This window comes from Ixodes scapularis, unplaced genomic scaffold (genome assembly GCF_016920785.2).
Source record: "Ixodes scapularis isolate PalLabHiFi unplaced genomic scaffold, ASM1692078v2 PGA_scaffold5__190_contigs__length_132052651, whole genome shotgun sequence".
NCBI classification, from domain to species: Eukaryota; Metazoa; Arthropoda; class Arachnida; order Ixodida; family Ixodidae; genus Ixodes; species Ixodes scapularis.
In genome coordinates, this window is record NW_024609880.1 from 40660866 (window position 1) to 40732954 (window position 72089).

Here is a 72089-nt window from a genome sequence, read left to right on the forward strand (position 1 = left end):
GATCGCGGTCGCTCATTCTAACTATGAGGTTAACAACTCATCAAAAGCAGCTGCAGTGGATGAAATTATTATTTTTCTGTGACTCACTCTTAGGTTGTTAACGATTATGTCGTTAAATGTGGCGTCGCTGATCAAGCTCAGGGATGTGGACTTCTGCCGGATCTCCGCGCTTTTGACAACGAAACTGAGCTTCTTTCCGGGGAAAGCAGTTTTGATATCGATTTCTTTGAAGAGAGGTTCTACGTCGGCGGAGTTTCGAAGATCGGAGGACATCCCCATGTGACCACAGTCTTGGATTGCTGTGAAGGAAAACAAAATAAAGGAGTTACTTTTTTGTATAATAAAAACTACGGGCGCATTTGGTAGAAATTTTGATGTTAATAACTTAAAGATTCTGTTAATTGCACATGTTATTTCAAAATATGACTATTTATTGTCTTGACTGAATAGTTCCGCATGACCCTAATGACGCTACATTCATAGTAAAGTTCCTTTGCCTAACGTTTCGTGAATTTACACAAAAGAGATTAGTCATGGCTATTTGACAATTGTCCGCTGTTTTTTTTTCTACAAATTTACTGAATATAGTTAGTATAGAGTGAGCTAAATATTGTTAACGCAGGACTTTATATTTTTGAGTTTGAATTTGTTCTCTTCTTAATTATTCTTGAAGTTTTGGTGTCCTTGACCGAATGAGAGGTAGTGATTTGTATGCCTGAATTTGCATCAATTGTTTTCTAGACTTTACTTTGTTGTTATGCCATTTTCATTTTACTTTTGTTTTTGATTTGAGCAGATTTTTTTTCTCGGATAGAATAACTTGCATCATCACCGTCTGTTTACAGATGTACCAGTTATAAAATACGCATGTAGGGCGTACTTTTGTTATTATTGGCATATCAAAACAAATATTTTAAAAAAATTACCCAACAATATTCTATTGGGCGATAAACAAACAATGCATTGCCTATTCATAAAACATGCCCCCCCCCTTTATTCATAACCACAAGAAGCATCGAAAATAGAGATATTTTAGAATACAAATTTAGTTATGCCAAACATTCCATTAGAACATAAGTTGGAAAAGAAAATTTTCTTTGTGCGTAAGCAAGAACCTCCCCACTAGAAAAACGGAGTCGGATTGTAGAAAGAACTACGCAGAAATAACGACACTCCTAAATGAAACGCGCCATAAAAAAAAAAACCATAGCTTTTCGGGTACAAAAGAACGCCTTGTCATGGCTTAAACGCGTACTAGCGGTTGACAGTCTAGGAATAAGGTGATTATATTAACAGATAATTATGATCCTTAGAGCATTACACAATGACGGAAAAATGTGTGCTGGTGGACAGTACTTTAGGCCCTTGCAACTTTATTGTATTTAATATTCTTAACGAATAAAGTGTAGTTATAATATTGGCAAAGGTTTGTTACTTGATTTCCAAATTTAAAAGGCACTAAAAATTACCAATTTCCAAATTAGGAAGATTTTAGTGAGGATTCGTCAACTTAGGTATGCAGGGTGTATGATTTTTAACTCGAACAGATTTATTTAAGAAAAGCCGTGAATTATAGAATAATGCGTTTTGTGCCGCTAATTGTTATGTGTATAGAGTCACAGTAAGTCAAATATTTAACTAAACTTTTGAATTAACCTTTTGATTTGCGTTACTAAACAAGCGAGACCAATTATGAACTTGGTGAGTGTCATATAAAACACGAAATCAGTCAATTTTTAATGGATCTGAATAACGTCAAAAGCGCTGAAGCGTGCTAAAGGTTAATCTTGGGCAGCAGGAGCAACGCTGGCTGCCGAAAATGTGCACAAAAAGATTATCATCCGGGTTTACGAACCGCGGGCGTTGCGCCTTTTATACGAGTAGAAACTTTAGTGCACCCCGAAGCTTACAGACGTGGTTCGTGGTTAGTTTGTTTTTAATTGTATGATGACGCTAAGGAAAGACAAACGATTAGAACATTATGTTTATTTTCAATAATTAAGAACTTATTCAAAAAATTTTAGTTAATTGATTCACTTATTGTGAAGTTTAACAATCTATATTATATACCCCGGGCCATATAGCTCGCACATATAGACCACATTAGAGTACCTTTCACGACAATTTTGAGATAAATAAGTTTGAACTAAAATGAAGCGCATTGTGTAAGTGACAGCCGACATGTCATAGAGTTGCTAAAAAAACACTTTTATATTTGGTAACAACAAAAATGCTAATAACACTTCTCGTGCTAACGTTTCGAACCAACCAGCTCAAAGCCTCGAGTAAATGCTACTCCATAAACAACACACGCTGACCAAATCTCCCTCTAAAGAGCGTCTTACGAGCATGAATGCACAAGGGGTGGGCAGTATCGCGATACAAATGTATCGCAATTGTAGCGCAGACACACTTTCGTGTATCTGTACTTCTGTATCGAAATACATTCGATGAATGTATTTGTATCTCAGTAGTGAACTATATTTAAGATGTACTGCGATACGTTTCCAGACTTAGTTATCTCGTTACATTTGTTGTCCTTTCTCAGATAAATTTAAAGGATAAAAAACATCTTTGTTGCAAGATGCTGCATTGTTTATAATATCAACCCCCTATAACATAATTCATTTCAGTCGCCGACATTAAAGAAAATGTGGTTTAATTAATCTTAAGGACAAGAATAACAAAATCAGCTCCTTTCACAAAGCCCTGCACTCTTACCAATTTAGCAGAGATCGCTGTAAAGGAGTTGATTGAAGAAAAATTGCAGCCCTATTTTCCAATCGTCCTACATTACGGGTGACTCAGAAGCTTACAGTACGACATATTAAGATACGCCCTCACGGCGAAACAGGGTTCGTTACAGGCAGACGTCTTTTGTCAAGCATGGTGCGCAGTATGGAACTATGTTCTTCAACGGGGCTGACATCTTTTTTGAGCGGCATTATTGATAAATAAAGAGTTCGAGGCAAGGCAAGCACAAGCATTAATTACCATTCATATTCGCCACGAACCACACCCTCCCCCCCCCCCTCCCCCCAAGCGCTGTTAGAGAACAAATGTACTTCTATAAGTAACTGTATCTGTATTCCCCAATACTACTTCGCCGGTTTTGCAGAAGTATCTCTGGGACATCGCTTTGCAGAAAAGACAAATGTATCTAAGGATTTGTATTCCCGAATACTTTGTGGAGTATATGTACCCAGCCCTGCTATGTACCTACTTGTATGGCAATTTTTCTACTCTACCCGAATGCTGCTGTCAAAAAATGTCCGAGAAAACCAAGAGTTACGCTCATATAAAAAAAGTTATCAAGTACAGTGAGCATGCGTTACAATACCACCGAGAGACACGAGCATTCCGCTTTCATGAATAGAGTTCCATATCCATCACATTTTAGCGTGAATTTCAGTAGGTAATTCAAAATGGCTGACGTGACATGCTACAAAAGTAATGTGGGAGCTTTTCATACGAACGTCTTTTTCGGAGAAACAAGAATGTCACAAAATGCACACCAACATCGTAACATTTTTATGGTTTGTTCCCCATTTGTCACATTTCTATTGGCGATGAAGACGGTAACACCTTCACGAGCCAGCACTTTGGTGACGCTACGGCCAATTTCGCTTGCTCCACCGGTGACAAGTGCTAGCCGACCCCCGAGTTGTGTGAAAGGGGAAGTTTCATTGCGATCAGTGGTATTACTGTCTTTACGTATAGCTTCGGAGGTGGGCAGCTTCCACGAAAGGCTACAGCAACGCACAAAGCAGAAACCTATTCGGAAAATGATAGACATTTTTACGAATTTCTGAGTACTCTATAAAAAAGTAGAATAGACGTGAGAACTGTCTGCTCTGAAGAACGTCGCGAGCAGTCCAGTTTTATATAGTAGCCAAAAGATCGATGAAAAAAATTATCCAATTCCCGAACGCGTTCAGATTGTAGGGCCACAAAAATAAGGAAATTGCTGTTAATGCTACAATATTTTCGGTCTCTACCATCGCTGATATCGGGGACCATTCTTGACTGCACAAAGGTGTGCGCTTTAAAACTTCATACGCATCCCTCTATTAAAACAAGGTCGTACCAGGTTCCTGACATGAATTGAATAGCCCCCCCTCCCCCAGTAGAGAAAAAAATTAAACTCTTGACCTCATTTTTGGTTGAAGTATCATTAGTGCACTTTCTACGGCGGCCGCGTCTTGTTGTTAAAACAAGGCTAAAATCGCCTTACAGGGGTCTTTGTCCAGTCGTGCGACTCGTGCAAGCTACTTTTATCTGGCGGTGCGAGACGTAAGGGGGCATTGGCTCTCGGGTGGAAACGGCGAAAAGCACGAACAGCAAGGTCAACTAGAAAAGATGCCTAGACCGAGTGTTGTCCGTGATTCTCTCTTTTAATGCTATTCCCTCTAGCCAATGAGAACCTTATTCATTCCGCGATCACTGTAATACCGCTAACATTTCTGTAAAAAAGAAAAAAAGAAGAGAAACATAAATTAGTCTTGGAGAATGCTGCTACAAGGGGAAAGCAATGAGCACATGAGAAATGACGATATTGAGTTAAGCTGCATTGGAGCAATTTTGACAAATGTAGTATGGCTCTTAGTCTGCTTTCTATAGCGTGCACCAGTTAGCTGTGACCAGACCACAGCATGCCCGTGCGTCGGTCATTTGAATCTAAGGTAGAGGTTGAATCCAGGATGGGGGGAGTTCCGGTGAGATTCACATAACAGATTTTTGAAGCAGGAAGTGCTTTTTGACAATATCCCCCCCACTTTCCCAAAAAAAAATTGTTCTGTCCGTTTGTCTCTTTCGGTCCGTGCCTTTCCAGCTAAATTTATCGGGAAAATTGATTTCACGTCACCTATAAACGAATTCAATTTCCTCGCTAAATTCGGAGGGCAATCTAAGGTCGCGTGACGTGAAATCGCGAGACCTAATGACCAATTCACTTTCCCTGGTAAAATTAGCTGAAAAATTGTCGTCAAATGAACTATACAACATTTGAGTCTCCTGATAGATTGGCGGGAAAATTGGTGTCTCATAACCTACATATACCAATTAAGTTTCCCCGCTATTTTCGGGGGAAAATGCATGTCATGTAACCTCCACACTAAGTCAGTTTGTCCGCTAAATTGGGTGGAAAAATTGATGCCAAGAGCCCTGTAAACCGATTCTGTTTCTCCGCTAAATTTGGCGGGAAAATTGATATCACGTGACCCTAAACACCAGTTCAGTTTCCCTGCTAGATTTGCTGGAGAAAAGTTATGTCACGTAACCTACACAGCAATTAATCTTCCCCTCTAAATTTGGCAGGAAAATTGATGCCACGTACCCTATGTACCAATCCAGTTTTTTGGGGAAACATTTGTTGGAAAATTGATGTTCCGCGGCAAGAAGTCACAGGACCTATACACCAATTTAGTTTCCGTGCTCAATTTCGCGGAGAGATCGGTGTCGCGTAACCTGAAGTCACGTGAAGTATACATCAAGATAGTTTCTTTACTAAATTTAGCGCTAAAAATTGAAAATGCAAAGCCCTACAATGCATTTCATGCGTTTTAGGATTTTAAAGGTAAAAATCGCTGCTAACTTTTTATTATTATTAATTTTTTTTTTATTTCGAAATCTTGTCGGCCTTTCTTTATAGTCATTCGACGAAATAGTTTCTTTTTATTATTTAATCTCATCGATGAAAGAATTAAACGGTATCCTTAAACAATAAAGTAGAGAAGCTCAGTTTGATGGAAAATATCTTTTTTCCAACAGCACGAACCCCCGCGACATGAAAAATAAGCCAGAAAAGAAGAAATTTCTTGTTAAAAATGTTTTAATATTTTTAACACCGTGTTGCCAAGAACATTCAACAATGAGGCATACAAGCGCTCCAAAATATAACGTCATATCAACAATAAATAAAGGAGTGAATATATAAGTAAACCTCAACTAATTTATATTACTAATTTTGTAATTAGTAATATATATTTTCCAATAAATCTTCCGGTACCATTTTTGCTAAAAAAGCTCAAGATAGACTTCTATAAATTCTAATTACGACACGTTTTAAGTCAAAATCAAGCAAAGCAATAGTTTAGCTTTACGCGGATGCGGATACAAGATCGTATTTTTTCCATGCCAGTGAGCCACATAAAAACACTCATTCTTTAAGAAGAGTATATACCTCATTACCTTGGTGATGGGTAGTGTTTTTAACATTTCGACACTTACTCTCTGCTTTTCTTTTGCGCTTGCCCAAATTAGAGACAAATCAAATTGTCTTCCAGAACATAACTGTACTTGCGAGCACGTATTAGGCTGACGATGCCTTCCGTCAATGGAATTCGTGCCTCGTGGAACGCGAATTACATTGAGTGCTTTCTGCAGAACCACCTCAAGTGACTGCATAACCACCTCAACAGACTCTAGGTGGCTGTCGTCATAAAAATATAAAAAATACACATAACAGCTCTCATCGCATGGGTAGCCGGGAGGGAGGTATGAAGTATCACGCTGAGAAAGTAACTTTGATTGCCGTGATGAGCTACTAGATTAAGCCAATCCGGTGACTTCTGGGAATAGACCCGTTCAAGATTCAGTCTGACGATTTTGATCAATATCATCATCTCTTTTATGACATCTGTGCCAAACTGATGGGTGCTTTCATGATGCTGGTAACGTGAAGAAGTTGAAGATATGATCAAGCGCAGGCTGCCTAATACAAATAGGTTCGAGACGTATGTACAATTCGATGCACGAATTATACACAACGGCAACGTAAGTGTTTATATAGGAGTATTCTCCAATCAATTTCTTAGCGCCAGTTTGGCTCTAACCTCTTTAGATTTAAAGAATATTATCGAGGGGCTTACAAGTCGCTGCTTTAGACTGGCCAGTTTTTACGTTCCCACTGTCAAAAGGAAAACAAATAAAGAATTATATGAGGTGATAGAAGAACAAATTCTCCTTTGCCATTTACGTGTGAAGGTGGCGGTTCTCGATCAAACACAGTTTCATGACCGTCACTAGATTGCCGACAGTGAAACTGCTTTTTGAGCCTCCAGATGGCACAGAACTTTGCAAAGGGTTCATTGACCAGATCTAGATCTCCATATATCGAAGGGCTATTAGTACGAACTATCATATCATCGTTGTTCTTATGTCCCGCGTTCTTCGCCAGTCATTATTTTAATGATTTTTTTATATAAACTGTCTACTTGAACGTGGGATTAGATCGAAGTAGGGCCTGGAGGTTTCAGGTGTACACCCTTACGTGTACCGTCTTCACAACAGATGGCTGTTTTTAGAGCGCACATCTTAAATGCCCGTTTCCGGGTTGAGCGGCGTCGGCGTAACCGCGCTAGATTTAGCGGAAAAAATCACGTCACGTGAACCCGACACCAATTCAATTCCTTGCTATGTGATCTCAACACCAATTCAGTTTCCAGCTAAATTCAGTGGAGAATAGAATTGGTGTTGAGGTCACTTGACGTCAATTTTCCCGCTAAATCTTGCGGAGAAACCAAGTTTGTTCATAGGTGACGTGACACAAAGTCATGTGACGTCATTTTCCCCGCTACATTTAGCGGGGAAACTGAATTGAGGGAGGAGAGAGGAGTGGATGGAGGAAGGGGAGGAGCAGAAGACGAGGAGGGGAGGAGGAGAGGGTACGTAGGAGGAGGAGGGGCATATCCTCCCCTGCATACCCTCCTCTCCTTTTCTTTAAAGCGCTGAGCTCAAATTTGGCATTACAGCGATTTGTAAAAGCCTTTCATTTTATTTTAATTATTATTATGTTCGCTGGAGAACTGAGGATTGAAATGTTCCTGCAAGCTACTGCTGCAATGCTGAGAACAATGAAAGCTGAAAAAAAAATGAAAGCTGCGGCGGTCATTCATTTTATTTCAATTGATTTTATTCACTTCAAGGGCTTCCGAAGGACGCATTACGTCAAGGGAGATTCAAAACAAGTGACATAGGCTAACAAAGAAACAGGGTAGCAAAACACGGAAAACAAGTTCCGGATAGCGGATGCTTTGTGACCTTTATTGTTTTTTTTGTGTGTTTTTTTTTATAGTGTTGCGCAGTTTAGACCATTTCTACGTGGCCGTTGATATCGTTAGAGCCGGAACTGGATAGCGTTCAGTGTAGAAGGGCATGGAACTAAATAACATTCAATAACATAATTCTACCCCGAATGCTTCTACTCTACCCATAGCATGCTTCCACCCTACGTTCAGAGAAGCTAAATATGTTTTTATTCCCACGCATAGAAGCATCACATGCATAGTTTTCGGAGTAGAAGGGAAAGCCACGACAGCCGGGTTTCTTAACAGTGTTAAAGCTAGGGATGACATTGCTCTGATAGATTCCAACTGATATTCGCGCATCACTAATATTTTAACTCGTTCCCCGTTAAAATATGTGTTGTTCTCTCAGACTAGTATTTAGAACATGTAAACTACTTGACTGGGTAATAGTGTAAGAAAATACCTATAAACAGTAATGTTTTGCCTGTCTGTCATTGAAGTGTCGCGTTCCGAATGTATTTTTGTTTTCTCTTGTAATGCTCAAATCTAAAATTATTGACCTAGGGCAATAAATGTTAGACTGGCGGTAGACATTTTCTTATTATTGTGATTAGGAAAACGTCGACGATGTTGCGCTGGCGCACCTTACCATCCGCCAGCTTACCCGGAAAGGTCCGGGGCGATGCGCATGCGGCGGGGCGGCGTTTTCGTTCCGCCGTTATTATAAATACAAAAGAACGACAGCTGAGCAACGAACACTGTATAATAATACATATATTAGCTCGTAATACTTTACAAAGGCAGGGGGCATTGATGTCTTACAACATATTAAATGTCGACGTCCGAGAACTATCCACAATTTTGGCGAAACTGAGCTGGCTTCTGCGCTAGAATCACTGTCGAATAGTGATGTAGGAAGGAAGAGCTAAAGATATATTTGGAGGCAGGCAATCACGTTTCACATTATCGGAACGCATCGAATGGGAACCGTTATTCATTAGTGTGCTTGCCCCTTGATCTTTAGGACCTACGAGGGTCCTAAAGATTATCAGTCAGAAGTTCTATGGCTGACAAAAATACTCAACTGAATTATGTCTACCGAAAGTGTTCACTTATAAACGTAATATCACGTGAATGACAGTCAATGCTCTCAAATTCAAAAATACATGAAAACGTGGGATATCGTTTGAATATCTATGTAAATGTCGTATTTCTCTGAAATACGACATCTAAAGTTATAAAATCAGTTTCAAATCTGGGAGTGAATTGGGCACCAATTCGTAGCGGCAGCAGCTCACGGGCAATAAGTGTAGGGCATCAAAACTGGCATGTTATGGGTGTTGTTACCTCAATTCAAACCGGATCTCAGACTCAAATTTCTATATTTTGCCTAAAACATTATGTTTTGGAGCGTTCTTGAAATGAAAAAGAGCGTAGGGCAAGCCTGAAGGAAATTTTTTTTGTGTTTATGTGTTTTCTCTCGACTATTGACCGAGGAGAAAACTAACGTTTCTTCCCCACAGTCATAGACTGCAGGTTTCAACGCTTGCTGCATTCTCTTCTCTTAAAATGAAGTTTTTTGGTGACACTCTCGAAGAACGTTTATACATTTAAATCATATTTTCAAAAAATGCTGAACTATGTTACTTAACGATTTCTAGCAAAGTCTGGAACATTTTTATGAACGAACTATTTGATATATTTCAATATCCTGGACATCACAATAAATTTTATATTGTCACGGGTAGTGACCAAAAGAAAAATAAATAAACAGAAAGAAATAAACGTTTAATGTGGCGAACTTGTGCCAAAACTAAAAGGGTACAAAGATAATAAAGGAGCGTCGCGGGCGTCGAAGTCGGCGTAGCAGCACAGTCGAACGCTGGGGCGAAAACTGAATCCTGCTTGGCAGGCGGAGCCGCTTTTGTACACGCGTTGGCTTCTGGAGCATTCGATGTAGAAGGTTCGACGCGTAGAACATTCCAACCTCGAATCAGCTAGACGGTTCTCGAATTTACCAGAACATCACATTACAGTGTAAACAGAAATGCGTAGCCGCGGCCAGGAATCGAACCCTGGCCCTTCGCGTGGGAGGTAAGCGCGATAACCCTTAGGCTACGGCCGCGCTGCCTACTTGGCGCGCGGCAATCTCTACCTCTTTTCAATTAATACAAATTCAGTAATATATATATATATATCAGTGTGTCAAACCAAAAAAAATACGGGTTCGGTTACGGTTCAGGTTCAGGTAAATTTATTTTGTTCCGGTTCAGCTCCGGTTCGATTATTTCGATCCACGAACCGGTTCGGAAATTTTGAATGACAAATTGCAACATCAAAATAAATTACAAATAGAACATCTGAAATCAGCACATACGAAACGGGATACATCCTAGTGTAAGGCTCAGGGATTTCTACCAGGAATGGTTTCTTTACGTGCACTCAAAGGTTACCTCACCGACGTTTACGCATTCGGACTTCATCTAATTGGGTCCGAGGCAGTAGCTGTAAAATCCGCGACCTCCTTACAAACCCACTTACAAGTAGAACTCGCTAACTATCCCGCCACCTCAGCGTGTAAGCAATTGAAGGAACAGTGGGGAGAAAATACAACTTTCCTTATTTGAACTAGCCTTCGGTAACTCGAATTAGACCCTTAAAGATGTTTTCATTAAGCAAGATACGGAATATGAAAAACACTTCACCGAACGCAATGCCAGAAGGACGTAATAGGATAAATATTAAAATAGAAGAGTTTGCTGTCTCACAAATATGTTAGCTTCTAAGTGCCTGTACGAAACCAGATGCATTATTATCAAACTCCACAGCCTTTTCTTTTCTCATTCCGATGGAAGCAAGCTTCAAGAACTCGCGCGTTCTAGAAACGTGTAATGAAATGAGCACACAGCAGCATTCAGGATCTACGAGATTGTAGGAAAATAAAATCCCGTGACGCGATTTTTTTTTTTTTTGCACAGCTTTTTAATTCTCTTTCTTCCGTGCAAGCCGCGACCAGCGCAATACTGGTTCCTATGTCAAGATTCATGGATGCAGCGTTTATATTCCTAAGACTGAGTGGAGAAGAAAAATATGTAAGCGAGGTGTGTGTCAGCTGACGGCACTTAAAAACAAATGGCATTGATAGCACATTCATTGTCAACAGCGCGTGGCCGAACCGTTTTGACATGAGCCGGTAACCGTTATTTTTTTTCCGGTTCAGTTTCGGTTCGGGTTCATCGCGATAACAATATAACGGTTCGGGTTCGGGTTCAGTTCCGGAAAAAATACCGGTTCGGTTCCGGTTTTCGGTTCGGTTCAGTTCCGGTTTGACACCCTGATATATATATATATATATATATCAGGGGTCTCAAACACGCGGCCCGCGGGCCGCATGTGGCCCGCGACTCGCTTGGACGTGGCCCGCCGGCCCAACCTGCTCCGAGTCCCGGTTTCCATGCCTCGAGCACCAGAATTGGCATTCGCCATAGTAATCTCATCTTGTCGATTAATTTTCGATCGAAAAGCGTAGCTCTGCTCTTTTAATGTATTGTAATAGTTTAGACTTATCTGTGTTCATGTGACTTTTGTTTCGCTCCTAGGCTGCAAGCGCAAGCTATTCGTTGAAGGATAAATCTCGGCTGCGCAAACTTTCGATCAGCAGGAGCAACTGCCATAGATAAAGTTGCGAGCTTAAAACTCTTGTCTAAAAAAAAGAAACGACATTATTAAAAGACAGTGTGTGCTCAGAATGTTGTAATAAAATCTCCAGGGAAGCAATACCTACCAAAATTTCTTTTTAGAGTAATGTCGAGCTTGATTAAATCCTGAGTGAATTGAACAACGGGAACGACGGTGTTCACCCGCCGGAAAAATGAAGGTGAACACCATACCTGGTTTCTTGCCTGTTTTACGGCTCCCTAAAGCTATATTAACTCTCAACGTCTCAAATGGTACGTGGCTTGGGGGTCTAAACTTCGCATTCTAGCCCTCTTTTGGAACAGAGCTTGTTCCAAAACTTGCGGGAAGGAGAGAACTGTTTACCTTCATATCGCTCACGTGTGTACTTGCTCTCTTGTTCCATTAAGAATGGCAGAACGTTGGCAAGGTGGTGTCATTTTAATATCTTTATCACATCAGGTCACTTTCGAAAGTAGTCGTATAAACAAATCAAATCTAAAGATGTGACCGGCAAAACTGTGAGTTTACAAGAAGCATAGAGCACGAGGTCTATTCTCTTTCAAATCTTTTGAACCCCCCCCCCCCCCCTGTCTTATGTCGGCCCTCGACCTTCCCGGTGTGGGTTATCTGGCCCCCACACCCAAACGAGTTTAAGACTACTGATATATACAAATCAAACTTGTTGGACACATTTGAATAAACGAACATTTAAAAGATCTGCAAAATTCAAAATCGACTTTTTCAAAAGTATCTTTTTATTGCTTCATTTCTTATTTGCAGCAGTATAAGATAGTCGTTTATTACAAAACATGAATCGATATAAATTATATCATTTTGTTTTTATGACCGCAATTGAAGCTTGAACCTTGTCGGACGTGTGTTGTAGAACAGCAAGCTTAGTTACTCCGCGTTACACATAATTTTACTAATTATTAAGTTTACTCTCTAATTAGGGTAATAATATTAGATAATTAAATATACCACGCGAAAATTTTGGTCAGATTCACTTTGGGGTATGCTGGTCTCAAAATAAAACCACCAATAATACGTGCCCTAAAAGTGCAGCTGACATTCATATCAATCTTAAAAATCTTAACTTTCCCGATTGATATCGTCCTCTTTCGGTAGAAAATAAAAATATTCCAGTTTTCTTTTTCCTAAAGATGTACACGAGTTCGCTGCAAGTATGTTGTAGATCATGCGCTTTCAACACGTTATGATCATCAATTCGCAATTAAAAAGCATGTTAAAAGAAAAAAATATATGAAGACGTCTGTGCACATTTGCTGAACAGCTGCCAAAAGACATGAAGCAGTTTTGTTCAAATCGATCCCAATTCATAAACTATCAATCGGCAAAAAATAGTGGCGGTTCATTATAAAGACCACTGTACCGCGCCTGTAAATTTCACAATCCGAAATAAATAAAAGAGTGCTTACAAACATCTGAAATCGGATGACTCACCTGTATTTCTTTCACATAACATAAACCAACATTTTGTACCAAATTAAGTTATGGCTGTCACAGCTTTGATAACTGTGTGTAGAGCATAAAACTGGAGTCAAAAGTCATTTATTGCCACAGAATACCTCTGATATCGCAATTAAACGTATACATATAATTGCGATACGCAGACGAGGGTTCTTGGAAATAAAGGAGTGATAACAAAAATATACAAAGCAGGTGTTGTGTAACTTTCTCAAGATCAGAGAGCACAGAAAACTCCAAAACAAATGTAGCTGCGCATTATCGACAACAGTGACACCTGTTTCGAATATCTGAATAAAAGTTTGCCCTCAGGTAACGTTATTATATGCAATTTCTAAGTTATTTCACAACAAAAAGTAAATATATACATATATATATGACTTTGCGTTTGCACCTTCCGCAACAAGCTTTCATCCGGTGCAGTACGTGGTTTCGCAATTGTAGCACCCTCTTTAAATATAAATAATTCCACCACTTGACTGGAAAATGTTTAACGCTCATTTAGGATGTCTTACCGCAATGCACAAGGTTTGAAGTTAAAATGTTATAAAATGAACCTGCATTTCAAAAGGTCAACAAACAACTTTTCAAGTTGAAAGCTTTAATTGCTACCATAGACAGAAATACTATATTCTCTCTACATATTTCCTGATAAACGGCAATAATCTCTTCCTAATATTAAAATACGAACTAATCAACCAGGTTGGGTTTTCAAAATACCGGTTCTGATTTGCAGAATTTTTGGAAACATTCGTCCATACAAATGTATGCAACATATATAATTTTAGCTTTTAAGCATCTCATGTTGAACATGTTTTAACCAAATGAAATGTTTGGGCATTATGGTGAAGTCAAAGTCATTAACATGTCTTAATTAGGGAAGGCTTAAAATTTTAGAAACTTCCAAAAATCATCAGTTCGACATTTATTAAAATACTTTAAAAATATTTTTTAAAATATAAGAAAAGATGTTGTCCCTATGGTGATTTTGAGAAAGTTTGGCAATTCTTTTAAGTGGGACCTATTTAAGATATATTATTGACCTTTAGATCACCGAAAAGCCCAATCATCTCCTTTATATGAATATAAATTCAATATTATATTCTTAAAATGAAATATATTGCATAGGTTTTAATACACGAATGTTTTCAAAACCCAGCAAATATTTCAAGGGCAAGTTTCTTAAAAACCTTATTTTTATTTGCTTCGTGTGTTATTAGCGTCAAGATATGAATGTTGTTTAACAGGAACCGTTTTCCGCGTCCCTCATTTGTTGTCGTGGTATGAACAGAAAATATAATATTTTATCTGTATGATCGCAATTAAAGTGGGAATATTGCCAGTCCTTCGTTGCGACTGCACCCTCGCATAGATGCTATTCTGGCAAACATTGTGTCGTTCGATGTCAAACATTTAATCCCCGACCGGTAAGAGAGGAATAAGTTATGGAATATGCGACTTCAGTTGTGAATAAAATGGAAACAAAAAAATTGCCAAGATTGCCGTTTGCGCTTTTTTTTTTTTTTTGATAAAAGAATGCTCCGAAAACATTTTTCTCAAAATCAAAAATTTGTAAAATTTGGATCTGAAGTGAGATGAAAACAACCATATCCTAAACAACGTAGTAACTTATTTGGTTCCCTGTTTGTCGGACGCCGTGTATAATATTCCTCTTTCGTGTGGGCGATGCCATGTGCGACAAACTGGACGTTGTTAAATGACCGGCTACGAGATTATAATCTCTCTTTAGCGTCAACTGTAAAAGGTCACCTTTCTGTACATTGTACAACGAGCAACATAATGTTTGCTGCGTTTGTTTGACTAGCCTTCACTGCAAGTGCGTGAATATCGTCAATGATAACTACAACATACTCATCGAAGATGGGGTGAGCCAGTACAAGTGTGCGAAATGCGTCAAGCGAAAAAGCAACAACGACGACGAAGTTCCCACGCCTAAACTTTTAAACATGGAATCTACGGTGGACGCGACAGCGGACACCGATGACATTCCGTGTGCTACAGGTTCATCGACATCAAAGAAAGCCATTCAAACGGTACTGGCATATCTCGTCGACAAATTCGCACAACTAGAAGCGGACAACGTCTCGCTACGTCAAGAATTTCGTCGTCTCAACGACACCGTTTCTTTGCTCATGAGTCACCGCTCCACGAATATTTCAAACAGAAGTGACGGTTCTCATTAGCTGTCCTACGCCTATGCCACTGCATAGTTTCCCGCCTTGAATTGCCGAGAGCAGAGCCTACCGAGACCTCGAAAAGCGCCGTCAGTTGACACTTCGACGAATACCATCGGACCAACTTGGCTCCTTCCACCTGCAGGGTCTACAGCCCAACGAAACTCGGTTCCGCGAAGCGCCATGGATGGCGACGGCTTCACCCCTGTCACCCGCCGTAAGCCCGTAAAGCCCACTGTCGGAACTTCGAAACCATCAAAGATAGCCGTGATTCAACGTGCTCCAGAAAAAGTGCCCTCTAGGTTGTTTGTGTCAAGACTGTTCCCGGAAACAAGTACGAAAGACGTTGAGGATTTGGTCGCTGGTGTTTTGCAAGATAAAACTTTTCTATGCACAAAATTGAAAGCCAAACTTTATTACTATGAGTTTTTTCACATTCTCGGTGACAAAGAAGTATTTGAAAGTTTAAACAGCGTGTCTGTCTGGCCAGATAGGCAGCATCTTCAGGCAATATACAGCACCACTTCCTGCGTCGCACAACTTCGGTAGTGCAGGAAGCAACGTTAAGGCTGGTGCTACTGAAACGTAATGGATGTTTTTTCTTTGGATTTTTAATCTTTAGCCTCAATGCATAACACCATGAGCTTCGATTGCCTGTTAAACCGAAGTGATATGATGGAATCAAAGACTCGACCATGATCTTACATTTAAAGGAATTCCCCGGTCGAAACCGGGAGTACTTAAGTTCTTGCGCTGGTTACGTCGAGGGAGCCTTCATGTAGTCAAACGTCATCTTTATTTTCATATATGATCTCCGGTTAATAATTAAACCTTTCATGAGCCTATGTACGAAACTGCACCCCATATTTCGCCAGTGTCGATGGCCGACATCCGTAGGTGCTGCGTGACGTCACAAAACGCAAAGGTTTGTCGGATGATAGGTAAACAAGCGATGGTCGATGGATGTCTTGTATTTTGTTTCGAATTATATAGTCTCCTGGGCTATACCCTACTTAAATGCGGTTCTTTTAATGCAGTTCCCAAGCATGTGCAAAAAAAGTCACGGCTTTTAGCAAGAAATTACTTGCAGACAGCCATAAGCTTCGTGCAAACGTATGCCGTTTCGAACAAACACAACTGCGACGGCCACCGATCGAACTAGGGGCGCTTGCAAAGCAAAGGATGCAGCTTTCGCCTCTAAAGCGGCAACTCAGTACACGAAGCGGCATCTGGGTACACATATCAGCCGATCCACTGGATCGGTGATGAGGCCTGCGGGTCGTTCCCTCAGAGGCGATGTCCGCGGGTCGAGGACAAACGGCGAATCGTTAAAATGATGTTGCCTCTTGACTTGGACGAGCTTGGTGAATCGTAGTCACGCTCCATTCGGGTTGCGCGCGTGCTAAATACAACTTGTAGTATCGTTTCCAGATGGCCTACCTCTTGGTTTCGGTTTCGCTGCATTATCAAATTGATTGATCTCATTTGGGCGACGAGTGGATGGACGCAGTATAATATCGTTGGCACAGAATCACACCTCAGCTTACAAACCTTCTGTTCAAGTAGAACTCAGCTCGTAGCTCTCTTCTGTGAGATGATTGCTGCATAAGCGGGATCTCGATCTTGACGGGAACCCAGTCCCTACGCACGGCAACGATCCACTTCGCTTGGCACTGCACGCTCCGCGGAAAAGTGTGGAACGTCATGTCTTGGCTCGCACGTACAGCCCGGTGGTTGGGGCACCCAGCCGCGCAACAAATATCTCAGCCAACTAAGAAGCAAGTCGAGCCCGACAACAGAAACGAAGCACGCTGAGGCAGACAAAAATGCTCGCTTTGTGTTTTGTGATGTCAGAGCTTCAATGTTGCCGACGAAGGCAGCGTTTACGCTAGAATGCGATTGCAGCAGCATAAATGCAATTACCGGACAATCCCTTTAAATATACATTCTTTGAAATGTGAAAGTAATAATTTCATCGCTAATTTAGATCAACTCTGTGTTTCGTTTCAAGTGGTGGTGCTTTCCGAAACATGGTACGTAACAGATGACGATGTTCCTATCGTGCCGGGTTACAATGACGTGTTTTTTAGACGACGTTGAAAACGAGGGCGAGGTGTCTGTATTTATGTTTGACAGGATATTAGATGCTAAATACCCGACGCCTTACCGAAATTACAGACGACCATGAAATCGTAACTATGAAGCACGGACGTCAGCTGCTTTGAGTAATGTATCGACCGCCAGCTGGTAATTGTAATATATTTTTTTTCTTGAGAGGTATCTTGATTTTATATCCTTGGGAATAACTTTTCACTTCTTCTGGATGGTGACTTAAATGTAAATAGTTCGGAAAACTCTTCTCTTTCGTCACGACAGAGTAGTACACTCACTAGTAGTGGTTTTTGCAATGTGATTGTATCCCCCACACGAATTACCCCTTTTACAGCAACTTGCATGGACGTTTTTAGTACCAATATAAATAATTTAGTTAGCAATACAGGTACTATTCGTAGTGACATAAGCGATCATTTACAAATTTTTATTTCAAACCCGTGATTTATCGGGGAGCGTCGATAGACTCTTAACTTTTCAAATGATAGCCGACTGCCAACTGCGGTCTTTTCGAAGCAGTCATGCAAGCAAAGTGGACTTTTGTCTTCTCAAAGCAATGCGTGAACGAAGCATATGATGACTTCATAAATATCTTAAGACGATATACATCGCATCGTTTAGATATAAGACGGTTACTGCTAAAAAAAATTAATAAGAAAACCATGGGTCACGCAACCTATTTTAACAATAATAAGAAAAAAGAATCGCTTATATAAAGCGTACCTCCGTTCAAACAATGACGGTGATCATGCAGTTTCCAAGAAGTATCGGAACCAACTCACATCTGCACTAAAATATCAAAAACAGAATATCACGAACGTCACTTTTGATGACGCTCACAAGACACGTCCTGCGATTGTTTCGCAGTCGATAAACGAAGTGCTTCAAAGCAGCAAGCAGAACAATTAAATAGATGAACTTTCACTTTCTGGTGAAAGCGTGTCCGGAATACAACTGTATGTGCTCTTTAACGGACATTCTACTAACTCGCCTTCCAGCGCGCACAATGTGCATGCTTCCTCGTTACTCTCGCACCGTGTGGCAGACAAACGAGGAAGCATGCACAATGTGCATGCTTCCTCGTTAATCTCGCACCGTGTGGCAGACACACTTTTCCTACAACCGACAGACGAATTGGATGTGATCCGTATATTTATGAAACTGAATAACAGTTAAAGCTATGACATAGACATGAAAATAAAGCCGGATAAACTGGTAATCGATGTGGTGGGCCACTCTTGGTATATATACACTTAGCATTGTCGAGTGGCCAGTTTCCAAATAACATGAAACTTGCGAAAGTTTCTGTTTTGCATGAAGGTGGAGACAAAAATTTAGTTACAAATTACAGACCAATCTCGCTTCTTCCAACATTTTTCAAAGGGCTGTAACAAATCATATTATATCGTTTAGAAGAATTTTTCACCCAGAACTCAGTGCTAACTGACTTCCAGTTCGGATTTTGCAAGGGAAAATCCACGGAAAGTGCGAAAATCGACGGAAATTCACGGAAAAGAACATCACAAGTAATGCGGCTCAGTGAATGATCATGTTTCCTCTTTGCAGATCTTGAAGTGTGGTGCGCCCCAAGGCAGCATACTCAGCCCTCTGCTGGTCGATCTGAATATAAACGATCTAGTCAGTATTCGCAAGCAAGCACGTTTTACAATGTATGCCGGCGACACAATTATATTTCTATTTGCATCGAATATGGACGAACTCATACCCATGGGAAACTTAGTTCTAACAAAGTTTCTTTCGTAATCAACAATAAACGGTCTTCAAATAAACACTCTAAAGTCTAAATCAATTTGTTTTAGACATTTAAATAAGCACGTTATTAGTAAATATCCTCGAGAGATTGGCACCGTCCAGATATAAAAAAAGACGCCCAGCATAAAATGCTAGGCGTCTTTTTCAGAACATATGTACTGGGATAATCACATCGAATACTTAGATAAGAAACTGTGAAAAGTTGTTGGAATAGTATGTCACTGTCGCTCCTTGCTTCATGTAAATATTAATGCAAATGTATCATGCTCTGTTTAGCTCACAAACTAAATGTTGTTATTTGGTTTAAGGCACAACAATAAATCAAATATTAATAAACTCTCCTACAAAATAAAATGCTGCATTTTATTGGAATCGTGCCTTACGACTGTCATACAGAGCCATTATTTTTTTTAAATTCATGTACGCGTTTGTTTTATTTAGACAAGGAATAGCGTGTAGTAGTTATTTTTACCATGCCCTGCGGGTGCAGGGGCACCAGACCCGGACAAGCTACCTTATGTAAGATTTTTGTCTGGTGCCCTCAGCAAAATATTGCTGAAAATAAATAACACTTAATTGCTTGCTTACCTTTCTCGGTGGCATTGAGTGAAAAAAAGGTTGTTTCTTGGCAGGCATTTCGTTTCGACTAACGTTACTAGAAAGGTCAGTTTTCAAACTAGCTTCCCAGCGTAGCGCCATTTCGCACAACACGTGAGAAGTGGCGCTGTGGTCACCCTAGGGCAAAAGTTTCTTAATAAAATTCGCGCTTACAAGTACGGCCAACCATTGTTGTCGAAACGCGTAAGACACGTGCCATGAGAGTGTGGTCCGCCGCCGTTCACTTTCAAGGGCCGCTCATCTAAGTTCTGCGCCGTTATTTGCTCTCAAGGGCCGCTAGAGACACGGGCCTCGTGCACTGGCGTATTTGAGGCTACTTGCGAGCAGAGGGCCCGGAACTATACCTGATGTGTGGGGGCGACGTCTGGAGCACATGTCGCATCGTGTAGTTCACCCCTCTCTCAGTATATATATATATATATATATATATATATATATATCAGGGTGTCGACCCGCAACCGAACCGTTATTTTTTCCGGAACTGAACCCGAACCCGAACCGCTATATTGTTATCGCGATGAACCCGAACCGGAACTGAACCGGAAAAAAAATAACGGTTACCGGCTCCTGTCAAAACGGTTCGGCCACGCGCTGTTGACAATGAATGTGCTATCAATGCCATTTGTTTTTTAAGTGCCGTCAACTGACACACACCTCGCTTACATATTTTTCTTCTCCACTCAGTCTTAGGAATATAAACGCTGCATCCATGACTTTTGACAAACGCTGCATCCATGAATCTTGACATAGGAACCAGTATTGCGCTGGTCGCGGCTTGCACGGAAGAAAAAGAATTGGAAGGCTGTGCAAAAAAAAAAAAAATCGCGTCACGGGATTTCATTTTTCTAGAATCTCGTAAATCCTAAATGCTGCTGTGTGCTCATTTCATAACACGTTTCTAGAACGCGCGAGTTCTTGAAGCTTGCTTCCATCGGAATAAAAAAAGAAAAGGCTGTGGAGTTTGATAATAATGCATCCGGTTTCGTATAGGCACTTAGAAGCTAACATATTTGTGAGGAAGCGAACTCTTCTATTTTAATATTTATCCTATTACGTCCTTCTGGCGTTGCCTTCGGTGAAGTGTTTTTCATGTTCCGTATCTTGTTTAATGAAAACTTTTTTAAGGGTCTAATTTGAGTTACCGAAGGCTAGTTCAAATAAAGAAAGCTGTATTTTCTCCCCACTGTTCCTTCAATTGCTTACACGCCGAGGTGGCGGGATAGTTAACGAGTTCTACTTCTAAGTGGGTTTGTAAGCAGGTTCCGGATTTAACAGCTACTGCGTCGGACCCAATTAGATGAAGTCCGAATGCGTAAACGTCGGTGAGGTAACCTTTGAGTGCACATAAAGAAACCGATCCTGGTAGAAATCCCTGAGCCTTACACTACGATGTATCCCGTTTCGTATGTGCTGATTTCAGATGTTTTATTTGTAATTTATTTTGATGTTGCAATTTGTCATTTATAACTTCCGAACCGGTTTATGAACCGGTTCAGCGCCCCGAACCGGTTCGCGAACCGGTTCGCGGATCGAATTAATCGAACCGGAACTGAACCGGAACAAAATAATTTTACCTGAACCTGAACCGTAACCGAACCCGTATTTTTTTCGGTTCGACACACTGATATATATATATATATATATATATATACACGTTTACTGACGAAGCACTCTGCAGAGAAATGAAGGCTACACTCCGTTAGAATCTTCGGACGTACCAACGCGGTACAGCCTGGTGTTGGCACTTTCCACAAATGTTTTTTTTTTTTTTTTTTTCGCGTCGAATTAGCATGTGGCTCTTCGTTGCCTATGGAGTGCAGCTTCAACATGAAACTGCCTCACGAGTGGTGGGAGGGGAGAAAAGGGGGGTGGGGGGGCGGTCGGAACCACTTTGAGTGGGGGGGGGGGGGGGGCATGCCCCCACTGGTTTAGACCCTGTGGGGCGACTGTCCCCACTGCCCCCCTGGTTCCGGAGTTCCTGCTTGCAAGGCAAACGCAAACATATCAAGGAGCTTTATTTAGGAGCAACGTAACTTTGGCTAGAGTCGATTCTCGGCGGTGTCTAGTTGTCTTCGTTGTTCCTCGTGTTATCGCTAGTCTCATCGGTGGCTTGTCGTAGCTCCTAAGCGTTTTTTTTCTAGTGCCAGGAATCTTGATTCATTCTCCAATCAATCAGAAAACATGCCAAACGGCTTCGCTTCCGGCCGTCGCAGCGGGAAGGTCTCAGATTCCTCAAAAAGTGACGAGAGGTGCCACTTCTGTACCGCTTGGAAGAAAGCTGTGTGTCTCAATGTTTGGCAGAACGTGGTCTCTGGAAGAAAGTTCGCGCTTACATAAAAAACCTATATGTGTGATTTAAATTTTCAGCTCAAAAACATTATTCGTCATTACTTGGATGTCAATAATACACACATAAATGCGTACATACATATGTCTATTGCACAATATAGGAGGGCATAAATTACCCCGTGCCTGCAAAAGCGCATGTGAGCTTCTGGGCGGGACACAGTTGGAATAGATAGAGAGAGTGTTATTAATCTTACGCAAAGCGACGTACCGGAAAGCTTCCACCACAGAAAAAAAGAAGACAAAGTGGTTTTAAATTTTAAAAAGTTACACACAAACGCTTAGCTACATGTTACAAAACCTGATAAGTTACAAAATCTGCACATTCAAATCGTCGAAAACCACAAGATACAAACACTTTCATTTCATTTCATTTCAGCTATTATGTCTCTCAGGACCCGAAGGCATTTCAGAGAGGAGTGGGGCACAATAAATGGAACAAAACAAATAGCAACGAAACGGCGAAAAATACACACAATAACTACTAAACATTAATAAACAGGTTAGTAATATTACAGTACGTGGAATAAAAAATATATCAATGAAAAGGCAAAAAATACACAAAATTACTGCTAAACATCATTTAACTAGTTGGTAATTGCAATCTTAAATTTATTTTAAAGACCCCCACCCATCGAACCGTTGCTCGGGCTGCAGCCACTTCTGTCACCCCCCATGATGTGACAATCACAGATGAACCTGAAGCAGACGACGATGGCATCACCCGAACACACACGAGCACCTACGCTTGGTGCTCGTGTGTGTTCCGCGCAGAGTGGATCCCTCCGCGCTGCGCGGAGAGTGATTCACTAAAGGATATTCTTGCTTTTTGTTTTGCAAGTAGCGTCAAATGCGCCAGTGCTCGAGGCCGGTGTCTCGAGCGGCCCTTCGATGCAAATTGTGGCGAACCACTGAAATGAGCGGCCCTTGAAAGCGAAAGGCGGCGAAGTACAAGCTCGTGGCACGTGTCTCGCACGTTTTCACAACAATAATCGGTGCTACTTGAAAAAAAAGAAAAACGCCTTGATCAAGGGGTTTTAATTTCACGGCGACGGCAGCTCCACCGTTTCGCCAGCTACCGCAGCGGCACGCGCTCCTCCGGTAAATGCCGCTCGAGACCACATAGCGACCCACTCTAACGTTCCTTGCGACTGAACTGTCTTCCGACCGGTGCCGGTGTTCCCTGTTATGAGTCCTTCATCTTTCGTTTCTTCACACATTATATCCGAGTTATGAGTGCGCGCCTCTTTATGTTGTGTTCAGGGGGATCGATGGTTGAGTGGGCAAGTGCAAATCAGCTCGAAGCACGTGGTGCAAAAGCTAGCACTGCAGAACTCAGGGATCCCGGGATGAATCCATCAGCCCTGCCCGTCTCGAACTGAATGAGCATCGTACCGGCGTGCGGTCGCGCATCCCTACTGCGTCGTGTACGTTAAAGACCCCAGGCTAGCAGCCGCACTGCACTTGATAAATTGCTCATCTACAGTGGGTAATAATGTGGCCATGTTCTGGCGGACTAAACTCCTGCTCTATAAAACAACTAACGACCACTTTGTTTGTTTGTTCTGTGTTCCTGTTTCTTTTGTCTTCGTCTCTTCGTGCACAATTTTTCATCATATTCAACGCTTACTAACTCGCCCAGCTTACCACCTTACTACATTTGACTACGTGTTGAACCAACGCGTTTGCGTCATGTTAATTGCTGAGGCAGGTTGCCGCAAGGGAAATGCAACATCGTCATTTGTTTTTATTGCGTGTGTACATCTAAGGCCTTGCAGCTGCTCCGTGAAAGCAAGATTTCGTATATTTTCCGCAAACATAGTAGTCCCGCAAAAGCCTCTATTGGCATTTGCAAAACATCGGATATTGGATGAAAATTTATGTTTCTTTAGTTTTCTTTTACGCACACGTGTGAATCAAATATAAAAAAGTAAACGAAATCATCGCTATATATAACGTGGCGGCAAGGTCTCCCAGAGACTTGTCCACGTTTCTTTCACAATAGCAGCATGTTGAACAATCACAAGCTTGCCTGCTACCTTGTCTTTGGCTGCTTAGTTACCGGAAGTATCTCCAACGGTGATATTGATAGTCGTGAAGACGACGCGAATGTCGGAAAGCAAAATAATGATGCTGGAACATCCTCACTCGAATTGGGCGGTCGACTGGCACTTGTAACTGGTGCGGCCAGTGGCATCGGGCGTAGTGTTGCTATGGTACTCGCTCGGGAAAATGTCACCGTAATCGTTGCTGATATCAACACAACCGGAGGAGTCGAAACTGTTGGTATGCTTCCAAGTACGTATGACCATATTAACTGCATACGCGAATTTTGGGTGTAAACGTTTTTTTCTTTTTTTTTTCTTTTTTTGTGGTTGTTTTTTTGCACCAGAATCATAAGGGTTCGAAAACAGCAAATCACACCCAGTGGTTTGTTTCTTCGCAACCTCAAGCGTTTGGTGTATATCAACAAACCTAGTTCATCTTACTGCTGAACACAAGGTTACTTACAAATATCCGAGTAGGAGCATCGGGATATGAGGACCAATGAGGCATGATGCTAGTACTGAAACTAATACGAGGGCTGTATTCTTTTTTTCGCGTTCCGATGTTCTGAGCTAAAAAAAACTAACTGTTAAAAATTTTTTTTTTAATGTAAACATAATGTTGTTGCTTTATTTTGGAAGTTATAGTCCGGAGACTATAGATTTTTGAAGTTCAAATTTTAGGCTTTGGGGACTACATACGCGTGCGTAATACAGGAATTTTGTTTCTAAGATCGTTCGTTATAACGAGACGTAACGCCTTTTTGAATAACATGTGTTAGTCATGATTTATGCATTATACAAGCGTCTTTGTCAGCTTGGAAAGCAGACAATGTTCAAGGTGTGCAGTGTATGAAAGAATGTCGTGTCCGGCTAAGCTCCTGGTGCGGACTCTGCACGGCGTGCGGACTCTATGCACTGGGTGTAGGCAATCTAAGCAAAAACTCTCTTTTTAGGTTTAAATGGGCTTTTGCGGACTATTGCCCGCAAAATACTGTACATATGTTATCTACTTCTTGATGCAAACACCACACAGATAAAAACTAGAGGTGTGAGAATATACGAGATTAAAATTTGAATGACATAGGGATTGAAAGAATATTATTCGGCTTCCCAAATTACTAGTATTCGCGTTTTTGAATAATTTTATTCGTCGAATATCAGTGCCGCTCGCGAAAACCTTTGCTTTGTTGCGCCGCTCATATGGCGAAATATGCCTCACTGACTTGTGTAGGATCATAATCAAGCAGCTGCTTTAAGAAGAACACACTAACAAGTTATTTCTGCAGAATGTAGTAGTATTTCTTCTTTCTCGAACGAAGCAGTCATGCTTCCATGTTCTTGGATGCATTCCACAGAAATCCGTAACGTACGCGCATCGTGACTTTCAATGTTTAGTATCTTGCGCCACCTGCAGCCAGATCTGTGAGCCGTAAAGCTATTCTCGGTTGTTACGTCCATAACATGGCAAATTATGGTGAAAATAATAGTAACAGCCATAAGTAAACCGACCTTTCCATACAATCCGTCGTTCCCCGCGGCGTCGAAAGAGGTGTTATACCCCCTTTTCATCTTTCGTCCGGCCTCAGTGGATGTTATGAGCCATCGAAGCCAATCTAACGTCGCGCTAGTTTACGTTACCTTCCAGAGAAAGCGACGTGACGCAAGGAAAGAGTAGTCGCGTGCTAAGTTTACAGAACTGGGTTGCCTGGGATGACTCGTAGCCGCCGCTGCCATCGGACGCAAGGTGAAACGGAGTGTAGAGCTATAGGCGACGCAAGACATCGCCTGATTCAAACGGTGCAGTCACATCCGTCCATTTACCCATTACATTGCCTATGCACACGTGGAATGGAGTGCACATCCGTGAGCTGCGTCTTAAGTTCGCCCTGAACATACGGTCATTAACAACATTTTTATTCGTGCTAACCTCGTCCTTCCCTGTGTCTTGCAAAACAATAAACACATTATACTTTTGTTCACGTCTTTGCAGATTCTCTTCTTTTATGCGATAGCATTTCTTTTCCCCTCGACCTTCCCTACAAAAATTCTATCAATTACACGAAGCGAATGCGCATGCGCGTTATGTCGATAAATGGATGCATTCAGATGAAAAAAAAAACGAAATTCCAAACGTCCCTCAAAAAGGATTGACTCCTGGACCCAGGATTTTGAGCACGACGCTCACCCAATATGCCAACGGGGAGAGTTGTGAAGCAACGATTATTATGTTACAATCTTCTATTGTTGTCAGGCGCATGCGCGGGGCTGAAGGCGAAGTGTTCACTGGATGTGCTGCAGTGTTCAGAATGCTTTGCATGAGGAAGGAGTTGAGTCAGCAGTACACAGCTGAAAAGAATCGGTGACGTTCCGAGTCTGACCACCTTTATTACATTGAAATGTATACGGGCGTTTGACACTCAGTCTCACGTCACGGGCATTATCAAAATATAATCAATGCAATAAAGCCTAAATTTTCCCCTTCGCTCACCGCTAACTAAGAGAGTTACTATAACGTTGCGCAGGCTTTTGGATGCCTTTCTTAAAAAGGGTTGCAGTCGGTGTTCTCAGTCATTTCATTATGCGTCAGCAAGACCGTCACTCGCCACAAACTTGTATGTGCATAGAGGAAAAAGGCATGATGCTTCGTATAGGACGGAGGGACGTCCTTCGAGATGAGAGTTAGGAAAGAACGGCTGCGGCGGCTGGCGGCTTTATTGAACTCGGGACGGAATGACTCAGAACACAGGCGGCCACTTTTGTTCGGGGGGGGGGGGGGGGGGGGGGGGGGGGGGGGCCTGCAAAAGCTTGTGCCACGTCAAGATAACTATCTACATGTGTGGTGAAATATTGCTAGAGTATTTATAAACATTGTATATATATATATATATATATATATATATATATATATATATATAAAAGATATCACTCTGCATCTGTTGGTGTTTCTTTTTTTGTTTTCTTATTCCGGTCATTGGAAGGACTCGGATTCACTGAGAACCCTGGCTAGAACCCTGGCAGGAAAGCAAGGGTATCCAAAACCTATGTCATGTCTTAATCACTGCCTAAATCGGTGTGATTATTAAGTGGACGAGTAGCTGCATTGCGTACGCAGATTTTGTATATTTGAAAAAATCATCATTCGTTTATTAAATAAGCTTTGAAGCAATTTTCCAGCTTTCGCTTAATACTATTCAGTGTTCTACGGCATGAAGGGCTTTTTTTAAAAAAAAAAAAAAAAAAAAAACCTTATGTGTTCTTATTAACCTTTCGCAAATTTCGAGAAAGTAATATTTAAGTATCACGGTATAAAGCTTGGCGCATTATTGCCTCCGTTGCCGCTGCGCCATAAAACCTTAATATTACTTACGGTATAAAGCATGAAATATACAGGGTATTTGAATTCTATTTCCTAAATATTTTTTTTTAAACAATCTGATAAAGGTTCACTTATACGATCTATGTAGGTAAGCTATACGGCCAGTAGGTCATAAAATTCATCACCCCACGTCAAATAACTAACCAATTTTGTTAATTAACTTTGGATATATTGAACGAAAACATACGCTTTTAATTATAAATGTTTTGAGCGTCATCCAAATTCCCAAATCAATGAACTTCGAAAAGATTCAGGGCATCTGGGAAGTGCTGGTGTGCGCCGAAATACCCACTAGCGTAGCAGGCACAAGGTTAGCGGTGTGAGAACCGGGATGAAGAGATTATCATCCACGTTTCAACGCTGCTAGCTTTGTGCCTGTTGCACGAGTGATAATTATAACGCCCACAAGCACTTCCCACGCGCTATAAAATGTTCTTAAATTTATTTAATTAGTTGTTTTCAATGACGCTTAGCAAGCTTCTAATTTGAGCCTTATGTTTATTTTCACTAATTAGGAAGTTAAGTAATATAATATATAGGGTGAAACAAGCAGACGCCAGGCTCTTTAAATCGATTGGAAAATTCGGTTTCTTAACCTACCGCGCTACGACTTCCCAGCGTTGCCCACAGATGGTGGATTTTTTTTTTTTTTTGTAAAATTTGCGAAGAGTTAACTTACCTGAGGAAAAAGTAAAGAAAGAAAAAGGCTTAGCTCCAATGGAAACGCGGCGACGCCACCGGTCTTCAAACAACACGGCGCCGTTTCGCACAGGAGACAAGAGATGGCGCAAGCGGTCGCGACGCCAACTGCCGCCAACGAACGAGCAGAAGACGCCGAGAGCCGGCCCTTTTGCAGACAAGGAACTGCAGTTCCTTGCTCTTACCGCACCTGTCTTTTTGTTTCTGCGACCGTCGCCGCCTGCGGAATGCGCGCCGCTTTTGAGTCGAAAAGATCGTCTGCTAAAAAGGCCTGCTCTCGGCGCCGTAGGCTCGTTCGTTGGCGGCGTTTGTTGCGCCATCTCTTGCCTCCCGTGCGAAACGGCGCCGTGTTGTTTGCAGACCGGTGGCGGCGCTGCGTTTCCATAGGAGCTGAGTCTTTTTCTTTCTTTACTTCTTCCTGAAATAAGCTCGCTCTTTGCAAATTTTACAAAAAAAGAAAAACGCATCATCTGTGGGAAACGCTGCACGAAGTCGTAATGCGATAGCTTAAGAAACCGAATTTTCTGGTCGATTTAAAGAGCCTCGCGTCTCCTTGCTCCACCCTGTAGTGTAACGGATGACCTGCAGAGAAACATGCAGTAACCGAAGGAACTCCAAGTTTAATGTGGCGAATTTGTGCCAAAAACAAAAGAGAAGAATAAGCGTTGCCGGCGTCAAATCTCGGCGTGACAGCAGAGTTGAGTGATGGCAATGCGCCAAAAAAGTGAGGGCGAGGACGAGACGAGAGAGCGCGGGGATGTCAGAAGGGCGACCACTGATTCGAATGATTAGTGGGTAGACATAAATCTAGCTGCCCTTGGCTCCAGTACCACGCTTCGAACGCCTTAGGATTTGAAACGAAGGCGTAGGCGTTAGGCTTTCGCATTCGAACGCATTCGATGAGTGTAGTGAAGACAAAAGCGGATAGCTTGAGGTATACCCATTAATAATTCGAACCAAAGCTCGGCGTTCGGACGTCCTCCCATCATGCGCTCTCCACATCTCTCCCTCACTTTCTCGGTGCGTAGGCAACACCGCCTAGAAGATAAGGCCGTGTACGGCCGACGTTTTTCCGTTACCATTCAAGGCCACCCCACTGAAAAAAACCATTTGAAATTCAAACGGGTGGCAAAGCGGTAAATCAAACGGTTGCAAACTTCTCGACCCGTTTGGATCAAACGTGATTATAGGATACGGGTAGCCGTTTGAAACGGTACCCGCTCGAAACGGTACTCATTTGATACAGGTGCCCGTTTGAAACGGGTGCCCGTTTGATACAGGTGCCCGTTAGACCTTGCACGTGACCACACGTTTGAACGTGCCTTTCGAATCGGGAAATTATGCGCTAGCCGTAAACGGGGATCGTCTAGTAGGTTGGTTATCTTAAACTTATTTAAGACGTTCCGAAACTCATAAACCTATTTATAACATGGAGGAAACACGTAGAACAAATGTGCTCACGTAGGTGCTTGCAAATGGACAGGAAAACAGACACAAAAGATTGTTTTCTATTCTCCTCGAAGTTTATTACGTCTTCTGTAGACAAGTACAAACGTGCAAGCGATCTGTGAAATGTGAGAGGCACTCTAAGCTTTTATACAACTGAGAAGATAGCAAACCAAACAAGAACCGAGGTAATTCTAGACTATGAAGGTAGACATTCGGGAAATTATTCGCCCGGCTGCCGCGAGAATAGTGGCTGCATAATTATATAGATAATCTGGAAGAGTACGAGTAGAAGAACGGTCAATCGTTGCCAAGAAGTAAGGTTGCAGTGCACTTAACATAAAAATAGCGGACTTGAAAGATGTAATCCGCGATATTTGTCGACACGGTCAAAGCAGGACAACCACACAAACACAAATGAGAGGGAACGGCTCCTTGGAAGTTTCAACACGATGTGGCGCACAAGCTGTCAGTTGCCGAACCCAACCAAACCGCAAGAATTCCTGACTTCTTTGAAGAATCGCTTGTTGCCGATATAGGCGTAGGACTTTTCGAACATTGATAGCTTTCGTGCACATCCAATACCATGTCGCGAGATATCCTAATAAGACCGCGGGGTCAGTGTTGCCAGATGGTCCCACAAAAAAAACGCCAAACGGCTGGGAGGTAGAGCCCAAATATAGCCAAAGCCATAAAATAAATATAGCCCAAAATAGCCAAGACTAAAAACAACAATTTTTAAGCCTTTTATTGACAATATTTCATACGCGCAAAAAACAACACGTTTAATTCTCGTTTTCAACCCTCAGATGTGCCACTTTTTGTGTACATTAGGTCCCCTGATATATAAAACAAAAAAGCTTCAGAAGGATGAAAATTTGTGAAACAATTACCCATCCCTCGTAGGTTTTCAGAAATAGAAAACATACATGGACGGCTGTATTGTGAAGCCCGGGAGATATAATCATACAGTAAAAAAAAAACTGAATGCAGAAGCAGAACAGTCAGAACTGGGAGTTTCAAACCAGCACCCCCTATATATAAGGTTCTTACGAACAACCCACCCGTCTATTTTTCTGTGTGTAGAATATGAGCGTCCCCCGTTCCGGTTCACGCTATTTTTGATTTTGTCTCTTTTCTCAAAGTTGGCGATGCCTAAGAATTTTCGCAATGGGCACCAAAGCTGCCTTTGGAGAGTTCAGTCTACGTCCGGGCAGAAGACGCGCTACCGTACCTGTAGAAACAGTGCAATTTGTTTGTTTGATTTGCTTCACTGCGCTGTGGGGAGACCGCTTGAGCTCTGCTAGCACTGCTTCTCTGCGCATTGTGGAAACCCCGAAGTTTGTAGAACTTTGAAGCCATTCTCCTTCCTCTCTCTCCTCTCGACTGGCCAAAAGAGAAACAATTTTTGTTTTTTCGAAACTGACTAGAAGTTCGAAAATTAACTAGTCGAACCTCAAAGTTTGACGTCGAACCTGAGGTTCGACAAGAGTTCGCCGCACCCTTAGATATAGCCCAAAAATAGCCACATAGCCAAACGCAAAATTTTGACGCCAACTAGAAAAAAATGTAGCCCAATTTGGCTATATATAGCCCAATCTGGCAACACTGCGCGGGGTTAGGCGACAGATCGAAGCAGGTGGACGCGCGAAGGTCGAGCTGAAACTGACAACAAGCAGACAAAAAAAACAAAAGCGGCTGCTAGGCGCACCCTTCCGGATCTCGATGCTTATCAGCGTGTAGCTCGCGCGGAGCTGCAGGTCACGTGACGGGTGACAAAAGAAGAGGTAGGGGGCGAGGACCACAGGGACGGCCCCTCTCCCTCTCCCCGGGCATTCCAGTGAGATGTGTTTTTGTAACCTGGAAAAAAAAAAACACGCGCACGCGAATTTTAGCACGCTCGAACCTTGGAAATGGTGGCGGGGCGGCCCGAAGCCCGGCTTGCGCCCGAGTGAAGATAGTACTCAGCGCGAGCTCGTAGTTTGACTGCTGCAACGGCGGGCGTGCTCTCGCAATGCTCGATGTTCTTGCAGCCGCGTGTACGCGTTCTACCTTCGCTGCGTCTTGAATTAAAGTTAAACGGAGTCTAGACGTACATTCTTTCACGCGGTCGCGTCTTCTGCGAGAGAGATTCGAGCTGAATAAGTAAATTGAGGCAACAAAGATGGACAAAGTTTTAAAGTCCTGTCGAAAATATCGGCTCACCGACGTCGCGCGTTTACGTAAAACAGCAACAAAAAAAGGTGTTAGTTTTAGTTGCAGTATAAGCGAACATCAGCGCAATGGAAATATAAATATAGTTACTTGCATTACGCGGACGATCTGAAATCGATGAACCGGCGCTCCCAGCCTTCCGGAAACATTGGCTGCCTCGGATGAAACGCTAGGCGTGCCCACGCCGCCGATCTGTACGTTCAGTATCAAACGGGCTCCTGAGAGCCGTTTGATTAAACCGGTACAGTTTGGAACATGGTCACCGGTTTGAGCAAACGTGCGACAACTTTGCCCAAACGAGTCGCCCATCTGCCCAGACGAGCGACCCATTTGCCCAACGAGCGACCCGTTTGACAAAGGAGGGTCCTGTTTGTCCGAATAGGTGAGCGTTATGGCTCATACGGGAGACCCCTTTGAGCCATACGGGCGACCCCTTTGACAAACTGGTGACCGGTATGGTTAAACTGTTACCGGTATGGACCCGTTTATTTTCATATAGGCGCCAAATGGTTTTTTTCAGTAGGGTAACCCTGGACATAGATTCGAAACGAGTGCCGCGTAAGCGCTCGGGTTCGAGTCCAGTTTGAACCGAAGGTTGACGCAATCGTCTCTATCAGCACTACGGCTTTGTTATCTAAGAGGTGTTGGCTATACCAACACCTCCTTGACAACGAAGCCGTATACTACTGAATGAGAGGGCGTCATACGAAGGTCACCGCTGAACAGAGGATGGACATGGCGCTACGGCGTCAACGTTCGGCTCAAACTAAACTCGAAGGCGTGCGTTGACGCAGTAATCATGTCCAATATGTGTCCAGCGTCGGCCTTCTCTGATGACGCCATCTTGCTCAGCACTCCGCCTTTGATATTGCCGCGCGCAAGGCTGAGAAAGCAACGCTCGGTCACGGTCCTCCAGAAAGTTCCCGTTTATTCATGTACCGCACGTAACTTCTATCATTTATCCCTGCTTTTGTTTTCTAGAAAGTGCGTGTTCATTCTCGCCCCGATCACGCGACGCTCGAACCGCTTTCGCCGAATCTTCGAGATAGCGGCGCACTCTAGATAAGAGGCCGCCCGCGACCTTGTCGAGTCAGTCTCGCCCCAGCGTTCGACTCTGCTGCCACGCCGACTTCGACGCCCGCGACGCTCTATTATTATCTTTTGTACTCTTTTATTTTTGGCACAAGTTCGCCACATTAAACGTTTATTTCTTCTTGTTTATTTCCTGTTTTCTTTTGGTCACCACGCGTGACATTTTGGTGGAGGTGCGGGGTACCGCATGCCCGTGCAGCGTTCTCCTCCAAGGGACCGCAGTGCAAGTCCGATTCCCGGCTCGGTGAGAAGACCACTCACCGCAGAACCTGAAATTCGGACCAGCCGCCGCACCAAGGGAGAGGATCCTGAGTACGGTTTGCTCCTGGACAAGCCCAAGCCGCAGAAGACGACGATGGCCAACCAGTCGCAAGCCCCCGCCGCTTCTCCCGTCGTCTACATGCCCGTCGCACCGCGGACGGCTGCCCCCTTCCACGGTGAACTCTACGAAGACGTCGAAGACTGGATTGACCAGTATGAACGCGTTGCCCGCCACAATGGCTGGACCGACGAGCAACGCCTGCACAACGTTTACTTCTCGCTTGAGGGAACCGCCAAGCACTGGTACGAGAACCATGAGTCCTCTTTGACGTCGTGGGACATCTTCAAGACCGACCTGAAGGCTACGTTCGTCAACCACCACCGCCGAGAGAGAGCCGAGGACCTACTGCGAACCAGGACCCAGGGCCCCAATGAAAGCGTCACGAGCTTTGTGGAAGACGTGCTCCGCCTGAGCTCCCGCGCCGATCCTCAGGCCACCGAGGGAAAGAAGCTGCGCATTTTGATGCGGGGCGTGAAGGACGACATCTTCGGAGGCCTCGTCCGCAACCCGCCGGCAACCGTTGACGCCTTCGTCAGCGAGGCGACAAACATCGAGCGCGCCCTCCAAGCGCGCGCTTCCCACTACCAGCGGCATCCAAGCGTCACTGCAACCGCGCTGCTTAGCGCTGAAAACGTGCCTGGTACGGACATCCGCGAAATTATCCGGGAGGTTGTCCGGGAGGAACTGCGAAGGTTGCTGCCAACCACCAGCCGTCCGCCAACCATTTCCATCGCCGAGGCTGTCCGAGAAGAAGTGCATCGCGCGCTCCAACCAGAGGTTCCCGTCACCAGGGTGGCACCGGAGGAATCGACGTTGAGCTACGCCGCCATGGCCCGACGACCGCCGCAAGCTTCCCGCCAAGCCACGGCGCCACCCCAAAGAGACGCCCCAACGCCGCAGTACCCCCGACGGCCGGAAGATCAGGCGCACGTTCCCCCAGAGCGACCTGCGCCGAGGAAGACAGACGTCTGGAGGACGGCCGACCGACGCCCGCTGTGTTACCACTGCGGGGAAGCTGACCATGTGTACCGCCGATGCCCATACCGACGACTCGGGCTGCGCGGATTCCATCCAAGCGACCCGCGCCCCCGGTATGGTGAACGCCCTCGGGTGATCGACGAGTACCTACGACGACCCCAGTCCCCCGAGCCTGCGTCACGCCGAGAGTTCCGGTCGCCGTCACCACGACGTCCAGCTTCGCCGATGCACCGACCCCGACGTGAAAGCCTGTCACCCCTCGCTCCACGCCGGGGAAACTAGGCGCGGCAACCCCTGGAGGTGGAGTTGCCGAAGACGACCGACGCCAAGATCCTCCACGAACGTCGGAGGGCCCCCACTCGAACGCTACCGGAGACCGAAACGACGCTCCTGAAACGGTGTCCAACAACCTAAACGTCATCATCGACGGCCACGACGCATCGGCACTCGTGGACACCGGAGCAGACTACTCAGTTTTGAGTGGGAGGCTCTCCCGCCGCCTTCGAAAAGTCACGACGCCGTGGGATGGACCTCAAATACGAACCGCCGGTGGGCACCTCATCACACCAGTCGGGCGATGCACCGCTCGCGTCGAGATCCACGGTGAGACGTGCCCTGTAAAGTTCGTCGTTCTGCAAGACTGTTCGAGGGACGTTATCCTCGGAATGGACTTCCTCTGCGAGTATGGCGCCGTCATCGACCTCGGAGCAAACCGGTTGACGCTGCGAAAGCCTGTTTCACCACCGGAGGAACCCAAAGCGACGTCATCTGCGGTCCGAGTCCTCGCCAGCCACGTGAACTTACCGCCGCGGTCGAGTGTTTTCGTACCCGTCGGGATCACCGAAGATTTCTGCGGCGAAGTTCTGCTCGAAGGAAGCCTCCAGTTCCTTCTGGGAAGAGGAATAGGCGTCGCAAGAGGAGTTGCTGAACTTCAGGATGGCCGCACTGTGGTCCTCGTCACGAACTTCCGAAATGAAGCGCAACACCTCACAAAAGGTGCAGCCGTGGGCCAGGTCGAGGAACTCCAAAACTCCGCCGCTGTCGCCGCCATTACTGACGAATTCTCGCCACCTCAGCAAGACAGTGCGTCGCCAGCGCAGCTCGACGTTGACCCTAAACTCCCGGGCCCGAAACGACGACAGTTGATTAACCTTCTCGCCGAATACCGCGACTGCTTTGCCACGTCGTCGAAGGTGCGCCAAACCACCGTTGCGAAGCACCGCATCGTTACCGAGGACGACGCGCGCCCGGTGCATCGATCGCCATACAGAGTCTCCGTTAAAGAAAGGCAGGCGATCCAGGAGCAAGTTCAAGAAATGCTGAACGACGACATAATTCAACCTTCAAGCAGTCCTTGGGCCTCTCCAGTCGTACTGGTTAAGAAGAAAGACGGGACGCTTAGGTTCTGTGTAGACTACCGGCAGCTGAACACGGTGACGAAGAAAGACGTCTACCCACTCCCCCGCATCGACGACACTCTAGACCGGCTGCGCCACTCTCGATATTTCTCATCGATGGACCTGAAGAGCGGCTACTGGCAGATCGAAGTCGACGAAAGGGACCGAGAAAAGACAGCCTTCGTCACGCCGGATGGACTGTACGAGTTCAAAGTGATGCCCTTCGGACTGTGCACGGCGCCAGCAACTTTCCAACGTGTCATGGACACCGTACTGGCAGGACTAAAGTGGCAGAGCTGTCTCGTCTACCTCGACGACGTCGTCGTGTTTTCCAGCGACTTCGACGAGCACTTGCGACGACTCCGAGCAGTTCTCCAAGCCATACGGACCGCCGGACTCACCCTGAAGCCGTCAAAGTGTCGGTTCGCTTATGACGAACTGAAGTTCCTCGGCCACGTGGTTAGTAACGAAGGTGTCCGCCCAGACCCCGAGAAGACTCGTGCCGTCGCAGCATTTCCAGCGCCAAGAGACAAGAAGGCCGTCCGAAGGTTCCTTGGGCTATGTGCCTACTATCGGCGCTTCGTTCGAGATTTCGCAAGAATTTCCGCACCGCTCACACACCTCACGAAGGACGCCGAGAAGTTCGAATGGGCCGATGAACAGCAGCAGGCATTTGACGAGCTGAAGCGACGACTACAGACTCCTCCTGTTCTTGGACATTTCGACCAGGATGCGGAAACCGAGATTCACACGGACGCAAGTAACGCAGGGCTTGGCGCGGTTTTGGTTCAAGTACAAGAAGGCACCGAGCGAGTCATCGCCTACGCAAGTCGGACATTGACCAAGGCGGAGAGAAATTACTCCACGACTGAGAAAGAATGCCTTGCGGTCGTCTGGGCAATCACGAAATTTCGTCCGTACTTATACGGGAGCCCGTTCCGGGTAGTCACGGACCACCACTCGCTCTGCTGGCTTGCGAACCTCAAGGACCCGTCAGGACGCCTCGCGCGGTGGAGTCTCCGACTACAAGAGTTCAACATGACCGTCATCTACAAGTCAGGCCGCAAGCACAGCGACGCCGACTGCCTGTCCAGAGCTCCCGTCGCAACACCTTCCGGCAGCAGCGACGACGATGACGACGAGTGTTTTCTGGGCGCAGTGAACATCGACGACATGGCCCGGCGTCAACGAGACCATCCTGAGCTGCGCGCACTAATAGAGCACCTGGAAGGGCGCGGGAGTGCGATGCCACGTGTTTTTTCACGAGCGCTGCCGACCTTCGCCATTAGACAAGGTGTACTCCACAAAGAGAACTTCGGGAACAACAACTCGCCATGGCTGCTGGTAATCCCGACCGACCTTCGGGAGGAGATCTTTCAAGCCTGCCACGACGACCCGACGTCCGGACATTTTGGTTACAGCCGGACCCTGGCACGTATTCGTGAAAAGTATTACTGGCCCAAGCTCCCCAAAACCGTCCACCTGTACACGCGATCATGTCATGAATGCCAGCGACGAAAGAAACCTCCGACGAGGCCGGCCGGACTCTTGCAGTCAATTCCTCCGCCAACAGCACCCTTCCAGCAGATCGGAATGGATCTACTTGGCCCTTTTCCGCCGTCGACGTCGGGAAATCGCTGGATCATCGTCGCCACAGATTATCTCACGCGGTATGCCGAAACGAAAGCCCTTCCTTCCGGAACTGCTGTGGAAGTTGCCAAGTTTTTCATTGAATCCATCGTCCTCCGGCACGGCGCTCCCGAAGTCCTGATCTCAGACCGTGGATCATCATTCATGGCCCAGCTGACGCAAGAAGTCCTTCGTCTCAGCCACACCAGCCATCGCCGCACCACAGCGTACCACCCGCAGACCAACGGGCTGACGGAGCGACTCAACAAGACAATCGCCGATATGATCTCTATGTACGTCGACGTAGAGCACAAGACGTGGGACGAGGTGCTGCCCTACGTCACGTTCGCCTACAATACGGCGGTTCAAGAGACCACTGGATTCACCCCTTTCCAGCTGGTACATGGTCGGAAGGTAACGACCATGCTGGACGCCATGCTGCCCCATGAGCCATCTGACAACGAGAGCGACGACGCCCAGGCGGTTGCTCAACGCGCCGAAGAAGTTCGCCAGCTCGCCCGACTCCTGATTCAAGACCAGCAACGCGTCGACGCCGGCCGCTACAACCTTCGTCGCAGGGACGTCCACTTCCAGCCCGGAGATAGGGTGTGGGTATGGACGCCCATCCGTCGCCGCGGCCTCAGTGAGAAACTGCTGAAACGGTACTTTGGACCATACAAGGTACTTCGTCGCCTCGGCGAACTGAACTACGAGGTGATGTCCGACGGAACACGAACATCGTCACGCCGCCCACCACGACCTGAGGTCGTCCACGTCGTGCGCCTGAAGCCGTACTACGCTCGATAGGACTGTGGACCTTTTGTGCTCCAAAAGACTCTTTAGTTTATCGTTCTTTTTTTATTTTGATTTGTTTTACACTGCATCGGGGCGATGCACTTTTAAAGGGGGGAGTAATGCCGCGCGCAAGGCTGAGAAAGCAACGCTCGGTCACGGTCCTCCAGAAAGTTCCCGTTTATTCATGTACCGCACGTAACTTCTATCATTTATCCCTGCTTTTGTTTTCTAGAAAGTGCGTGTTCATTCTCGCCCCGATCACGCGACGCTCGAAACGCTTTCGCCGAATCTTCGAGATAGCGGCGCACTCTAGATAAGAGGCCGCCCGCGACCTTGTCGAGTCAGTCTCGCCCCAGCGTTCGACTCTGCTGCCACGCCGACTTCGACGCCCGCGACGCTCTATTATTATCTTTTGTACTCTTTTATTTTTGGCACAAGTTCGCCACATTAAACGTTTATTTCTTCTTGTTTATTTCCTGTTTTCTTTTGGTCACCACGCGTGACAATATCTAGGAGGAGTTGACGTGGCGGGTGTTGCGCATAGACTGACATCGGACAGCCACGCGGAGCATCTCTTGTACCCTTGCGGGATGCTGGGTCATTCGGCGTAGAACGTTCGCGCGTAGAAGATTCGTAATTTGATCAGACAATCACGACAACGTTAAAGTGAAGAAAAAAATATGAAAAGCGCCCGCTCTTGGGACGTGAGCCTTTCCGCATGAAAGCCAGGCTCGGTAACCGTTTCCCTACGCACACGCTCGCACGGTGACGCGCGTGGCAATAGTTTATTAGCCGACGTATTTTAACGATTAGCCATCTATATCATGTAGCCCTGGTCGTATAACTGTCCTGCACGGGCTGCATTAATGTACCTGTAAAGTATTAAGAAAACCGTCCGAATTCACATTAAACACCCTTTATATTTCTTCAAATTAATAATCAATTGGTCTAATTGCTCAGTAAACTTACTTTCATTTGCAGACGGACACCTTAACCACACCGCCCTCTATGTGGATGTTCGAAATTCGACTTCAGTCAAAGAACTCTTCGAAGGCATCGAAAGTGAATACGAAATGAACATCAGTATTGTGGTCAACAGTGCTGGGATTCTGCATCATATAACTTCGCTCGTAAATCTAAGTGAAGCGATATTCGACGATGTAATCAACACCAACCTAAAGGTGAGTCACTGAGCTGGCTTCCGGCTGTCCTTACTTCAGGATACCTTACGGGTTTAGTAGTGTTATAAGAAATAACCTACAAAACTATTTTGCCCGATATACACACATACACACTCACGATCATGTGTGAATGTTTGATACCACGTAAGTTCAATATCCAATTATTGTAATACCGACAAGCAGTGGCATCACAAGGGGGGGGGGGGAGCGGACCGCCCCGGGTGCAGCGCTCAGATGGTGTCGCGGCAGGCCATGAGAGGGTGGGGGGAGGGGGGGGGGGGGTGTCACGGCGGGCTACCGCCCCGGGTGCCGCTCATCCTAGTGACTCCACTACCAAGAAGTTACCTTTAACATGGTTAACTCAAAGAAATGCGTATCACAAACTCGTGTTGGCTTCAAGGGCTCAAGTGCTTCGTCGGGCTAAGGATCAGAATCAACGACGACCGCCTTGGCCGGTCTCCCTGTCGAGAGGACGAGGCCGGGAGATTCTTGCACTGAGGATTTACGCTATGGTATGGTTAGGTCTAGGGAGTTGGCGCGGAAAAGGAGTGTATGAAAATGCGGGACGCCGTCGTTAGAAACTCAAGCCAATTGATTCGTGTATAGTCCTGGCTTGGCGCCTCATTCAGGGCGAGCAATGAAGGCACCGAATCTTCGAGGAATTCTGTAATGTTTGTTGAGGGCTCAAGAGGTCTTGGTTTTGTTTGCATGCCTCTCATTGGGTGGACGTTTAGCACGTGTTATGAGGCAGACTTTATTTGATAGTCTTGTTTCAGTCAGAGAAAGATATGGAGGAGCCTTAAAAGCCCCAAAATGTCGCAGACACGCGAGATGGCGATTTTGGTGTGGACTTGGGAGCTTTATCGAGTGTTATTCTTGCCGTAAACCCAAAATTTTGTACAATTAATTGGTTGTGCCAAGTTTGCAAAAACTAAATTCTGACAATTAAACACTTTTAAACATAACAATATAAAATCTATCGATTTCGTCCCCGTACATTACTTTATCGATGACACCGAGGAATTGGAACCAACTCTATCTACGCCAATCTGCCATTCTCAACATGTAACAAATCTTTACGCTCAGTACAAAAAAGAATCAAACATGAATATCAGAGTAATAAAACCTATAAATGTCAACAACAAAAAAAAAAGCTCTATTCCAAATTAGGTCTTTACGTTTCGTCATAAGAGATGTGCATTTGAAATTTGTATTTTTGCGCATAAATGCCATCTCAGCTACACTTCAGTGTTTCTTAAGCCGCGATATTAGTCTGAAGTAAGTTTGATGACACCGGTTCACCTAAATTATCCTCGTATACTGGAGGCTGGAATTAAAATGGATTTGTATTTTCGTGTCAATCCAACTCGAATGCGGGTTGAAAGAAGAGAGATATGTGGTTTATCTTTTATTAAGGTAAGGACGAACCATTCCTTAGATAGCGTCTGTCCTCTTCCAGTTTTACAGAGTGAATCAAGGGGGCCCATGGCTGTTTGAAGGGACCGTATAAATCAGTTTCTAAACGTATCTAGCTAAAAGTATGCACAGATGTGATTAAGAAATGCGCATTAAGAGATAATATTTCTATTGTTTAAATACCTGAGCGAAAAGTTACAAATCAATCACTTCGATTCTCTACCTACAGCGTCCGTCTGCTAACAAAAGGCGTCTGATTGGCGCAATAGCCGACAGATCTTGGTGGTACGTCCCCTCCGCAAAGAGAGGTGAGGGTCAGCGGCAAAAGCAGGCAGAACCGCATATGAAAGTGTCAGTCTTGGTGGTAACACCACTGTTGTCGGTGGCTTGTTTTGTAGGTTTTTCTTCTAGGTGAAGCGCCTCACCCATCGTAGCATTTTAGAGGAGTCCTGAGGTCGCCTCCGAAACTCTGTCCTTAAACGTCAGCGGACCTCTTTCAGCCTGTGCCGCTCCCTGCACTAGAAATCGACCATGAGTCGATCGTTGGTATCTACCCGCACCAGGAAGGGACGTATACACTACAAAGCAGCACGAATGAAATTTGCAGACAAAAAAACAATTGACGCGTTAGGAATGGAAGTTAAAAGCAAACGACGTTATGCAGCCGAAAAAAAAATATTTCGACAACATCCTACAACCTATCTGTTTCATTTTCCCCTCTTTTGTCCCTATTTTGTATATTTTTGTTATGTTCCGGGCCGGACGACCGCGGAAGGGGTGAACTCCGGACAACGACCAGACGGTGTCCCGACCGGACAGAGAATGTCTTTATTTGTCCCGTGCAATAGTGTAGAGAGTATGGGTGGTGCACCACCCATACCCAATCTCACGGAAGGCGTCACAACTACAAGTAACCAAAGAGTGTCGCTTCATGACACTACATCCACTCCCCCCTTATGATTTTATGTGCTGCTTGCATATTAACTCACTTTAAAGCAGTTCTGTTTGTACACAAAAAACAGTCACTGTCCGCAAAACACGAACAGTCAAATTCTGCAAAACAAGAGCAGTCACTGTCTGCAAAGCACAAGCAGTCACTTTCTGCAAGGTGCGAAGAGTCGCTAAACATAGTCCAGAAGACGTTGTGGTGGGCGTCACTCTCTAGAAGATCGTCGAAGTACGAGCTCTCTTTCACCTTCCTGGCCATGCACCGGTGAACGTTGTTCCACCTGTGGCGCCTGAAGTTGTGGTTGTGCGCCAACCGGTGAACTGAGGGGGTGTGCCCACTGGTAACGTGGTGGGAGTCGACCCAGACGTGCCAGGTAACTCGGTGCTGTCATACCAAGAACTCTGCAGAGAGTCTTGGTTCGGCCATGAGTCCCTTGGCACTCCCGATAATTTCGACCCATTCTACGTCCGTCCGTTTTCTATGGTTGTTCGAGTCACCAGGCTCGATCTAAAATGCACAATAAAAATCGACGCCTCCAGCGTCGATTTTCAAGCAATCTAAACTTTTTGTCAAAGGTGTAATTCAGCGGTCGGTTTTTTCTTGTAAAAGTACCAAGCGTAGCTCTCTTTCTGTAAAAAAATAAGGCTAAGAAACTTGCCGGGGTCTACGGCGGGCAGCAACGCAGACGACAGGGGTCCAATAGCGCGTTGTGTTTGGCGCTCGTATTGATAGATGGCGCTACCTCCTTATCGCGACGGCTCGCGAGCACCGTGGTTTATTAAAATGAATATAATCTTTTTGAAATGTACCTGCGGTTAAAAAATAAATTCGAACAATAAAAGCAAAACTTAATAGTTGAAAAACACGTCTGCTTAACGGCGGCGCGTTTGCTGCCAACGGATTTCGTCTGCGTGCCGTCTGCTTTCTTTCGCTGGTCGGCTGCACCTTCAGACGCTGCTCCCGACGCCATCTATGAATACGAACGCCAAACACACCCCGCTACTGAATATGGTCGTCTGGGTCGCCGCCTGCATAGACCCCGGCAAGTTTCTTGGCCCTATTTTTTACTAAAAGAGAACTACGCTTTGTAATTTTACAAGAAAGAAACGACCTATGAAATACACCTTTGACGAAAAGTTTAGATGGCTACGTGTAGGCGTCGATTTTTACGGTCCATTTTAGATCGAGCCTGGTGACTTGAACCACCATATAGATTAAACGCCCAACGCCCAACGCGCTTGAGGACTTTCAGCGGTGGCCAGAAACGGGGGGTACCCTTTGGGCCATAAACTTGTCTCTGCACTCTTACATAGTGACCCACCTGAAAGCTCGGCGTCTTGGCAGCTCAAGGTCGGTAGGCATAAACCTTACGCTTGGCTCGTTGGTATCTCACCCTCCTCCGAAGGCGACGCATCTCAGGAGCAGGGTTGGTGCCGAGATCTGCAGTCGGAACGCCAATAGCGTCAAGTGCTGTCCTCATGGGGCGTGCAAGGAGCAGCACAGGATTAGCCAACCCGGTGGTGGAGTGTGGTGTAGCCCTATAAATTCCTAGATACTCGACGACAGTTGCCTTGAGGGGACGGTGTTCCAGCAGCGCCGACTTTAGCACTCTGTTGAACCTCTCCACCAGGCCGTTTGCCTGGAGGTGGTAGACTGAGGAGAGCAAGTGCTTTATTCCTCTTGCTTCGAGGGACGTCTCAAACTCTTTTGATGGGAACTGTCTGCCATGGTCGGAGAAGATCTCTGTCGGGTAGCCTTCCCGTGCGAAAACTCTGGACAGGAAATTCATGACTGTCTGCGATGTGATGTCTCTGCAGAACGCGACCTTCGGCCACTTTGAATAATAGTCCACAACTGAGACGGCGAACCGTCAGTTCGCTTGTGCTTGCTCCAAGGGGCCTACGATGTCGACGGCGACCTTGCTCCAAGGTCTTTCAGCCAGTGGCACTGACTGGAGCGGTATTGGCGCTGTCTTGACGCTATTGTCAGCAGACTGGCAGACTGTACTGCTGCGGATGGTGTTTTCGACCTGATTGTCTAGTCCAGGCCACCAGAACTTCTCTCGAAGGCGGCTTTTTAGAGCGCAGCTCTTAGGGGCCCGTCTCCGGCTTGAGCGGCGTCGCCGTCGGCGTCGGCGTCGCCGTCGGCGTCGGCGTCGGCGTCGGCGTCGGCGTAACCGCGCGGTGCATCATGGGAAATGTCCCATAATGCACCGCGCGAGCCCCCCACCAAGGTCACGTGACCTCGTGGGGGGTCACGTGACCCCCCGAAGTCACGTGACTCCCCTGAGGTCACGTGGCCCCCTCCTCGAGGTCACGTGACCCCCGCCGACGTCGCGTGACCCCCCGATGACGTCATCGTCACTGATGACGTCACCGGCATCCACATCGTCATCGTCATCATCACTGATGACGTCACCGGCATCCACATCGTCATCGTCATCATCACTGATGACGTCACCGGCATCCACATCGTCATCGTCATCACTGATGACGTCACCGGCATCCGCATCGTCATCGTCATCATCACTGATGACGTCACCGGCATCCACATCGTCATCGTCATCACTGATGACGTCACCGGCATCCACATCGTCATCGTCATCATCACTGATGACGTCACCGGCATCCGCATCGTCATCGTCATCATCACTGATGACGTCACCGGCATCCACATCGTCATCGTCATCATCACTGATGACGTCACCGGCATCCACATCGTCATCGTCATCATCACTGATGACGTCACCGGCGTCCACATCGTCATCGTCATCATCACTGATGACGTCACCGACATCCGCATTGTCATCGTCATCATCACTGATGACGTCATCAGTGACGTCACTGATGTCGTCACCGGCATCCGCATCGTCATCGTCATCATCACTGATGACGTCATCAGCGACGTCACTGATGACGTCACCGACATTCGCATCGTCATCGTCATCATCACTGGTGAAGTCATCAGTGACGTCACTAATGACGTCATCGGTACCCGCATCGTCATCGTCACTGATGACGTCATCAGTGACGTCAGTGATGACATCATCGGCATTGGGGGTCACGTGACCCCCAAGGTAACGTGACCCCCCCTGGTTAGTTTAACCCCCCCCCCCCAGTGCCCTTCCCTCCTCCTCCTCAAGAGCTGCGCTCTAATTCGGCGTTACAGGGAGTTGTAAGCGGCTTTAATTTTTTTCTTTACAATCCAGGGAGGAACTCGTGCGCGTTCTGGACGAACGTCGTCGTTAGCTTGGTCGGGATTACGAAGCGTTCTGAGCGCTGTAGCAGACCGTCGACCACCGACAACTCGCTGCGGACCTCATAGCATGGGACCAGGTCTGCAGTCAGGTCCTTCCGAGCAGGCCACGCAGTCTGGACACAGTGCATGACGTTTTGAAACGTGCCATCCTCCTCTGTGACGCGTTGGAGGTTTTCCTGATGTACAACTAATGTCACCAGGGCCACGACCTGTTCTTCGGCCTGCTCTCCACCTTCGGTGCCTGGCGCTGGTAGTCGAAACAGGGCATCAGCCACTTTGTTGTCAGAGCCGCGACGGTACTCGACCTTAAAGTTGTAGCAGAGAAACCGTGCTGCCCACCGTGCGACGCGAAGAGGACGCTGTCCCGTGCTTCGTGCAGAGATCAGGGCCACTAAGGCCTGGTGATCCGTGAGAAGAGTGAAGGGCCGTCCCCACAAGTATGTGTGCCACCTCTCACAGGCCAAGTCCAAGTCCTCTCAAGTCCCTTGAGCGAGAGGCCTTGGACACAGTCCAAGGCCTCTCGTTTACCTGCCGAGTACTTCCGTTCGGCTGCAGTCAAGATCCGTGCCGCAAAGGCAACAGTGGGAGTACGATTCCCGTCGACCTGCCGCAGGGCGGCACCCAGACCATATCCAGAAGCATCTGTGGCAATGATGACAGGGAACGCTGGTTCGAACATGCTCAGTACTTGGTGCGAGGCGAGGAGTCTCTTCACCCTGGCAAAGCTTGCGTCCGCGGCGGCATCCCAGACGAAAGGAACACCTTTCCGGGGTAGTCGACCCATCGGCTCTACCTCCTCGGCCAACCTAGGGACGAACCTCGCGGAATACTCAGCGAGGCCCAAGAAGGAGCGCAGCATGCCAGGCTTAGATGGAACGGCTGCATGGGCGATGGTGTCCACCTTGGCCTGAAGGGGTGATATGCCTTCAGCCCTGAAGCGATGTCCAAGATACGCGAACTCAGAAGCATTGAAGACGCACTTCTCATTGAGCTTGGGAATGGCCTTGGAGATCCGACGAAGAACTTCGCGGAGGCTCCCGGTGTGCTCTAGCAGAGTCTTGCCGAAGACGTCTATGTAGCAGAGGACGCCACTGCAGCCAAGCAGAATCCTTGTCATCAGCTGCTGGAACGCTGCTGGGCCCGACGCAAGTCCAAAGCAGATCCTCTTAAAACGGAAGCGCCCCTCATCTATTATAAATGTCGTGAGGTCTCTACTGTCCGGGTGATGCAGGACTTGGTCATATGCAGCTGCCAGGTCTAGTTTGAAGAAGTGGCGGGCTCCACCGAGAGAGAGCAGCAGTTCTTTCGTATGTGGCAAAAAGAAAAAGCTGTCGACGACTACTGCTTTGTTGGGTTCTGTGAGGTCGACGCAAAGACGAATGCTGCCGCCTTCCTCGCGGACGACGACAACTGGGGAAGCCCGTTCGGATGCACTGATTCTTTCGATGATGTCGGCAGCTTCGAGACACTTCATCTCATCGGTGACTTGCTGCCACAAGGCAAGCGATAGACGCCTTAACTTCAGCGCGACTGGAACAACAGACTGCTTGATCTTGACCTTGTGCTGCACCCCTAGGCGAGTCCCAAATCTGGTGAGAAAAGGTGACCAAACTCGGTTGAGAGCGGCGCTGGTAAACCAAGGCTTGGAGCAACCAGGGTCGGCTTCAAGGTGCCTGAAGGAGAAGTGGACGGGGTGGAGGCAAGAGTGGCAGTTGTATATTCCCAACTTGTATGAATGAAGAAACTACACAATTGAGTAGCACTGACTGTATCAAAATAAACAGTGTTCTCTTTAAAATCTTGGAATGGAAGTTGAAAACCAAACGATTATCTGAAGAAATATGCGTGACACAGTCGAGAGATATAATCCCACCTATTTCCCAGTCAAATGCGGTGATTCCTGTGACCAGATATTTTTAGAGAACTAGGAGCATATTTGTATTCGGAATGTCTTTTTTTAGATACCCGGAAATAACTTTATTAAAAACAAAATGTATCAGTTTTTTTTTTTTAGGTCAGCTCTATTTTTTGTTACTTTAAACAGATGTAATACATAGAAAGTAACGCTAAGATAAACATCCAGAACTTTATTTTTAACATATAAAAAATAGAGCATGGTTTTCTTAATGGGGGCGTTTAATTTTAGTCCAATTTTTCTAACAGTTATTTCAAAAATTATTTCAAATTCAAATTAGACGTAAGCGTTTATAGGGAAAAACATATTACTATAATATTTTTGCTTGAAACTTAAACATTTATAGTGTTACGAAAATACCGTCTGCAGCATGGTGAGCAGGACACGCGATGACGGATGATCGAAGGACTCAAGGAGGCCGAGCCAGCTCGTAGAGCATACGCCAGGATTTCGATGAGCGCCGCTGCCCCGTCGAGGTCTTCACCTTCCTCAAAATATTGTTAGAAATGGAAAAAGATGGACACATGCAGAATTCAAAATAAGTGCTTAACGGGGCGAACTTGTGCCTGCAAGCTTTAAAAGAAAAAGGTCAAACGCATCTTGTGCCGTCTACTGGGGGGTGACTGCTACGAATTAGCGCGTTATCTCTGCATTCATGTACGTACGTGGTGCGTTCACAAAAGTTCGGAACCAGAACACACATTGACAGGCAAGAATATGTTGTTTGAACTTTCCCGGAGATCGGGGGCAAGCGGGACAAAGTTCAGACCCGTTCCTCCTCATGGCAGTCTATTGCGTTTCCAATCACAGCACGTACGCGGCAAAATATCCCGCGCTCATTTATCAGAAATAGCATACACCATGTTTTTGTGTTCTGAACAACCCTTTCTTGATTTTCGTTTGTTTCTAACACACCTTTTTTTTCTTCTTGAGGACATGTATTTCTTAATAATTTCGCTCATTCAATCTTACGTGGCAAATATGGTTCTTAGGTGTTAATTATTATATCCTACATAATGACAAATATTTATCTAGATTGTCTTTAATATCATCACGTAGTTTTAAAGCGAGACTTCAAAACAAGGGGTATGCAATATGTTTGTTTGTTGTCGTGAGATGGTTAGCTACCGTGATGATAAATGCTCAAATAAAAATAATACTGCTGCTACATTGAAGTGTATCGGCATGTATTTAGTGGTATTATTTCTTTTTCATCATTTCTATCCTCTAGATACATTTTAAACACACATTATTACTTGTAACATGCATGGTTCTTGAAAGATAAATTGGTTATAATAAACTGGTTTTATTGCATGACCATCGCAAACTTAAAGGCAGCCTTTTTTGCTTGCAGGGTACGTTTTTGGTGACCAAAGGGGCGGTGAAGCACATGCTATCCCGGAATGTAACAGGAGCAGCTATTGTGAACATTGCGAGCATACTTGGCAAGGGTGGCTTTCCAGGACTCGGCGCCTACACAGCCTCTAAGGGTGGTGTCATTGCGTTCACCAAGTCCGTCGCCCTTGAGCTGGCGACCAAGGGAATTCGGGTCAACGTGATTCTGCCCGGCCTTACCAACACTCCCATGATTGAGAAGTACTCAACCAATGATATAAACAAGAGGCTAGCGGCAGTGATTCCCATGAAGCGGATCGCGGAGCCAATCGAAATCTCGGAAACAATTCTTTTCATGTGCAGCCGCAAAACGTCCTACATGACCGGAGCTTCTATTGACGTTGCCGGTGGTTCAAAAACATAAGTAAATGTTTGTGACGAGTGCTTTCGATTTAAAATACAGCCTCAAATACGGAATACATATATGATCTGGTGGCAGATTAATTCATGGGTATGGTAGGATTCCGTAAATAATCACTAATAAGCTTCTGCAATTAGTAAATAAATTCCTTCCAAAAAGTCCCACTTTGCCTGTTATTTGTAATTTCTTATTTTCTTTAAACATAACATACTGTAAAAAGGTGTCTATATCAATTCCTTCGTTTCCATACTTCTTGACTTGGCGGAAATTCGATGGGGGTAAGCGCAACAATAAATATAATAATCGAGGAAACTTGGCTTATTTTCCTACCAATCACTTTACTGTCACGTCAGAGGGCAGTTCCAGTGTGGAAAATAGTTTTTCCTTTGTGACTATATTGATCAATAAAACTAAGAAATGGCAGAATTTATCATAAATTACTCAACGATCATTTGTCTTCCTTTTTTTACCGCGTGACCTTGAAAATAGATTCCCCCCAAAAACGTGAACCCTTCTACAGCTGTAACACGTAAAATATTTAAATATAAGTTTTGAGCACCTCAGTTGCATATTTTTGTCGCACCCCTGTCACAAATATACGACGGGAAGTTGGAACAACTCTGTTATCAACTTATTCATGGAACTAGATGTTAACTCGGTAAGGATGCATCGCCGCCCAAATAGCTGCTGCTCGGATTGCTTTATCGCGAATATTTCCTATGGCATTAAAACATTAATAGTCAATTAGGGCAGGTTCGGTTGTTAAATACTTCAAAGTATTAATGCGAATTGTTTCTTAGCTTATTCTTTGAGGTGGCTATTCTTATGTATAAATTCGGCACTCGGCTTAGTCGAATTGTTGCTAAGTTGCAAATATAGTCTTGCATTGCTGATATCTCCCTAACCTTTTGCTATGTAATAAGGGACACAGAAGATGAATAGTCTTGCCGTTTTGTCTCCAAGATTTGTTTCTTCTGTTAGCCGGGTTATATAGTGCGTTGCACTCCAGAAGTGGAAGGCTGCAGACTACTGAGGCGGTCTGTATCTTATAAACAGCCATAATGCTCTTTCGTTTTATGTGCTTGGGGTGTATTGCGTGTTTTTGAATTAAAGTGAAGCATTTAAAGTGATCGCATAAATCGGTTTGCCAGTGGTACAATTTACCAGTGGTGCCTGAAGGTTGTGGAAGCATTGTACCGAAATAAAAAAAAAAGAACTTGCCCGAGTAAAGCGAAGTAAAAATAAACACCATAACTGTTTGCCCGGCAGGCGCAATAACCGACAGATGGTGGCAGCGGCTTCAGCTGCTTGCGGCTGCTTGCGGAGCGTTTCGTATACGCCTGCTGCAGCCGAGCAGCCGCCGGGTCGCACCAAAAGCAGACGACATCTAGCTGAGATTACTTCACGAACTATCGCTTTTTTCTTATGCCCATTTAGTAAGTTTGATTGGTAACGAAAAAGAAATCATGCACTGATCATTGGAGCACCAAAAAATGCTCGCCATGTATTATTTAAAAAAAAAAAAAAAGTTGTCTTCTTTTGAAGCGACCCGATGGTTGCTGAGCTGCCGTTACCCGCCGACCGCGCTGCCACCACCTTTCAGTTGTTGCGCAAGCCAGAGGGCGCGCGGTTAGCAGACAAGAGTTGTGTGTACAGAATCCCTGTTATCGTTTTGTTCATTTTTTAATGAAGTAATTTTTCTTTTTAGGGATGTTTCCACAGTTTTTAGGCGCCTTTGTGGTATATTGCAGCACGAGTCTTTACCGAGACGATTTATGCGATCACTTTAAAAGGCTTCACCCGGGTTCGGTGGCACGCGTTGGATGTTCGAATACTTTTATGTCAGCTAGCACCCAGGATACAACCTGTCAGAGTGGAATGGACAGAAAATTAGCCTTTTTGCTAATTTTCAGAACAGTTCTTGCTGCTAATTTAACTCTTAGAGCAGTACACATTTGTCGAATGATTGTGTTCAAGAGCAATTAAAACACGGTGAAAGGAGCAGCTCACCATAAAACGATAGTTTTACTTCGATTAATTTCCTTAATTACTAAGGAAAAGGATGCTATTCACCATGTCCCGCCCACACAACATCACCGAAGAAGAATTAAGGTTATTGCTACCCAACTCAATTTTTTTAGTCCTTTGACAACCTCCGACATTTCTTTTCTTGTTAAAAGAACATCCATAATGTACGTGTGCGAAATCCCTTTTGGCTACAATAGAAATTTTAAGTTATTTTGAACGTAGTTGAACTTGTCTTTCACTTCGCAATAATTATTTTAAACAAAACGAAAAATGATTATGAAAGCGGCTTGTTCTACCTTATTATTCAGTTTATACGAATAGTTTTATGAATGAATAAAATACAATACGAATAATGCGCGTTTCTAAGCTATGCGGCATTCAACCTTTTTTTATAACAAAACTGCGACTGGTTATTGGGTTTTATGAGTTTGTCGCACGAAGGTGGGGGTGCAGTAATGTGGCTTGCGGAGGCGATAATTTTTGTTTTGTTTTTTAGTATATTATTGAAGCTATGTGAATTGAAATTAAGTGTGAGTGAATACTTAATAGACGTTATTGAAATGCATTAAAACCTTAATGGCACTTCCTAGGCAGATTAATAAGAAAAATAAAAATTTACGCAAAACAAGGCAGTGCGAAATGCTATCGCAATTCGACGACTACCTCTGCAAACGTTTGGGCAATTTTTTTTTTTATCTCCGCGAGTTTGAACATTAGAACGAAGCTCTACTTTTCCCTATAAGCATACGTCGCATAGTATTTTCCGCAAGCCATTCTACCAGATGCCACGACTGTCTTTCACTTCACTATAACTATGTTGTCAAACTTCGCAGATAAGTGAGAAGTGCCACCTGTAGAAATAAACCTCCTTAGATCTCTTCTACAACAAGCTAATGTGCAACAGCTCCTCGTGTAGGACATTGAAAGTCATTTCTACATGAGTTCAATCTCTAATTCTGCGCCCCAATGTAACACTAGCAGTTCGAATCAGATGCCAAAGCTTCAGAGCTAACTGCTATTTCATTGAAACTCTTTAAGTGATTTTTTGAAATTATCAGTGGGAGAATGGGCTTGATCTAAGTTACTGGCGCCATTGAGGTCGATGTATCCGAAAGTCCCGGCGAAACCAATTCTACCCGTAAAACGGAAAATCACACAACTTTAGAATAAAATAACGGTTAGTTCTGAAAATTCGGCGTCTGATTGGTACCACTAGCGCTACATTTCAACGGATAGTGAGCGGTCGCCGATAAGCAGTTTTCTTCGTTTTTTTCTGTAAAGAAAACTGTCACTACTCTGAAGATACCTTGTTCATACGTTGACTCGACAGAGCTTTGAGTTACCACACGGTCGATGCTTGAACTACCACGCTGTGCGCGCGACTGTTCTCCATTTTGCTTCAAGCCCTAACGCAGCTGACGCTACCATGTGATGGTACCGATAAAACAACTCCAAATTTCATCGTCGCGGTGCCCACGCGCCTTGTGTGTTGGCTATTACTGACTAAACCATCAATCACGGTGAAAGCGCCGCTATCGACCGCTTTCTAAAGCAGTAGTTTTAAGGGTGACACTTTGCAGGAATTTCGGTGTCGGTGCTTGTCTGTCGTCCCAGCGAATAAAAAGACTTCTTCCTTTCAATTGCATAAGGAGGAGACGACCCGCCATTAACAGCGCGACGACAGAAGTAGCCTTAGCGCGGCGTCTTCCCCTGTCGTCTGCTGACAACTGCAAAAACAAGTGTTTTCGAACATTACTTGCGCTATACGAAATCGCACTGTGGCAGTTTTCAGTTGCTACAAGCAACGTTTGACGGTTTTATAAACTTTTCGCGTATTCGGTTTCACTATAACATTTCTACTTCTCGAACCCAAGAAGAAACGTGAAATATGTTCTGCCAAAACTCGTCGCCTTGAACGCGCCTTCACCGCAGAGATTTGCCTCGTTTCTGTCCCATGCACCTCGTTCTCTATTCATTGCAAAGCGTCAACATCACTCCCTGCTTTCACCGCTCAAAAACATTGGAAAAACCTGCGCGTTCTCTTGCGTCGTCACTGCAACGTAGTCTTCCTAATGGCACCGCCGTACCAACGCCGTCCTGCGTCTCTGGAGCGAGCGCAGAAAAACGGCTGGTTTCCGTGTCTCGCGACCGGCGTCACGCACACGCTGACCACCAACGAGAGGCCGCCCGTGTTCCTCTTACACGGCGACGTTTGGGTGGCGAGGTATCCTGATGTGCGCCAACGTGCTACAGCTATCAGTTTTGCTTCTGCGCGCATTGTGGGCTAGAAAGGCACTCATTTTTTTGCAGTTTATTTAACCTGTGTCAGCAAATCCACAAAAAGAATGAGCGCGTTGACACTTATCGTGTTGATTCATTGGCTCCACAGCAGGGCAAGGTCGGACTTGTGATACGAAGTATATATATAATAGCAGGCTTCATGTCTGGCCAGTTTTAAAAACACTCGAAGATATAAATTAAAATGCTAAATGTACCATATGATGCCTTTTCCCTGCCTGTTAACTTTTGCCGGTATGTAAAATTATTCCGAGAGCGCCGGAGAGGTTTCGGACCGCGTGACTGCTATGTCAGTCACACTTGTTTCAATACAGACTTTTGCCGGCTGTCATGTTCTTTACGAGGTATCACACCGGGGACAACGCCTAAATCGGTACAAGCAAGGCAGTGATAGAAGTTTCTTTTGGGCCTAAAGCGGCTTTACTCTAAGGCGTTATTTTGTGCTAGCGTGTTTATATTGCCGTTTCTCTAGCTATTGTGTGGCTAGTCACATAACTGCTCATGCGTGATATTTGAGCCAAACATTCAGGGTATAACCCGAAGAACCAAAAGTGAAGCATAAAGGTTTCACTTGTTTGGGAATTTATGCCCTACATTTTTACATGAAAAATCTATCTCTAAATAAGGGCTAACATTGGTACTCCTTTGGCTAATGAGAGCCAATGCACCCAGACTCTGTCCGAAGAAAGTCAAGTTGGGTTCTACAGCTTCGAGCTTTTTAAGAACTTAAACTCACAGACAAGACCCGAATTTCGCCCTAAAGGGCTATGCTACATGGGTTACCACAAATAAAGCATAAACTTGTGCAGAAATCGAAGTATATTTGTCTGTCTAAATCTTCAATCAATATTTAAAAACAAAAAAAAAATTGAACCTATTTGTTACACTCCATTTCACAGCCTGGCTACGAACCCATATGTTCTTTGTGGCAATTCCTCGTATAATAAATTCCTACTACATCCATGTAGCTCAAAATATTGCCCATGGTGCTCCGTGTACATCTTTAGTTCGTGTAACTCAAACATAACTAAATCTTTGGTATTTGTATAGCAAATGTACTCATAACTATTCATACGTACGAATTAGCCAGAAATAAAATCTTAACACCTACATTTCACGTTAGAAACGAGGGAACACCGATTAACAGATAACTTTGGCAGCACAGTGTCAAAACGCTACGCCGACTAAAAGAGCAAGTGTCAAAACAGCACAGCGTCAAAACAGCACCGCGACAAAACAGCACCGCGACAAAACAGCACAGCGTCAATACAGAACATTGGCAATATAGCTAGAGTTTGGCGTTTCTGTTTTTATTATTTTGAAATTCGCCTTACCTTTTTTTCAGTTTTTATTCCAAACAAAAGCTTTCGGTTTATTGCGGCTAATATTTGTAGGCTCATAAACGTTTCGGTTGTTTTCGGTTTATTGACGAAAACAAGTAAACTGACTTAAATGCCATATTTAAAAGCGTTTGTCTAAAACGTACAGTGACCTAACCAGGTACTGGTTTTCGTATTGTTGCTGTCAGCTGGCAGCCGACGTGACCGGTTCTGCAAGACGCACTGGGGCCCTATCGTGATCTGACATTATCGTCGTGTGCTCGTATTTGTACACAGGACGAACATGAGCCTCACTACCTCTTCGGTCGGAGAGGCAAATGTCAAAATCCAGATATTTGCAAGCATTGGTACTCAGTGCGTTTTTTCCCCGTTTTCACGACAGCGAGAGCTGGTAAATTCGCACCGACCACGGGAACGACAGTAAAACAATTGTATGTGTGCCCTCCTCTAGTAGATGGCAGCTAAGGGTGTTAAAAAATGTGCGGCGTTTACGGACCCCCTTCATTTTCATTGTTCAGTTAACGATTAAACTCTCTTTGAACAAAGAATTCGACACACAAATTCCTACCAGGTGCAAAACCCGGATTTTGCCTGAAGACCCCTGCAACCCCGGAGGTTCTGTTGAAAGTTGAACCGATCTCGGGTGACAAGATGAAAACTGCTAAAGGAAACGGTCATACGGTTAGTAGTGGGTCAGTAATGAGTCACGCTCCCTTCCTCCTCCCCCCCCCCCCCCCCGCCCCGCGCCAAACGCCCTAGAAAATACTGACCTTTTTCAGTTAAAGCCGGATTCGGAAAAGTAAATTTGGCGTACTTTTACCGGTAAAGGGACGCTGACACACCCTAAAAACGTTCATGGATGAAGAAAGAATAAAACAATTAAAACAGGGACAACACAACCACATCTTTCAACTAGCAACAGACGAGTAAACTTTCAAACAGCGAGCAGCCGACTATACCCAGTAGGAGTAGGGGAAAGAAAGGGGAGAGAAGGAAATGAAAGAAAAGAAACGCGAAGTGCAAGTCAGGGTGGTAGGGTTATCTCGGATTTTAAAAATTCAACCTCAGTTTTCGTCAGCAGGAGGGAAGGGTTAGACACGTTGTTTTTTGCTGTGGTCATCGCGAATGATTCTATGATTTCCCTGCCGAATCTGCTGTCATGTTCCCCCAGGATTTTTGTGTCATCAAAGAGCGGATGACAACGCAAACACGAACGGGCATGTATGACTATGGGATGATAAGAATCAGGAGAGGCCTTAGAAACTTTGTTGTGGTGTTCGCGGAGTCTGTGATTGGTGCATCTGCCGGTCTGTCCTATGTATTGATGGCCGCAGCTCAAGGGGATGGAGTAAACTTTCTTCTCTTTGCATGGAATGAATTTCTTTTCGTGTTTAACGGTGCAGCCAATCGGAATCCGGTTGTTGTTCACTTGTTGACATAGTTGTTTAAGACGCATGCGGCACGAGAAGACAACATTCGTGTCGAACTTTGAGGCAATGGATTTAATCCGGTGGGCTGAATTGTGTACATAAGGAATGACGGCGAATCGGGCTTTCTTTTTTGTGGCTGGTGAGTGGCGATCAGGCCCGCGAATCATCCTTTCCATTACAGATCGGAGAAGGTCGACGGGAAACCCTGCCCTGACGAGCCTCATGTGCTGCAATTTGAAGCTATCTTCTGAAAGTTGGCAGCAAGACTTCGTGAAGGGTGAAGAAAACAACGATTTGATGATACCGTGTTTTACCGACTTCGAATGGGCGCTAGAAAACGGGAAGACAGGCCTGGCAGACCTTTGTTGAAAGGCCCAGCATTTCAACAAAGGTCTGCCAAACCTGTCTTACCGTTTTCTAGCGCCCATTCGAAGTCGGTAAAACACGATATCATCAAATCGTTGTTTTCTTCATCCTTCACGAAGTCTTGCTTTCATCTTTCAGAAGATAGCTTCAAATTGCAGCACTTGAGTCTCGTCAGGGCAGGGTTTCCCGGGCTGCCCGGGCCCGGGTGGCCCGGGCAGCCCGGGCGCGCGGCGCGCTCGGCGGGCTTTGTCTAGAGCGGCACCGGCGGCACCGCGGCACTCGTTTTGTTTCGTGATGGCATCGTCTCGGCAGGATCCCGGCTACGAAGCTCGAATTGCCTCACTTATGAACCTTTGTGTAGTGAGGTGCGTCACAAATGCAAGAACTATCACCTGGCGTCGGCTGACTACTTTCGCGGCTGCGTGTGAGCAGTACCTACGGAACGTGAAGAAAAAGAAGAAGCGAAAGGCCGTCCGCGAGCTCCTGAAGCCTCGAAAAATGCTCGACGAGTATGCCACCATCGTGAGACTACAGTGCTACAGTCCTACAGTGTTGTGAGACAGACGTTTGAAGACCCCGACGACCGGGAATTCTTTGAGTGCTTCCGAATGTCACGAGCAAGGTAGGGTGTCCTGCTTTTTATTTTGGATTATTTTCATGTTATATATCAAGTGGCGTTCCACATGGGCTTGCGCGTCGCTCGCAGGAATACTCACCTGGAGCGTGCGCTCCCGCAGTGAAAGCAGGTTTATATCATTTTTAACGCGGCAGGATCACGAGAGCAGCTTTTGTAACAGTCACATGCTTGGCAAATTTTACTGCGTCTGTGCTATAAAAAAAAAATAGCAATAACATGCACATGTGCAGCTCGTACGACAGACTCTTTCGGTCCACAAAATCTGGTCACGGTGTTGTGCTCCTTTGAGTGCATGTATGAGGGAAGCCCATTGTGCTTCCTTGTCCTTTGTGCTAGCTAGGATGTGTGCTTACAAGCTTTCTGCACGAAAGCTCGCGCTGCAGAACCCAGGGATATCGGGTTCAATCTCCACCCCTGCCCGTTTCGATCTGGATGAGCATCGTACCAGCAGACGTTCGTGTTTCACTACTGCGTGACGGGTGTTAAAACCCTAGGCTAGCGGTCGTACAGTACTGCCTAAAAACTGGTCTGCAGCGCGTACCAGTGTCGTTGACATTTTTAACCTTCTAAGTGTGAGATGTAGCTCGCACGCACAATGGTTGCATCTAGGCACGTAGCCAGGATTTTGTTTCAGGGGGTAGGAGATTTTGTCGGTTGCAGAGTGCCCGAGGCTGGTAAAACATTGTGTATAAAAAAAAATTAACAAATGAGTTGCTTCATTACAATTTTAGTGAACAAGCATGCCCTCAAAGCTGGAAGCTTGGCACATTTGCTTATTAATAACATCCCACTGCCTTTCCGGCCTCTTTGCAGCCAGCAAGCCAACCACTGCCTGCCTCTACAATCGGCCTTTCTAAAGGCCACTTATATTTGCATTGAAGAGGCCGTTTCACCGGGTTGCAACCACCTCCCGTGTCTCCAAAACCGTGTCAATAAATTATTAAAAGCAGTATCGAGTTCTTTCACTTGTCCCGGTCCTTGTGGTCGCTACGATACCTGTCGTAGATCCAGGGGTACCACTGAACTAGCTGAACTAATCCATATGCTTTCTCGGATACGTCAAACGCAGCGGCACTCTTCTTTGCAGCTTGAGCTGCTTCCTCGCGTTGGAGACGGGCGGGAAGTTCATCACCGGAGCTTTTCTTGCAAGCAACCACGGAGCGACTGAGGCCTTCGCACGCGGAACAACGTGAACGCCGGTGGCAAGGAAGGCGGAGGAGGGACGCGCGCTGCGCTGATTGGCCGCGGAGAAAATACGGAAACCTACGTCACGACCCGGGAAGGAGAAAGTTGAAAAAATTTCAACTCTTCAATGCGGGTGCCGGAAGCCGTATTTACGTCACCGCCCGTACGGAGAGAGCGCTGACGTCACTACGGGTTCCGGCGCTCGGGTTTGCAGTCCGGGTCTGTTTGAACCGGGCTTTACGGCCGTCGTCTGCCGTCATCGTCGACCAGCCCGCGAGTCCTACGATACGCGATACGATGCCATGTTGAGAATGAGGCAGTGAACGCACAGAATGCTTCCGGTTCTCTCTGCAACTTTTCTTTTCAAACGACGTATTTGCAGCATTTTGGAAGCCACAAAAATGGATTTTATCTTTTTTTAGAGCGCAGCTCTTAGGCGCCCGTTTCCGGCTAGAGCGGCGTCGCCGAGGGCATAACCGCGCGGTGCATTACGGGAAATATCTCATAATGTATCGCGCAAGACCCTTGTGGCGTCACTCGTGACGTCACGTGTAATATCACGAGGGTTCTGCGCGTTGCATTGTGGGATATTTCCAGTAATGCACCGCACGGGGAGGAGGAGGGAAAGAGGAGGGGAGGAGGAGAATGAGAAGACGAGGGAGGGGAGGAGGCAGGACACGGAGAGGAGGAAAGAAACTTGAAGGATGAGGGGAGGGGGAGAAGGTAATGAAGGAGGAGGAGGGGGAGAATGAGGGGAGAAGCACGAGGATGATGAGGAGGGAGGAGTTGAAGAGGAGCAGCAGGGAGGATGAGGGGTATACTCTCCCTCAGTACCCTTCCCCCCTCCTTTTCAAGAGCTGCACTCTAATTCGGCGTTGCAGGGTGTTGTAAACGTCTTTCATTTTTTAGAGCGCAGCTCTTAGGCGCCCGTTTCTGGCTTGAGCGGCGTCGCCGTCGGCGTCGCCGTCACCGTTGGCATCGCCGTCGCCGTCGGCGTAACCAAGGTCACCCCAAGGTCACGTGCCCCCCAAGGTCACGTGACCCCTCCCAAGGTCACGTGACCCCCCAGGTAACGTGACCCCCAAGGACACGTGACCCCCAAGGACACGTGACCCCCGAGGTCGCGTGACCCCTTCCAAGGGCACCTCAAGGTCACGTGGCCCCCCTCCCCGAGGTCACGTGACCCCGTCCCCCCGAGGTCAGGTGACCCCCCCGGAGCATATTAAAGAATGAGGGGAAGAGGAGAAGGAGGAGGAGGGGTCTACCCTCCCCTCAGTACCCATCCCTCCTCCTCCTCAAGAGCTGCGCTCCAATTCGGCGTTACAGGGAGTTGTAAACGGCTTTCACTTTTTAGAGCGCAGCTCTTAGGGGCCCGTTTCCAGCCTGAGCGGCGTCGCCGTTGGCGTCGGCGTCGCCGTCGGCGTCGGCGTCGCCGTCGCCGTCGGCGTCGGCGTCGGCGTAACCGCGCCCCTCCCTCTCCTCCTCTTCCCTCTCCTTCTCCCCCTCCTCCTCCCCTCCTCCTCCTCCCCCTTCTCCCCTCCCCTCCTTCTCCTCCCCCTCTTCCTCCTCCCCCTCCTCCCCCTCCTTCTCCTCCTCCTCCCCTCATTGTCCGGCTTGAGCGGCAAGGAGGAAAGCAGTGCGAAGGTGGAGGAGGGGGGAGGAGAGACGAGAAGCCGGAGGCGAGGGGGGGGAGGAGCTTGAAGGAGGAGGAGGTGGTAAAGGAGAGGGAGTGGGAGCGGGAGGCGAGGAGGACTAGCAGGCATGATCACGAGGGAGGAGGAGAAATATACCCTCCACTCCTCCTCCTCAAGAGCTGCGCTCCAATTCGGCGTTACAGGAAGTTTTTTTTGTCTATTTTTTTATAGATTGAGTGTGTTCATTCCATGACCCACGACTTTGATCAAATTTGTTGGTTGTGTCTAAACCTTAGAAAACTGTCCGTGACCACGGAGAAGAGAGTGAGCGCCACTCAACCCGGCAAGTTCTCGATCGGTGGTTTTCGGGCGGATAGAAACCGAATTTCGAGCCGCGAATTCTGTTCTGGCTAGTTGGGCTCTTATATATCCTGTACAACAAAAAGTCTCGGCGAGCATAAATATTATGTCAGTGTCCCTTTAAGCCGGAAACGCTGAACCCTAAATATAGCGTATGGAGTTTAAAATGCATGCCTCAAAGTGGACACTGTAAAGGAATGGAGTGCCTCGGCCAATTTGTCGAAAGCCAACCCGTCCACGGCCAATGTGTCGAGTCCGTCCTCTTGGGAGGTAGTTCGGAGGGGGGAGTATACTCGATGCGCACATAATGGCTTCCTAGGCAGTACCGAAGCCCCCGCTGGAGCGTATTGTGGCTATTTCTCGAGCAGTCCTGCTGATTTTGACGCGCAAGTTTGCTGGTGATCTCGTACACAATAAATAAGTAAATTGCACGGCAATGTATAATCGTTCGTTGTTAAAAGAAAAGAAAAAAAATAGAAAGCGTGTTCGGCAAAGGTGTGCTCAGCTATCGGTCCGCCAGAGCCAGTGGGGGGGGGGGGGGGGGGGGGTGTCGAGAAGCAATTCCTGCCATCAGTATTGTGTTTTAGGGGCGAAGCTCCTTATGGTCTAGCCTTGTCCGGCGTCCGTGCTCACATCAATTGCACTGCCTCCGGGATCGGCCCACTTAAAAAATAAAAAGAAAAAGTAGGCCCGCACGGGGGTTCGAACTCAGGACCTCTTCCCTACGAGGCAGGCGACTTAGCCACTGCGCTGCGATCCAAATTTTTTTTCTTTATTGTGTAAAAACACACATAGCACAACAAACACGACACACAAGGTTAACACTCCAAGGACCCTAACTTGGTCCCGTTGGTGGCGCTAAAACTCTCTGATGTCCATCAGTTTATTCAGCAGGCCAATCCACTCAGGCGGGGTCTCAGTTTTTTCAAGAACACTTTTTACCTGAGCTACAAGCTCGATAAAGTATAATCGCGCCGATTTTGGTTGAACCTCCTCGTGTCGCACCGCCAAGCGTGACCGCCACAGACTGTACAGCCCTAGCGCCATAAACATGTCATATGGCACGTTATCCCTCTTCTCTATTGGAAGAAACCTAATTGTGAAATGGTCAACGAGTATATCTTTTTTTTTCAGGGTTCGCTGTAACACATTCCAAAAAAAGGCAGCGTCCCAACAGTGCACGAAGACGTGTTCGATCGTCTCCGGCTGTCGGCAAAGCAGGCAGTTTACACCCCATGGGGCGTAGAACCCACGCTCCACAAGCCAGACCTTTACTGGCAAGGTCGAGCTGTGCAGCCGAAAGAAAAACGTTTTGACTGCCGGCGGCACACACATTCTCTTAACACGGGCTAGTACATCTTTTCCATGCCCTGAGATGTACTGCAGACGGTACAGTGGCACAGGAAAAAGTACATCAAGTAGGTCTCGCGTCAGGCTTTTACGCGTGACAGTCGCCAGGTACTCACGCGAAAATCTTACATTCAAGAAATAAAAAGAATCAACAGCCTCTTTTCCGAAACCAACTAGTTTTGCCGGTGGGCCAAACTCTGAAGTTATAACAAAAGACGGTAGGGCTTCTGCTAGTCGGGTCTGTATCATAACTTGCAACAGCGGGTTCTGTTGATCTCTCAGAAAAAGAAAACGTGAAACAGTTTTCCGAACAAAAAGATGGCCAAGCCCGACGCCTCCTTTGGATACACGGCGGAAAAGGTTATCACGGCACATGGGTTCACTACCCCGCAACCAAACAAACAGCGCAAAAACTCGGTGCATCTTCTGGATGCTGCTCCTCGAGCACCACATGACTTGCAGAACATACCATATCTTTGCAGTTAAAAATACATTGCACACAGTCGCGCGAGTAAATATGGACAAATTGCGGTTACGCCAACAAGATGTCTTTTTCCTGAGGTCTTCGACGACACGATGCCAATACGGTTTTGTGCTCTTAATGTGCTGCAAGGGGGCTCCCAGATACTTGCACGGAATCGTGCTCCATCTTATTCCTTCAAACTGTGCTGGCGTTGTAGCCCACTCACCATGCCATAATCCAGAGCATTTCTCTAGGTTAACTGCAGCCCCCGTTGCCGCACAGAACGTAGAGCACAGCTTTAAAACTTCCGTAACACTTTTCTTGTCAGAACAAAAAAGCGCGATATCATCCGCGTATGACAATACTTTGATTTCAACACAACCCATAAAAAAACCGGTCACGTTCTTGCTTTGAATGACACTTGAACAAATGGGCTCTAAGTACAATGAGAACAATAAAGGTGACAAGGGACATCCCTGCCTAACGGAGGACAACACAGGTATTTTAGGTGTTAAAGAATTGTTTACGACCGGTTTAGTGGTGCACACAGTGTACGCCATACGTATCCCGTCATATAAAACTTTCCCAACATTCGCCCTTTTAACCCAAATAGCCAAGCCCAAATAACATCATGGTGAACACGATCAAATGCCTTCTGCATATCTACTTGGATCATTGCTACTTGGCGGCCTTCACTACTAACACACTCTAATATTGATCGCGCTACATGAATGTTTGACTGTATCGATCGGCCCCTAATCCCACATGTTTGGTGCTCCCCAACTAATTCTTGAATAACATGCTGCAGTCTACTAGTTAAGACGCGCGCGAAAATTTTAGAGTCAACATTACACAATGTAATGGGTCGATACTCAGTGACACGTCTTGCCTGCACAGTATCGGGCGTCTTTGGTATCAGTACAGTATGCGTCTGTACAAAAGAAGGCGGCAAAGCTTTAAGAGAATACGCTTCACGAATAACCTCTAAAAAAGAAGGGCAAAGTACATTTTTAAATTCCTTAAAAATTTCTCCGCTTAATCCATCAGGCCCTGGTGTTTTATGAGACGACAAGCCGTCAAAGGCACGCTCAAGCTCTTCGAGTGTGATTGGCTCTTCCAACTGTTCTCTTACATCATCCCATAGCTGCGGTACTCTCTCCAGTAACACCGCGAGCTTATCTTCGTCTACAATAACATTTACACCACCAAATAGTTGCGAGTAATAATCACTCAAAACGCATTCAATAAAATCTGTATCACTGCTCGTGGCTCCCTCATGGTAAATAGCCGGGATTTCTTTACTAATTGCATGTTTCCGTTCTTCGTCTAGAGCCCTCCGCGTGGGTTGCTCACCTAACAAAAACTTTTCAGCACGCGCTCGCACAATTGCTCCGCGGTAGCGCTCCTGATGGAAAGAGTCCAGCTTCGCCCTTAGATTCTTAATTTCTTCCTCCACTGCACCCGGTCTACTGTTTTCAATTTTTAAAAGTTTGTTTAAAGACATTTGGAGTCCTTTCTCCTCTCTTCTCGCCTCACGCTGTAAATACGAGGACCTTTCAATCGCTATTTGCTTAACCTCTTCCTTAAAGTATTCCCATTTTTCAAGGAGACATGTATCGTTCCTTGAGATATTTTTGTTCAGAATATCGCTAACACCTCTGACAAAGTCGTCAGCCTTTAGCAATGTGTTGTTGATTTTCCAAAGCTGCCAATGAAACCTTTTCTTTCGCGATTCTTTTTTCCCAAGCGTCACGCTCACTAAACAGTGGTCTGTAAAAAAAATGGGCGTCACTTTATAACCTGCTGTCCTGCTGATAACCTCAGTTGAAACGTAAATGCGATCTAATCGAGAGTGGGATGCCCGCTGATAATACGTAAAATGAAGCCTGCCTCGGATTGCCCTTGCGGGCGCTACATCTTCAAGACAGTGCTCATGCAACAATTCGATGAGCATTTCTGCGCTGATATCTCGGTTTTCCCTCGTCGGTGCCCTATCTTCCGGGCTGCAGACGCAATTGAAATCACCCATGAGAAGGACGACCTTATCGCACTGCAAGTACGATTTTAAGAATTCAAAGAAAACTGTTCTTTCATTAGCTCTGTTGGGTGCATAGACACACATAACACGCCACTCGCGATTAAATAAGATAAAATCGCACAGTATGAATCGGCCTCGTTCGTCCAAGACTACGCGCAAGTCTCGCAGCGGCACAGACTTTCTAAAAGCAAAAAACATCCCGCCGACATACCTACGGCATGGCTTACACACACCTCATAATTGCCTAAAAGGGGGCATAGCGCTTGTTCTATGTCGCTATTCGAGGACAGTTTCGTTTCTTGCACAGCAAGAAAGTCTATTTGGTGGTCAGCGAGTAGGCGTTGCAGTTGGTACTGCTTTTTTCGCGAGTTCAAGCCACGTACATTTAATGTTACAAACCGAATCGGCTCGCGAAAATCCAGCGTGCTCGAGACGTAAGGCGTCATACGACGTGATCGTAATAAAAGCCCTCTAAACAAAAGCTAATAAAAAAAAAAACAGTATCGCTTAACACACGTTTTCACAGCAAGCCACTCACTGTGGTTTGCTCTTCCGACGGTCGTCAGGCGAGTTACGAGGCTTGACTTGGACACGAATCTTTTTCAATCCAGCCTCGTGTTCCGTCGTCGTGCCGGTCCCTTCTACTCCTGTGTCTTCCATGGATGGCGCTGAGTCCCTCATTCGCTTGACAACCTGGCTCATCTCGACGTCGACGTTTGGCACCGGAACCGCGGGGCCTTGACTTCCTCTGCCGTCGTTGCCGTCGTTGCCGTCGCTCGGTGGTCTTGTGTCAGGTGTCTTCTTAGTTTTCTCACCCGTTCCTTCTGCGCCTTGCATAGCTGTCTCAGGAGCACTCGTTTGCGCTTCAGGGACAGGGAGTCGGACAGCCTCTGGGCCGCCCGGCCCCGCTCCCTTAAATGGATGAGGCACGGCCGGCGCGGACGCACCGACTGCCTCCTCCGCTTCGGCGTGGTCCATCATGTAGTCCGTCTGGTCCTCTGCCTTGCGGTCACGGGCCATTGTGGCATAGGTCCTGATGCAGTCCGTTGCCTCGTGGCCATAACGGTGACAGTCCGCGCAGCGGGGAACACGGCAGTCCCGGCGAATGTGTCCCGTACGACGACACCGAAGGCAGAGCGGCGCGTACTGGCACTACAACGAGCACTTTACACCCTTCCAGGCGAAGCTCGTGGGGTAGGCTGTCGACGGTGTAGCCTTCTCTGAGGGTCAGGCGTACACTACGGGTGTTGGATTCAACGGCCTCAAATCCCCTTTCCCGGAAGAGGTCTCTGGTGATCTCGGAGACCTTGCCATAACTCTCCAGCTCCTTTTTCACCTGGCGATTCGGGACGTCGTACGGGACCCAGTGAAGCTTGACCTTCACGGCAGTGTTCGCCGGGTCGATGACGAGGCACCGCCCTTCCTTGATTGTCAGTTCCTTGGCGTCGACCAGTTTTTGCTTGGCAGCCAGCGAATGCATCCTAAACATCCAGACGTGGTTCATCAGGTGGGGCCCGGCACTTGCCAGGTCTTTCAACACACCCAGCCGCTCGAGTTCCTGACGAAAGTCTTGACCCGGTAGGGCCTTCCTTTTACATCACAATGCAGGAAGACAGCATTGGTAATCACGTACCCGGTTGGCAGTTGAGGCAGAATAATCTGATAATCCGCAGCGGTTACAGGGACAGACGTACCACGGCCTGACGCGGCCGTTATCACCGCTCCGTCGGAGCTCATGTTATCACAACCGTCTCGGTCGAGCGTCGAAAGTGGAATGCGCTACGATCCAACGTTGCATGTAGCCGCTCAACGTCTATGCAGGGGAGGGCGCTGCGGTCAAATGCGTAAATAATAACGTTAAACTTTGCATGCATTGGCTCAACGTTTATAGACGAGAGGGCGCTGCAGTCAAATGCTCAACTGCGTATATAACCACAATCCATACCACACATTCTCTTTACCCTATTGGAAAAACGTACAAGAAACAAACCTGCCGCTTTTACAATTCTGGTATGACACCACCATAATTTCTTGGTATTATGTATGCAGCTAGTTTGGTTTGGCGTTCTGCATAACTGGAGATACCGGCACCGCTATGGCTCCGGGTCTGTCTATACTGGCAGCCAGTTTGCTTGCCGATATGATTCCGTGTGGCTGGTATGATTTTGCGTCCGATGACGTAGGCGACCGCCTTCTTTCCAACAAAACGCTTACACCACAGGACCACCGGTATAATTAAATCATACATGCAGAAAGACGACCGCCATCTTCCACCAAAAACGTCCATCGTTCACCACCGGTATCGTACATACACCATGTATGTCGAAAAAGAACATAAGCCGCGTTTACATGAATGCGACTTAGTCGCATTGAATCCAGTTGCCGCATTCAATATATGATCATGTAAACGGCATAATGCGCAAAGCGCATCGCATTTTGGAACGGGAAGGATAATCGCAAGGCGCTCGCTGCAGGAGCGAGTGAACAGCTGAGAACATGGCGGCGGCCAACCTCGTCAGCGGCGCGGAGAGCGGTCCCGCAATTTTTTTTCCCGAGAACAAACGCAAGCTTTTGTTGCGATCATAAGTAAGCGGAATATAGCGGAGCTGCTCGGTGAGGGCGGCCCCGTCCAAACCTTTGCGAAGTACGACTTGCGCGTCCGAAGGAGTCACAATGGCTTCAGTGCAAGCACGAATGACACCCGAGAGCTCCGAGCACTGTAGAGCACTGCATGGTAGCGCAGAACGAGCAGCTCCTACTTCGGTGCCGTTCCTGGCTGCGCAAGAGCCTCTCGGACTCGGGGTCCGGTTGGTCCTGTCGCGATCGGCGAGGTCTGGCGCGGCGAAACGCGGAGGCTTCCTCAAAGCGTGGGCACACACGTCGCCTCTCGTTCAGAGTGAACCGGCGACCCGGCCTGGAGTCCTAAACGCCTTGGTTTTGATGCTTCTTCCGTCTCGCAACTTCTTCCACAGCACCGAAGACAGCGGACACGATCTTTACTTTCACTGAATGCGTCGAAAGGACTCCACGTGCGATGCACCGGAAAACGTGGTGCGGCTGGTGCCGGAACGGAACTGCGGAACTTCGAGCTTTGAGTTAACGTGCACGGCAAGAAACCGATCGTAACACCAAGCCGCGGATACCGCATCGCCGGTCGACAGCGGCAAACGGCCCGTTGCTCGTACTCGGCAAACTCGGCGTCTTTTCGTGGCCCCTCGCGTCCTCGCAACCAGCCACAAACTCACCAGCCCGCAACCGTAGCGACCGTAGCCGGCGTTGGAGAAAACCGAAACCGAAACCGAAACTTAAGGCTTCCGCCCAGTGGCTTCGGTGCTTCTGCTGCCGCGGCTTTTCTAAGTTCGCGGCTTCCACTTCCGGTCGTCGCGGAGATGGCGAACAATGGCGAAGATAGCGCGATGTGGTTCGTTGGCTCGTTTACGGTTACGGGACAGATGTTTTGCGGTCCGTTTCTACTGCGTCTCTGGTTCTAAACTCGACGGCGCCTCTCATAGTTCAACCAGGTGTGGTCGGCCTGGGTCAGCGCGGTCGGCTCGCCTCGTCCGATCTCCGGACCGCCGGCGACTTCCGAGTTCTTTAGGCCTGGGATCCGAAGGCGTCTGTCTCCGTGAAACGGTAAGCGAATCTCGTCCCGTTTTCGTTCTACTTTTAAATTACGTTTGGTGCGCTACTGTGTAAGCATGCGTGCCAAGTGTTCGTGACAATTTTGAACTAGAATAATTGTGCTTCATTGCGGTTTGTCATTTACCGCAAATGTAAATCGAGCAATGAACGAGGAGTAAATCGAGCAATGAACGAGGAGCCATGCTTGAAAACGATGTATGTACGATGTTAACTTCTACCTGTGCGGCTTTAAAGAAAGTCAAGACTGGTTACGGTTGGATGCGAGGCTGGTCCCAATGCAATGTTAAGCACTTTGAGCGCCTTTCTGAACGGCATGTAAGCAATATAGCGATCAACGAGACGAGCGACGGCGAGAAGCTACGAGTGCCGGCGCCGAGCGACGAAGATTTCTCACTCCCGCTGCTTGCGCCGCTCGGTTCTTGGGCTTCTAGAAAACGTCGCTCATCGCCTTGGTCGCTCGCACCAATCGCTTTCATAATGTGTGTGTCGTCGCGCGGCCGTGTTTATTCGAATATAAGTCGACCTTTTTTTTTTCTTTTTTTTTTTTTCGGAAATTGTGACTAAAGAATTTCGACACCTGTATTCGCGACCAAATTTTGCGACCCTACCGGAGGCATGAAGCTATCGAGTCACCGAGCCGGCGTTGCCGTAGAGCCGCGCCGCTTCTTGTTTCAAAAAGCTTTTGGTAACCGAAATGGCTCGCCGCCCGCGGTGGCCCGTGCCGCTCCTCGGGCGTCGGATGTCGACATCGCGCCTCTAACGTTCCCCTTGCTGGGCAACGGGGAAGGAGAGGAACGCGATGCGCCACGCACTTTACCCTCCATCCTTGCAAACGCGCACACATAAAAAAAAAAAAAAAAGTTACTTTTGTTAGTTGCTTGAGGCGGCTCGCGTGTTGCTCATGGCGACACGGCGGCTTTGCTTGCGTCTTTGTAGTTTGTCTTCCGTCGCTTCGCACCTTCTTTCGTTTCCTGTCGTCATTTTACAACGGTGTCAGTGAAGTATTGCTGCGAATACGCGAGGATGTCTACCCAGCTGAAGAAGCTTCGGACGACGATGACATGTCCAGAAGTTCTGACGGTGATGAAGTTTTTGGCATCGCCCCGTGATTTAGCTGAGAGTGATGTAAATAAAGGTTTGTTTCTTTCTTTTGCCCAAAATTTCCCCTGTTCTTAAAAATAAAAAAAGTCGACCTATATTTGAATTACTTATTTTTTTATTCTCTATGGACCCAGTAAATAGGGTTCGACCTATTTTCGAGTAAATACGGTAACTTTAATTTTTATTTTGGTTTACGTCGGACGCAACTCGAATGCTTGACAGTTACGTTGGGCGTAACTTTAATTTTTATTTCGGGTTCCGTCGGACGTAACGTTAGACACTCCGTTACACTTAAGGAAAATAGGGGCTGCTGGTTCATCATATAAACCAATCATTTGTGTTTAATTAAAATGCATCACTGACCTCAAAAAAAAATGATACTGCTATGCTAGAGTTTATGCTATACATGCCTTGCAACTCAGTTGCAAGTGACGTCCCGCTAGGGAACATCTAGGGAAGGACGGGACCCCGCACCATACTGGTGGTTGACTTCACACCGCGCGGATGCGTTTACCAAGGCGTAGGATGCCGCTACCGGCCCGGACATGCGCTAACATGCACCACATGTCAACAAAGGTACCGTGAACTTAGAAAAACGTGCTGAGCTTACGATGATGACGTTTATCCAGTACGTGCGGAATTTTTTGGCGTTGGTGCGATTGCGCTACGAGCAGAAAGTTTCAAAATGCCGCCGACGAAGTTTTGACGCGAAGGGCTGCCGTGTCGCCAAGAAAAGAACACAGCTTAACTGCGCGCTTCATTATTTGACGAGCGGCTCTAGGAGTCGCTTGTAGAAAAATTGTTACGATTTTGCGAAATATAGGTAAACAACGCAATGTTACCGTCATAACCTTAACCCTGAGAAAAGGATAAATCAAATAACGGACAAGAAACTCTCATTGTCTCAGGGCTTATATTATGATGTTTTCTAACCGACTCCTCTGCATACTTTCGCTCCTTGCAAAGGTTACCGTCTCGCGGATGGCACAAACCGATGACCCGGCGGCGGCGGCTCGGCGAGCTTGCACACAGGGGCCACCGCCAACCGATCGCCCTCGGGCCGGGCTCGCGGCGCGACACTCGCCCGGATTCCGGCGGGAGCCCCGAAGGTGCGCTCGAAGCGTGAAAACGGCGTTATGCGACGAAGGTCAAAGGCCATACACACCACGAACGAGCAAAAGCCGATGCAAAGGCATGCGCGAACGTAAACAACGGTAGAAAAGTGCCGTCGTTCGCCGCTATGAAATGCGTCCCGCAAATTCGATAATACGCGGCCGCATCCCTTTCCTGCCGCTCTTACTTTCTATAACTTGAGGGCTACTCTGTCTCGCGGGTCATGCCGACGAAACGATCGGACGATCATCGGGATACGGGGTAATTGCTACAGCCGAGCGCGGCACAGTTTACCATTGCTCTCGCTGCGAAGGGCCGTCGTGTCAACCACCAGCATGGTAGACACCGGTGTTTGACGTCATCATGTGACGTAGGTGCAAGGCATGTATAGGAATGTAGCGCTTCAGATAAATTTGTTAATTTTTACTTTTAGTCCCTGCCCCCTCCAGATACCACATCTGGCCTAAAGCAGTGTTCCGGATCTCCTTCCAAGACCTCAGGCGGATCGTCATTCAATCCATGAGTCGGCGGCGTCTCATGGGCGTGTTGCTGTTGCTTACTGGATGGTGCTACCGAGGGAAAAGTGGTCATGCTTGGGAAAGGCAAGTATGGCCGCCGTAAGTATACATATTGTCTTTACCTTTGCTGGAATCCACTTTTAAGAAATGCACAGTTCGCATGTGTGCATCTCTCAATGTTTCCACAGTCGGCTGTGTGTTTTTTTTTTTTTTTTAATGCTCCAACTCTGCTAGTGCTAGTTTCTCTAGATCATGCAAATGGGATGCAACACTAAACCACATATGCTCTCGCAACAAGCAGTGCTGTGCAGAAGCACAGTGGAATTTACTCTAGCTTTATAATGCAGCACAAAATAGTTGACTCCAAGTATAGCTACTTTTGTGACTCCGTTTAACCAAAAGCTCTGCCGAAACAAACTTGCCGCCTTATAGGTAGTGCAAAAGAACCTCGCGTGCCTAACCTGGAGAAGGGCATTTTTTTTATAGGTCAATTTTTTCTTAAACCAATACCTTCAGCCTCCTTGAAATGTTAACATCATGTGACACACGGAAGAACAGTAAACTCTTTAATGTTGGCGAACCTTTAATTTTCGCGGCCTTTAATTTTGCAGAATTCAGTGGCTGCGATTATGTGCTCTGTGACCGATTCGAGAAGAAATAGGGGCCACGAAGATAAGGGGGTTTTACTGTACATCGGAGGAAAGAGGAAGTCACTTTTGTTTGTATGCAAGAGTAAAACCAACAACAACAATCATGGTGTCGACACTTTGTGAGCCTATCTGTGTCTATTGAATGATATCAATTTTGTTTTAGTTCGTTAAACATTGTTGCCTGTACACTGTGGGATGTCGTCTTCAACACGAGCAGTGGTTTTCCCTGAAGTAGGCAGCATGGACGCGTGCCGCAGCGCAACATAGTTCATTTGCAGGTGGTACCGCAGGTTGAAGGGTGGTTGGCACAATATGGGGGAATCACAATTCAATGTTCTACCTCGGGCGTAGACAAGATTTGCTCATTCTAAATCATTTTGTCTAAAAATCGGGGATTTGCGATGAATGTACCCGCATGGTTGGAAGGGCCAGACAAGCCTTGTGAGCGCTTCGTTTTCCGGCGTCTCAGTCCTGAACCCACTCACGCACCACATGTGTAGATGTTCCAATACATGGGACCACTTATTTGGAAAATGGTGAATGGCAACTGTTATCTTTATCAGACTTCTGTATTATGGTCAAAGTTGGACTGCATATTTGCAATACTTTTTCTCACTTAAGGGGGGACATGGCGTGGGAGGGTCAACTTTTGAACCAATGTCTCAAATTGATTCAAACTTTCAGGGTGGATTGAACCCCATTAGGATTGATGACACCTAAAGTTGCAGTCTTATAGGCCAATTCTATAACATACTATGCTTAATAAGCTCCAGAAAAAAGTTATTTTATTAGGAAATGTATTAAAGAAAAATAATAATAGCAATCCACAAAATGTTTGGTCTAATGTGTAGTAGAATACTCATAGTGCAAGCTAAGGTAAAAATTAATTGTAGAAAATGCAATTCTAGAGAAAAACAATCACACCCAAAAAGAGCAAACGATTTTAACACATTTCTGCGTTCTAAAATATTCAATTTTTGTCATGAAGAATTTAGCTTTTTCAGAATATGAGTATGTTAACTTGTTCCTCAGAAAATTTCAGTCCAGGACACCACTGAATGAAACCTTTACACTTTCAAAATGTCCGCTGATACATTTCCTCATGCCACATTTCCTGCCAAAAAGTGAAACTGAGAAAAATGCATTTGAAGTTTCAACTTTAGGTTTCTTTCTTTTCTGTGAGTCCGAGGTAGGCAAAATTCACCCGACGCATTGTTAGCACCTTCCT

General features: G+C 46.1%; 2 protein-coding genes and 1 pseudogene across 2 annotated transcripts in view; 1 reads left to right on the plus strand and 2 right to left on the minus strand.

The window, feature by feature from the left end:
- LOC120844033 (carbonyl reductase family member 4-like) overlaps positions 1–3796 on the minus strand; it is a 5926-nt gene extending 2130 nt beyond the window's left edge. The window contains exons 1-2 of the mRNA XM_040215621.1: positions 3520–3796; positions 88–299 (exon numbers count right to left, since the gene is read on the minus strand). Coding sequence (XP_040071555.1) covers positions 88–299; positions 3520–3796 — 489 coding nt within the window. The remainder of the gene's footprint in view (positions 1–87; positions 300–3519) is intronic.
- A 20450-nt stretch (positions 3797–24246) lies between these two features.
- Positions 24247–48711, plus strand: LOC115321248 ((3R)-3-hydroxyacyl-CoA dehydrogenase-like). Its single transcript, XM_040215590.1, has 3 exons — positions 24247–24535; positions 39215–39414; positions 48307–48711. Exons 1-3 carry the CDS (start codon positions 24247–24249, stop codon positions 48709–48711), a joined length of 894 nt encoding a protein of 297 aa, XP_040071524.1.
- Positions 48712–64371: 15660 nt separating this feature from the next.
- Positions 64372–65107, minus strand: LOC115321251 (annotated as a pseudogene).
- Positions 65108–72089: the final 6982 nt, after the last annotated feature.

Excerpts from the sequence above, each read along its gene's own strand:
- LOC115321248 (XM_040215590.1), top strand. The coding sequence starts at position 24,247 with ATGTTGAACAATCACAAGCTTGCCTGCTACCTTGTCTTTGGCTGCTTA. Across the intron at positions 24,536-39,214 it reads AACTGTTGGTATGCTTCCAA|ACGGACACCTTAACCACACC; the intron begins GTACGTATGACC and ends TTTCATTTGCAG. Across the intron at positions 39,415-48,306 it reads TAATCAACACCAACCTAAAG|GGTACGTTTTTGGTGACCAA; the intron begins GTGAGTCACTGA and ends TTTTGCTTGCAG.